At 49.8% G+C, this 57360-nt stretch overlaps 2 protein-coding genes and 1 long non-coding RNA gene across 6 annotated transcripts; all 3 read left to right on the top strand.

Annotated features, from left to right (window-relative positions):
• The first annotated feature begins 11156 nt into the window (after nt 1-11156).
• LOC310890886 (uncharacterized protein) lies at nt 11157-15504 on the top strand. Its single transcript, XM_083853202.1, has 7 exons — nt 11157-11314; nt 12203-12355; nt 12863-13035; nt 13237-13330; nt 13949-14026; nt 14279-14388; nt 14825-15504. The coding sequence occupies exons 2-7, from the start codon at nt 12341-12343 to the stop codon at nt 15078-15080; spliced, it is 726 nt and encodes a 241-aa protein (XP_083709328.1). The 5' UTR covers nt 11157-11314; nt 12203-12340; the 3' UTR covers nt 15081-15504.
• Nucleotides 15505-23097: 7593 nt separating this feature from the next.
• On the top strand, nt 23098-26150 carry LOC310890887. Its single transcript, XR_014577345.1, has 3 exons — nt 23098-24523; nt 24957-25027; nt 25703-26150. It is a non-coding gene; the product is annotated as an uncharacterized lncRNA (long non-coding RNA).
• Nucleotides 26151-29546: 3396 nt separating this feature from the next.
• Nucleotides 29547-46451, top strand: LOC310890882 (uncharacterized protein). Of its 4 annotated transcripts, none has more exons than XM_083853195.1 (18): nt 29547-29958; nt 32382-32620; nt 37157-37271; nt 37514-37687; nt 37776-37882; nt 38361-38483; nt 38968-39116; nt 39268-39329; nt 40218-40370; nt 40878-41050; nt 41252-41345; nt 41964-42041; nt 42294-42403; nt 42840-42981; nt 43904-44086; nt 44471-44709; nt 45442-45512; nt 46187-46451. In XM_083853195.1, the coding sequence occupies exons 2-17, from the start codon at nt 32403-32405 to the stop codon at nt 45494-45496; spliced, it is 2175 nt and encodes a 724-aa protein (XP_083709321.1). In that variant the 5' UTR covers nt 29547-29958; nt 32382-32402; the 3' UTR covers nt 45497-45512; nt 46187-46451. The 4 variants fall into 4 exon arrangements, with proteins under 4 accessions (XP_083709321.1, XP_083709320.1, XP_083709319.1 ...); XM_083853194.1 differs by having other exon boundaries at nt 29547-30846; XM_083853193.1 differs by having other exon boundaries at nt 29547-30846; nt 32360-32620.
• The last annotated feature ends 10909 nt before the right edge of the window (nt 46452-57360 follow it).

Genomic DNA, 57360 nt, shown 5'->3' with positions numbered 1-57360 from the left:
TTTTACTCAGGTGGGCAGCTGAGCTCCATCACAACCGCTCACTCACTCCCACTCCTCAAAGGGAAAAGGGGGAGAAAATACGATGAAAAGGGCTCAAGGGTTGAGACAAGAACAGGGAGTTCACTCAACAGCTATTGTGAAGGGCAAAACAAACTCAGAGTATGGAAATTAGTAAAATCTATTGGCTGTTACTTAGTAACAAGCCAGAGAAGTGAGAAACAAAGGAAAGAAACCAAAGCCAACTTCGTCCCACCCAACCTCTTCCACCTCCTCCCCCTGAGCGGCACAGGGGAATGGGGGCTGCGGTCAGTCTGAAGCCAGGGATAGAAGAATGGGGGCTTGCTTAATCATATTAATGATTAATGATTAAAGGATTTATCTGTGAAAGCAACACACTTGACGCTCAGGACGTATGTCTTGACACTGAGCAAGGTGTTTTCCACTTTGAAATTCATCCAAATACTAGTCAAAAGACTGTGCTTATATATTGGTCAAGGCTGTGTGTGTTTAAGAACTGCTTGTGCTTTTGCAGAAGTAGATAAGGAGAATATTACTCTCCCTAGCAAAAATCATTCTAACTTTTGTATTTGTAACTTTGTTAGAATTGTCGGGTGTGATTTTTATATTTGGCACCAGTGGTATCCCACCAGTTGATCAAGTCTAACAATACAATATAAACAAGGTGCTGGTCATCACTGGTGAGACACAATCTTCGGGTGGTCACCAACGGCAAATGGCATTCTCAATACATTGTGTCACCCGATCATAGTCATATTGACCTTAGTTGGTATGAGTCTTGTATTGTATGTAATTATACTACTCTGGAACTGGAGAATGTTATACCGCATAGCCATGCTGACTTCTTTGTTGCACGTCCATGGTATGGCATTAAGTGATCAGTACCAAGTTGGGAATCTTTGCTGCGAGTAAAAGAATTTACTAATCTTCTAGAAAGGGGGGACTGAAGCCAGGGATAGAAGAACGCGGGCTTGCTTGATCGTATTAATGATTTCTAAATAAAACAATTGTAATTATTAAAGCCAGGAATGAAAGAAAGGGGGCTTGCTTAATCGCTTTAAAATAGATATTGCTGCGTGTCTTTGCTTACTGCTGTGCAAATTAATCGAAACAAGGAGTCTTGGGGCCCCTCACAGAAGATGTTTCCTGACAAAAATGGGGAACCTGTCTCAAAAACCAGCTGAGACCGACCTTGTGGTTTGGACAAGAGCCAAGGGGCAGCTGAGTCTGTACAAAGGCACGGGGTCAACTAGTGGTGATGAAGAGGAGTTATCGGACTTCATTCCCACGACCCCCCGACGACCACCACCAGAAGGCACTGCGCAGGCGCAGATGGGAGGAGTTTATGGAAACGACTTCTTGGAGCTAATTTTAATACAAAGCGGGGATAAGTTAGGCATACGCATAAGCGTATTGGGAAACTTCATGCATATGTAACTTTTTACTGCATATAACCAAAGCAAGTTGCCGCGTTAAGGTGCGCGTGCCTTTGGGGGCTATCCCGCATGTGACCGGCGCCAAGATAAACCACATACCTACTTTATAACTTATTTGTGTTGAGTTATAGTCTTCTTCCATGAACCAAGTCCCTGATGCTTTGTCTCCACCGCTCCTTCACGGTCACTCTCTGCCCCAGCTCCACGTGGGGTCCCTCCCATGAGATGCCATCCTTCCAGAACTGAGCAGGACTGCTGCCCACAGGCAGCAACTCTTCAAGAACTGCTCCCACATGGCTCCGTACCATGGGGTCCGTCCGTCAGGAGCAAACTGCTCCAGCACGAGTCCCACACGGGCGGCAGCTCCCCCCAGAACCCCTGCTCCTGCGTGGGCTCCTCTCCACGGGCTGCAGCTCCGGCCCGGGGCCTGCTCCTGCGGGGGCTCTCCATGGGCCGCAGCCTCCTCCAGGCCACATCCACCTGCTCCACCGGGGGCTCCTCCACGGGCTGCAGCGTGGAGATCTGCTCCGTGTGGGACCCATGGGCTGCAGGGGAACAGCCTGCTCCATCGGGGGCCTCTCTCCACAGGCCGCAGGGGAACTTCAGCTCTGGCACCTGCAGCACCTCCTGCCCTCTTTCTGCACTGAGCTTGGTGTCTGCAGGGCTGGTTCTCACTCCTCCCTCTCCCAGCTGATGTTGTTCCACAGTTTTGTTTGTTTGTTTGTCTTCCCTTTCTTAAATATGCTTTCACAGATGCACAAACAGCAATTTTTGGCTCATCTCTGGCCAGCATCAGGTCCCTTTGGAGCCAGCGGAATCTGGCCCTTATCTAACATGGGCATCTTCTGGACTCTTCTCACAGAGGCTACCCCTGCAGCGCCCTGCAGATAAAACCTTGCTATGTAAACCCAATACTCCTATAGGAAGAGATCTTCTGCCATTCCTCTGGCAAATTCTGGGAGGGCCCTCTGCACCCAGACGGTCTGGAGCACGGGGACACCTTCAGCCGCTGTCACCAACCCAGCGACAGCACTGTGGCAGCACAAGTGAAGAATGGCCCCGCAGGAGCTGGACGTCAGGGGGGACCTGTCCCTGGATGTGGGTACGGTGCTGCCCTGTGCCCGGGAGAGTGTCGGGGTGAGCTAGGACAGCTGCCAGATCAACCACAGCCATGCGGAAGTAATGCTGTGCCCCTGCCAGCGGCGGGAATTAGAGGGAACGGTCAAATGAGTAGGGGAGGGGAGAAGCAAAGCCCCGAGGGGAGAAGCAAAGCCCGGAAGGGAGAAGAAGACAAAGACCTGCACTACATGACATGGTTTGTTAAATACCAAGGAGGGTGACAGAACTTGGAATTAAAGGCAGGCTGTTATCTGCACAGAACCGCCGCATTCATGCCAGCATGGCGGGGCCAATGACTGCTCTTGCTCACTGCCTGGAAACTGCCCGAATTACAGGGCAGAAGGCAAGTGCTCGCAGTCTACTGCCATCTTGGTAGAACTATGGCTTGTTTTCTGGACTGGGACTTCGTCTGCTCCACCTTCATCTGATCAGTAATAATGTTCAGCTGTGAAAATAGGGAAACGCACAATAAGAGGGGAATGCTTAAGGAAGGAACACGTTTTCACCTCCAACTACAAGCATTTCAGAAGTTAGTGAAGGAAATACCACAGGCTACACACAGAACATCTAAAGGGAACCTGCAAATGACTCTTGCTCATCAGTGACTCTTGCTACAAAAAGACTCTTGCTACAGGCTTGGGGGAGAGTGGCTCAAGAGCTGTGCAGAGGAAAAGGATCTGGGGGTGTTGGTCGATGCTCGCCTGAACGTGAGCCAGCAGTGTGCCCAGGTGTCCAAGAAGGCCAACGGCATCCTGGCTTGTATCAGGAAAAGTGTAGCCAGCAGCACCAGGGAGGTGATTTTTCCCCTGTACTCTGCTCTGGTGAGGCTGCACCTTGAGTACTGTGTTCAGCTTTGGGCTCCTCAGTGCAAGAAGGACATCAAGGCCCTGGAACGTGTCCAGAAAAGGGCTGTAAAGCTGGAGAGACCTCAGGGGAGACCTTATTGCTGTCTACAACTACCTGAAAGGAAGGTGTGGGGAGCTGGGGGTCCACCTCTTCTCTCAGGTAACTAGTGACAGGATTGGAGGGAATGGCCTCAAGTTGCACCAGGGGAGGATAAGGTTATAAATGAGGAGACATTTCTTCTCAGAAAGAGCAGTCAGACATTGGAGCTGGTTGCCCAGGGAGGTGGTGGCGTCACCGTCCCTGGAGGTGTTCAAGGAAAGGTTGGACCTGGCGCTTAGGGACGTGGGTTAGTGAGTGATATTGGTAGTAGTGTTAGTGTTGGGGAGAATCGAATGGATGTTTTATTAATGTCTCTTAGGTGATGGGTCATAAAGTATAATTAAGCATTGCCAAATGTACTTATATTATCAATTAATCTATGTATACTGGGAAACTTAGGGAGTATACTGAACAGTCAAATGAATCTTTGAAGGGGAACCCTGGGAGGGAACAGGTACAACCTGACCTTGGATAAGGGCCTGGAAATGCTGAAATGAGTTGAAGCAGAACCAAGGAGCGGAGGGAGCATGCGTCGAGTGAGAAAGGTGAAAAGTTTAGCAGAGAGGAAGACTCCTTACTTCGTCTGGACGACCACCCGGACGACCACCAGAGAGCACCACGCATGTGCAAATGGGAGGAGAGCTAATTAGAATGGAATGCGAGGCTGATGTTGCAACCTGTAATGAATATGTATACCTTACGTAATGTTGAATGTATAAATAACGGCTGGGATGTAACGGGACTTGAAGCCAGATTTGGGCACCTGCCCCGGCTTCCAGCGCTGAATAAAGCACCTTCATATAATCACTTGGTGGTTATGTGGTTGCTACGCTAACATTTTGGCGACCCAGGTGGGACGGCGTGGGCACTGCTGAGGCGGATCGTGTCTCGGTTTCGCTCCAGCCGGCACCGAGGGATTCTCGGGGAGCAGTCGACCGCGACCGACCTCCGCTGCTCACGACGTACCACTGGAACAGTAAGCAAAGGTGCTTTCGACTTTGGGTATTCGGTACCGATTTGGTTGGGAAAGCCTGCCGGTGAGACGCGGCGAAAGCCACGCTCGGTTGGGCAGGGAGCTCCCGGGGTAAGCCTAGGCGCCGTCCGTTAGACAGAGCAAAAGCTCTGCAGGTTCGGCATTGGTGGTTTGGTATTGGTAATTGTATTGGTTTGTGCTGAAGGGTCAGCACCTGGTATTATTGGTATGTGGTAAGCACGCTGCTGCTCCGGCAGCTTCTGGGAGAGCGTGCTGCTGCTCCGGCAGCTTCTGGGGGAGTGTGCTGCTGCTCCGGCAGCTTCTGGGTTTGTATCATAAGCTCAAAATGAAAAAGATTAAAGGAATTCTGGGAAAAGATGTACCTATCCCGCGAACATCCTCACTGGGGTGTTTGCTAGCACATTGGAAAGAGGGAGGTTTTGGTCAAGAAATGCGGAAAGGAAAGCTGATTGATTATTGTAATATTTGGTGGCCACAGTATAAACTAGAGGACCAAGAAACTTGGCCTGAGAATGGAACATTGCAATATAATACAATTTTACAATTAATGCTATTTTGCAAGCGGGAAGGAAAATATGATGAACTGCCGTATGTGGAATTATTCTTTTATTTGCGCCGAAAGCCTGAATGGCAGCATGCTTGTGGAATAATGGTGCTTGAAGTTTCAACTGAGGAACGTTGTTGTGCATGTACTAAGGAGGGACGCTGTATACAGCATCAGGCAATAGAGAATAATAAGTATTATGGGGAAATGAATAATGGAAATATTGATTTGGAAGTTGCGCCGTCGGCTCCGCCGGAAGAGCCAGGACAGGGAGGGAAAAGAGAAAAGGAAGATAGCAGTAGTGATGGAGAATCCCCGACTTTAGTCTCCCCTGTGTCACATAGGACCCGGCAACAGCGAAGGGCAGGAGAAACTATAAATGAACAGAGAGGGAAAATAATCGCTCCCCTCAGGCAAGGAGTGGGGACAGAAGGACCGGTATATGTTAAGGTGCCTTTTTCAGCTGGGGACTTAATGATATGGAAACAAGCAGCCGGCACCTACAGGGAAAACCCAGATAAAGTAGCCAGGGTAATGAAAATGATAATTAAAACCCAAAATCCCGATTGGGATGATCTCCAGGTGATCCTGGATACTTTGATGGACTCGACAGAAAAAGACATGGTATTGCGGGCAGCCAGAGAGAGAGCCCGAGAAGATATACGAAATGGATTAGTGCTTGGGAATCTAGATCAAAACTTCCCCACTGAGGATCCCCAATGGGATTATAACACAGGGGATGGAATAAGGAGGCTGAAGAGATATCAAGATTGGGTGCAAGTCGGGGTACAGAATGCCATGCCCCGGACCATAAATTGGTCAAAATTGTATAATGTCAGGCAAGAAAAAGCGGAATCACCTTCCGCCTTTTTAGAGAGATTGAAAGAAACTGCTAAGAAATATACAGATTTAGACGTAGAGACTGAGCAAGCTAAAGCTCAATTGGCACTCATTTTCCTGGGACAAGCCCAAGAGGATATTAGGAAGAAATTGCAAAAGTTGGAAGGTGCAGACTTGAGAAATTTGGATAGGCTGTTGGAAATAGCCTGGAAAGTGTATAATAACAGAGAAAAGGAAACGACAAAAAGGCAACAACAGAACTTATTAGCAGTAATTCAAGGGAGAAAACATGCAGGATTAAGGGGCAGGGGAAGAGGAAATATTAATGGTCGAGGTAGAGGAACAGGGAGAGGCTACCCAAGCTCAGGGGGAAACCGGCTGGGTCTTAACCAATGTGCCCATTGTAAGGGGGAGGGTCATTGGAAAAACGAGTGCCCTCTCCGTGGACAGATGATCGTTGGTGGGGGAAATTCGTTCCGAAACCAAGAAGCAGCCAAGGCGATGGTTCTAGGGGAATATAGTAGCTGACTAGGAGATCCGGTAGCAGAAACTAAAGAGCCCTTAGTAAAAATTCAAATAGGAAATAAGGAAATAAAATTTTTAATTGATACAGGGGCCACATATTCAGTACTCAATAGATTAAGTGGTAAGATAGGGGAAAGGAAAACTACTATTGTAGGTGCCACCGGGAAGGAGGAAATACGGCCGTTCTTACAACCCCTTGATTTACGGTTTGGAGGTAAAGAAATTACGCATGAATTTTTACATGTACCAGAATGCCCTATTCCTCTTTTGGGACGGGATTTGTTAACTAAACTAAACGCTACCATAACGTTTGAAGATGGAGAATTGATTATGAGAATCCCGGAATCAAAAGTGGGACAAATATTAATGATTAAAGAGAAGGCTGTTCCTCATATACCAAAAGAGGTAGAAAATGCAGTAATGCCTACGATTTGGGAAACGGACGTGCCTGGAAAATCAAAAGTAGCCCAGCCAGTAAAAATTGAACTTAAGGAAGGGGCCCGACCGGTACGGATTAAACAGTACCCATTGAAGCTAGAAGCTAGGCTAGGAATAGTAAAGATAGGTAGGGAACAGTAGGGTGATGGTTGGACCAGTGATCTTGAAGGTCTCTTCCAGCCTTAATGATTCTATGATTCTATGATTCTGTACCAGTGCAGAGAACAACACTATATGGGCTGCCGCAGGGAATGTTAACTCCATCCCAGACAGACCCAGTACAACTGGGGCAGGTGCCAGCTCAACCATGGCCACAGGGAAGTAATGCAGTGCCCCTGCCAGCCAGGCACGTTCTCGATGCCTCCTGAGGAGCCCTGCCCCATCGCATGGCCCGAGATCCCCATCCACGCTGCGGAAGAACGTCAACTGAGGCACAAAGAGCTCTTAAGGCAGGAGCCAGAAAGTGCCGCAGTCACTGCTGGACTGTGGGGGGGTGTGGCCCTCCAACTTAAGAGGACACTTGTGACGCCCCTGGTGATGCCCATTGTGACACAATGTGCCACCATCGCTGAGACGCAGTGTATGTGCACCCCTGCCAGCAGGAGTGCTCAGTGCTGTTGCCTCTGCTGTGGGAGCAACAGCGCTGCCCTGGCTGGGAGCCTCGGTGCGTCCCTGCCCTGCCTGGGAGCACCAGGCCACAGCCGCTGCTCGGGGCTCGGCTCCCCTGCCCCTGCGCCTGTCCGTGTCGGACCCAAGCAGGGCCCGCAGGGCTCTGGTGGCCCCAGGTGGGCTTGTGCCCACATCCTTGCTGCAGCTCCTGGGGCTCCTCCACCGGGGCCAGGAGCATCCGATGCCCAGCAGCACTTCCCTGTCCAGAGACAGCGATGCCCACCAGCTGCCAGAGGAGGGCCTGCACGGGCTGCACCGCGCGGCCGCCCGTGGCGACCTGGCCCGGCTGAGGCGGCACTGGTGGCTGAAGAAACGAGGCAAAAACCGTCGAGACCAGGCAAAGCGGTGAGGGGCTGGGGGGTGCGCTTAAAGGCTTGGGGTGGGATCGCTCTCCCGTGGCGTGCGAGCTTCAGCCTGGTGCCGCTGCGTACGCGGCTCTGGCACCAACCCTCCTTCTGCAGCAGGTGTCAGCAAGAGCTGAGGCGATGGAGGGCTGAGGCTGGGCGTTGTCCGGCCAGGCAGCCTCTCGCCCTGAAGTCAGTGGCACTGGACATAGTCGGGAGCACATGCTCCTACCAGCCCTTGGCAAAGCCTTCAGCCCCGTGCAGAGAGACGGCTGAAGCCCAGGGCAGAGTCAGGAGCACGGCAGCAAGGGCACCGCCTCCTCTGGAACCCTGGGTCAGAGCTTATGGGTGTGACCCGTTCAGTGACAAACTGGATCTGATTGATACAGCAGTGCGCGACGGGTTAAGAAGAAGGTTACTCAGAGGCATAGAGTGGTAACCAGGCTAGAGTAAGAGAAAGTGGGAACCACTAAGGAGGAGTTGTTAGGCTCGGACGGGCCTATAGAGGGCTACGCGTGATCAAAAGGAATGCACCAACCAGAAGTCTGTAACTATGTTTGCCAGCCACGTGCAGCGCGTGGAGGGGCTCAGAAAAACTATGTAAGATCTGGCATTGGGACAATAAAGGGTCTCCATTTCTCGACTATCTTGGAGCCCGTGTCGTCATTCCCTTCAAGAGCTGGTCACTGAGAGGGCTTTTCCCTCTCAGCTGGCAGAGGGGAACAATCCAGCTTTGCTTGGAATTGCTGGGGCGGCTCGAGCGCTGCTTGAAGGGTGTGCTGCCGACCGCCACTGCCCTGTCCTCTCCCTGTGGGGTTGTTTAGCAGCCGCTCGGGCATTAGCAGTTCTCTCCTGTCCTGTGGGTGATCAGCGTCAGGGCATTCACCGCCCTTCTGCCGCTCGAGTGATTGTGGAAAAACTTGGAGACTTACACTGACTTCGCACTCTTCATGGAGTTCCACAGCCTCCAAAGCTTACGTTCTGCTTGGCATTGGCAAGTGGAGACTTGTGGCCCTGCGCGTGTTCCACAGCCAGAAGTGATTTGGGGCATTGCCTGCCTGTGGAAAGCTAATTTATTTTGGTTTTAGGACACCGCTGCACCTTGCTTGTGCGAACGGCCATGCAGACGTTGTTCGATTCCTGGTGCAAGAGAAGTGCCTGCTGAACCTTTGTGACAACACTGGCAGATCGCCACTCATGATGGTATGTGGAACACGTTACTCTGCTCTAAGTGGGGCTTTATCAATTGTGCTTCCAATGACAAGTGTCTTGCCGCATTCTTCACACCGACCTGTAGAGAAACATGAAAGTTGTAATCGGCACGTAATAGGCGTACACTAGCTCATCTCGGAAGACGCTCTTATCTTCCAGCACTGGGAAGCTGCTGTAGCTGTGACAGAGTGAAACACGGCACAAGTCCTTCCTTTTCTTTGTGTTGTTTGCAGGCAGTGGAGAGCCAGCATGAAGAATGCGTGGCGATTCTGCTAGAGCCCCGTGCCGACCCAAACCTGGAAGGTTACAGAGGCAAGTCTGCCCTTCACCTGGCTGCCGCAGCTCCTAACACGTCTCTAGCAGAGATGTTAGTTGAGCATGGTGCACACCTTGAAGCAAAGGACTGTGTAAGTTTTGAATCTGGGCAGCACTGCTCTTTGGGAAAGGCACTTAATTCGTCTGGGTTGTTCTGACGGGCATTCTTTATCCTTTCAGGAGGGAAATACCCCGCTTCTTCTTGCCATCTCCAGCCATCATAAAGAGATGGTAAAGTTTCTTCTTCAAAAAGGAGCGAATGTGTGTGCTCAAAGTTTCTTTGGAAGGTGAGGCATGGCTCCAAAGTGCATGTGGCTCTCCTTAGCATTGTCACTGGAATGAACAGGAGAAGGAGAGTCAGTGTTGTCCAAGGGACAATGGGCACCAAGTGAAACAAGAGGCCTTCCCACAGCTGCTTAGGAGAAACCCTCTCAGCATGAGGAAGGTTAATCAGGGGAGCAGGTGGCACCAGGGGTTTGAGCAGCCTCCATCCTATGAGGCTTTGAAGAGCAGAGTGGAAGAAGCCTTGAGCAACGTGCTCTGGCCTCGTGGCTGAGTCTGCTCTGGGGAGGCGGCTGGCCAGGAGCTGTCTGGAGGTGCCTTCCAGCCTCAGTCCTCCAGCACTCCCCTGTGTGTGGCTTTGCTTTCCCTGTGCTTGTAGGAATCGGGGAGGGAATTGTTTGGGGAGGAAACAGGGATTAGAATAACAACAACACAGAGCCTGCAAATGCTGCTATGTTTCATACCATCTTTTGGATGCTTTAGGACTGCTCTTATGCTTGCCGCTTCTGCTGGGGAAACGGATGTAATAGAGCTACTTCTTTCCTACGGTGCCAACGTTACTTGCAAAGATATCGCTGGCTACACGGCTGTGGATTATGCTCTCCAGTCAGGACACGTTGGGTGAGTGTTTTGTATGTCGCTGTTAGAGCGGCTGAGTTGTCAGAGTGTCTGTGCTGATTTGTCACCCTCTGCGGTAGCTGCAGAAGTTTTAATGAAATGAAAATTAGAAATCCTGCTTGTGTTACTACACCCAGTTCCACACCACTGAAAAGGAAAGAGGCACTTTTTCTTTCAGTGTTACGTCACTGTTAGAGCGGCTGAGTTGTCAGAGTGTCCGTGCTGATTTGTCACCCTTTGTGATAGATGCACAAAGGCTTAACGATATCTTCAGACCTTTCTTGAAGCTGGGCTCGGTGATGTCTTCTCATAAATCACCTTCCCAAGTCAAGAGAGGATTTGGAAGTAGAGGAGAACTTCCACCCACAAGGCTTTCTTAGAAATCCCGCTTGTGTTGCTAAGCCCAGTTCCGCTCCACTGACCAGGAAAGAGGCACCTTTTCTTTCAGTGGGGATCTTACCAGTGTCCCTTTAGATAAACCCTCAAAGAGATCCCTGGTGGTGTAGCAGGTCCACCATCATGGGGAGACTGACACCGCACACAGACAGTTCTGAACTGGTTCCAAGTCAGTTGCTGTCCTAGGCAAGAGCAAGGATACTAGGCAAGGATGTTTTGGATCTGACTGCCTGTATGTTCTCTCTTTCTGCGTGTAGCCTTTGCAAGAAACTGGTAGAATGCGCAGGCAGTAAAAAGACGGGAGAAGCTTCTGCTGGCGCTGCACAAGACACAACAGTCCCCAGCAGATTCTGCTCTCCGAGGACTGAGCACTTTGCACTGGCCACACTTGCTTTGGATGGAGAAGGTAGGATCCTGAAGTGTGGAAGAGCTGATGAGGACAACTAATGTGGCCTGATGTCAGACCGCTTCCCGTATTTGGGGGCAGGGCTTGACTGGCAGGGAAAAGCAGAGTGCCAGGAATGCTCACACTGTCTCGCTTCGTCCATCCCTTGTAGGTGCCCTGCCAGCTGTAGGAGCAGAGCAGGAGGAAGAGGCTGAATTGCCCTGGGATCGCAAGGTACTTTCTGTGAAGGACCCACTGGGCTCCCATTTGGCTCGCTTACTTTGGGGCAAGTTTACCTCTGGGCTCGCTTACCTCTGTTGCTGCCTCTGCCACTTGTTTGTGACTGGGGCCCTTGAACTACTTGTGCTCCAGCCCAGCTGTTCAGTTTGCGCTGGGTTGGTGAAACTGCTGGGAGAACTGGGTCTCGCTGCAGCTGGCCTTTCAGTTAGAGTTCCAGTCTAGGGAAAGCATGTTCTACATAATGAAGCAGCAAAGATTATTCCTGCTGCTTAAAATCTTCTGAGCTTCTCAAAGGGGCTGGCCGGGAGTGGACTGTTGCTTTTCACCATACTTCACCAGTGCTCCGGTAACCTTTATGTGGCAATTCTTAACGCCAACAACGAAGAGATACCAGAGAATAGCATTGAGGGCTTGCAGCTCTGCTTTCAGTGTGCATTCCTTGGCCGCGAGCATGTTCTCAGAAGCAGCAGGGAGATTCCAGGCCATGCTTAAGCTCTGGCAGAACGAAGTCTGGCTTCTGCTTTACAACTGCTGAAATGCCATTGGAGGCAACAATAGTTCTGCAGATTCCATTCTCCACTGCCCGCCTTTTTGCGTAGGTAGAAAGCCCCTGCCCAGTCTCTCAGGCTATGTTCCAAGAAGAGAAAAAACGTTAAGCCTTCCCTCTGTTTTAAGAAACAGAAACCCTCACAAAGAGCTGCTGATAGTTGAGGCTAAGAAAGATGGAGAGAGGTCCCCAGCTGTGCCTGGTGGTGGTGCACTTCCAATCCTTTGTTTCAGTCAGAAGACTGACCTAGTTGTAGAACCTAATGAGTAAAAGCACAGCTCATATTCCCATGTTCTCACTGACTTTGTCATGCTCACGGAACACCATTTCTTTAGGATCAAGACAGACAGCTGCAGCTTGAGCTTCCTGGTGCTCCTGAAAGTCTGTCCGTGTCAGAAGCCCCACCTGAAGCTACTGAGAGCCAGCTCAGTGACACTGAGAAAGACGTAGAGCGCTTGCGAGAGGAATTGGAGATGGTTAAAGCTAAGGTATGGAAAGGCTGCACTATAGGGATAAATCCAAGGGTGGTTGTCCTTTCTCTTCCCTTCTTCCCCCTCTCTGCTGGTGACCAACACAACGGGCCCTTTGGGGAGCTTTTCACAAGCTGGAGGGACAAAGCAGTGCGTTAGGAGGCACCTTCCAGGGGGTAGGTTTGACCAGAGCAGTTTGCGCTTTCTCAAAACTTGGGTGTGCTCTGAGACACAGAGGGTGCGGCACCACTTGGGTGTGCTCTGACAACGGTTGTAAATTTTTTTTCATGTCTCTGTGTTGGGACCAGCATTGGCAGTGTCTGTGCCAGAGTCGCAGACAAAGCAGGCTGAGTTTTGTGCCAGCGTTCAGGAAATGCTGTAGAAAATCTACAGAGCTATAGGAGAGGGGTTAGTACAAAATGCAGTGAAGTAACATGCATGGGGGTTTGAGAGTGGAAGCAGTCAATTTCCCTCCCTAAAGACTAGGCTGACCACCATGGATTGATTCTTCCTTTGGTTTTGCAGGTGGAGGCATCGGAACAAGCGTGTATTGAGTCTGAGGTCTGGGTAAAATACCTGGAGACTGTACTGGAGGATAAGAAGAGAGAAGCAGCAGCTTCTTCCCAGAAAGTGCAAGGCTTTCTGGAGCCATCCTTTGGAACTGGAGCTCTCCAAAAGCTGGAAGAACGCATGCAAGGGTAGGCAGGGTAGTAAGACAGAGGGGCGAGACGCTGCTTTCTGGGACTGTGTGAACGCGAGGGAATTGCCTCGTCACATCACAGAAAGTTAATACAGGATTTGGAAAGAAGCCTTTGCTTTAGCTTATGTTCTTGCACACTGTTCTTTCCAACTGTGTGCTCTTGTGGAGTTCCCCAATAAGGCCTGTATTTCTCTTTCAGACTCAAAGCTGGAAGTGACAGATTGGAAGCCACAATCCAGCAACAAAGCAGACTGATTGAAGCCCTTCAGAGACACCAGCAAGCCTCTGCCTCAGTAAGTCAGTGATAAACTTCCCTCTTCCCTGTGAGCTCCTGCGCCTAGCTAAGTAGTTCTGTGGGGACAAAGTAAGATGAGATTTTTCTGCCAAGCTTAGGGGAGCCGAGTTCTTGACCAGCTGTGCTGACTGTAAGCTGCTCTGAAAATCCTGCCGGTCTGTTCCCCAGCTTTCTGGTTTTGAGAGTTTTCCCATGATACTACGGCAAGTCCTACAACACCAGGAAGTTCTTAGCACTAGAAAAAATAAGGGTTCACTGGAATGCACTGGTCTAGGTATTTTCTGCTTTAGACCAGTGGTGATATTGAAGATCGCAGGCTGCACTTGAGATATTCCTCCTGCGTGAGAGGTGGTAGTCAAGTTTGCACAATGCTGCACAGCCCCGACCTGACATGCCGCGCTGTCGCTAATAAAGCAGTTCCTCTTGGCGTAAAGGAGGGGCTTTCATCTGTGGCCTCTGTGAAGCAAATGATTCTTCTTGTCTGCCTGGGGAGGAGGGAGGTGAACATGAGCCCTGTACTCTACTGAGACTGGCAGGAGGGGAAGAGCGGCAGAGAGGTGTGAGGCAGGAAAGTTGCACGCAGCATGACTTTTCGCTTCTTTTTGTGCTTCTGTAGGCTCGTAATCACCCGGAGGACTTGGTAACTGCCTTTCAGTCAGCACAGACAACCGCAGACGGGCATCCACACCAGCAGGTATGGGAATGCTTTCTGTGAATGACTATTTTAGTCTTTGAATACCTGCTGGGCAGGTAGTGGGTGAAAAGACCAGGGGAGCCATGGGAAACCCTCCTGCTTTTATGGCAGGGCACATTCAAGGGAAGGGGAAGCCCTGCTACTCCTGCTTCCCCAGTACTGCTACCGAGTTCTGCCTAGGCTATCTGCACATACCACACGTAGATGCTGTCCCTGTGCTGGTTCTACCATGTATCGTTTCTGTTTTGAAAGCATCAGTGTCAGAGAACAGAAGAGAAGCTGGTCGAGTTGAAATGCCCAGTCGAAGCGCGCCTCGAGCAGGAAATGAAAAGCAACAGCGAACTGCGGAGAGAATGTCTCAGGTATGGCTTGTTAGCACTTTAAAGAGAGATCCCATAGAGTAGAAATCAAGCTTCATGGAGGCTGAATGTAAAAATAGGTGAGGGTAACTGTCTGTGAGCAAATTCAGGCCTCACGCTAGGTCTTACAAGGCTCTTCTGTACACGTGCCTATGGTTTTACAGAGCTGCCAAAAGAACTTCAAGTGCAGGTTGCCCTGCAATTCTCCTGGGAGGGCAGGAAGTCCCTTCTCCATTTATTCCTCCGTTCAGGTGCAAGGTGGACCCTCCAAGTGATCTGCGGCACTGGAATGCTGTTTTTTCTCAGTAACTCCTGGTCTGTCAAGCGTGTTAAAGAAGAAGCAAGGCTTCTCTATGCTGTTTATGTCTGAGAATGTGAAACAGGCTGGTAGTTCCTTCACCTCCTACCTCAAGGTTTTCTTGACTAATTTGCTGCACAGGTTAAGGAGGCTTCTGAACGGAGCTCTGCAGAAACTAAGAGAATCTGAGGCCAGAGAAAGAAAGTTCATGATTAATACTGCAAGAGACATGACGAGCAGCTGCTCTGAAGGGGCCAGTGAAGCTGATAAATTAACAGCAAAGGTGAGCTCCGGATTCTGCAGGATTTTGTGGTTTCTTTTTTTGTCTGTTAATGTCCATACCTCTGTTGTTCTTTTCTATGCTCCTTGTATTGTGAGATGTCTGTTCTCTACTTGATGCTCCTTCTGTTGTCATACATAGCAGGTATTGCAGAAGGAGTCAAGTGCCCTTGTGGTGGCTCATTCTTAGTCCAAAGGCTCGTAGCATTCTCGTGGCTTCACTGCCATTAGAAGAGTTCTCTTAAATGACAGGGAATGGCATTGTGTTTAGGCAGTGTAAAATGAAGATTAAGTTTCCGTGTTTTTGTTTGTTTTTATTTTTTGTTTGTGTTTGTTTTGAGGGATTTTTGTTTGTTCGTTTTCTATCTATTTATAAAAGGCAGGAACCTCCCGAGTGTATTTTTAGAAGGTATAGAAAAGGTGTATTTCTGGGGGAGAAGAGTAAGACAGCATCGCAGCTGGCCTTTGGGACTTAATGGGACATCTGCTATATCCTCCGTATCCTTGCAACCAAACATCAGCTTTGACCTAGGGAGAAAATGCGTTCCTCCAGCAGTTCTGTCAAAGTGGCCTCCTGAGGCACTGTTTCCAAAGCTTTCAGAGTAAGGGCAGGAAGAGTATTTGTTGCTCGTGCCTAGTCCGTTCTGCACTGCAGCGCTTCCCCCCACACACAATAGGCATTCTTTCTGGTGTCTGGGTAGAGGTGTGTTTGATGTCCCATGAGCAGAGGAGCATTTTGGGCAAGAGCGTCCCTAGCAAAAGAACCGAGGAAGGATGGAAACTTGGGGAATCCTGTCAGCAAAGATCTTAAAGCTGTTCTTCTCTTGAAAGACGAGCCTGCCTTTACTTTGCTTTTAATACCGAGTCAGAAGGTGACAAAGACCATCTTGACGCCCTACCCCTTTATGCATTGCTCTCCACAGCTCAATGAACTTTCGCAGCAGCTGGAGATGGAGTCTGGAAAACGCAGGCAGCTAGAAGCACAAAATTGCAACCTGCAAGAAGAGCTGTCTGCTCTGCGTGGGTCTCAGGAAAAACTGGAGAAGAGCAATGGCCAGCTGCAAGAAGAGGTGGCATGCATCAAAGCTCTTCTGAAGACTTACAAGGTGGGTCACAGGCAAAAGCAACAGCATGAGACAGAGATAAGAAAGAGCCTGACAAGGAACAAGTGCTCGGACCAGAAGTCGCAGGTGATGTTTGTATTTGGGGTCTTGCCCCTCATTCTTTCTGTGAGGCGTTGTTCTCCACAGGCACAGAAGTCCCTGTGAATTGTGTATGGAGCCTTTGGAAAAGGCTTACAAGCAGAGGACTGTCTTACAGAGACAGAAGTGTCTTAGCACTGACTCTGAAGTAAGAACAGAGTGCTGAGAACTGGTGTCCTCCAGACTAAAATGAATGGTTGACCTGTGGGAGTTTCCGGCTTCTGCCTTCACTGCTGGTGGTAGTGAGGAGGCAAGTGGCCTCCCCTGAGTGAGGCTGGGCCCTTGAAACTGGCTATGCGAAAGGTAAAGGTGAGCTCTGGATTCTGCACGCTTTTGTGATTTCTTTTTTTGTCTATTCATGTCCATACCTCTGTTGTTCTTTTCTATGGTCCTTCTTGTATTGTGAGTTGTCTGTTCTCTCCTTGATGCTCCTTCTGTTGTCATACATAGCAGGTGAACGCAGAGCAGTTGTCATTGTGGGTCAAAATGAACGTGCAGAGCAGTATCTGCAAGGGCACACTGAGGGCAGGCTGCTCTGTGGAGGAAGGACGAGCTGAGAGTCACAGCAAGGATGGCGGGCTCAGTGGCTTCACAGGCCATGGCATAGGTCCACAGCATTTTCCGGGTCTGGCAGGTGGAACTCCACCTGTCTGAAGTTGGCTTTGCCCAAGATCACTTCCAGAGCCCTGTCTTAGGAGTTGAGCCAGTGATGCTTTTGTAACTTACCGCTCACCAGCAGCTGTCTCAACCCGTCTTTCCCTAGCCATGGGCACCCTGAAGTAGAGGTCCAAGAAGTGCTTTTGAGCTGCCGTGGGTGTCTTGTTCAGGTGCATGGAACCCTTGATCTAGATTTCCCCTGGTTACTGAGAGGTGCTGCTAAGGCACACGTGTGCTTTAGAAGGTATTGTAGAAGGAGTCAAGTGCCCTTGTGGTGGCTCATTCTTAGTCCAAAGGCTCGTAGCATTCTCGTGGCTTCACTGCCATTAGAAGAGTTCTCTTAAATGACAGGGAATGGCATTGTGTTTAGGCAGTGTAAAATGAAGATTAAGTTTCCGGGTTTTTGTTTGTTTTTATTTTTTGTTTGTGTTTGTTTTGAGGGATTTTTGTTTGTTAGTTTTCTATCTATTTATAAAAGGCAGGAACCTCCCGAGTGTATTTTTAGAAGGTATAGAAAAGGTGTATTTCTGGGGGAGAAGACTAAGACAGCATCGCAGCTGGCCTTTGGGACTTAATGGGACATCTGCTATATCCTCCGTATCCTTGCAACCAAACATCAGCTTTGACCTAGAGAGAAAATGCGTTCCTCCAGCAGTTCTGTCAAAGTGGCCTCCTGAGGCACTGTTTCCAAAGCTTTCAGAGTAAGGGCAGGAAGAGTATTTGTTGCTCGTGCCTAGTCCGTTCTGCACTGCAGCGCTTCCCCCCACACACAATAGGCATTCTTTCTGGTGTCTGGGTAGAGGTGTGTTTGATGTCCCATGAGCAGAGGAGCATTTTGGGCAAGAGCGTCCCTAGCAAAAGAACCGAGGAAGGATGGAAACTTGGGGAATCCTGTCAGCAAAGATCTTAAAGCTGTTCTTCTCTTAAAAGACGAGCCTGCCTTTACTTTGCTTTTAATACCGAGTCAGAAGGTGACAAAGACCATCTTGACGCCCTACCCCTTTATGCATTGCTCTCCACAGCTCAATGAACTTTCGCAGCAGCTGGAGATGGAGTCTGGAAAACGCAGGCAGCTAGAAGCACAAGATTGCGACCTGCAAGAAGAGCTGTCTGCTCTGCGTGGGTCTCAGGAAAAAATGGAGAAGAGCAATGGCCAGCTGCAAGAAGAGGTGGCATGCATCAAAGCTCTTCTGAAGACTTACAAGGTGGGTCACAGGCAAAAGCAACAGCATGAGACAGAGATAAGAAAGAGCCTGACAAGGAACAAGTGCTCGGACCAGAAGTCGCAGGTGATGTTTGTATTTGGGGTCTTGCCCCTCATTCTTTCTGTGAGGCGTTGTTCTCCACAGGCACAGAAGTCCCTGTGAATTGTGTATGGAGCCTTTGGAAAAGGCTTACAAGCAGAGGACTGTCTTACAGAGACAGAAGTGTCTTAGCACTGACTCTGAAGTAAGAACAGAGTGCTGAGAACTGGTGTCCTCCAGACTAAAATGAATGGTTGACCTGTGGGAGTTTCCGGCTTCTGCCTTCACTGCTGGTGGTAGTGAGGAGGCAAGTGGCCTCCCCTGAGTGAGGCTGGGCCCTTGAAACTGGCTATGCGAAAGGTAAAGGTGAGCTCTGGATTCTGCACGCTTTTGTGATTTCTTTTTTTGTCTATTCATGTCCATACCTCTGTTGTTCTTTTCTATGGTCCTTCTTGTATTGTGAGTTGTCTGTTCTCTCCTTGATGCTCCTTCTGTTGTCATACATAGCAGGTGAACGCAGAGCAGTTGTCATTGTGGGTCAAAATGAACGTGCAGAGCAGTATCTGCAAGGGCACACTGAGGGCAGGCTGCTCTGTGGAGGAAGGACGAGCTGAGAGTCACAGCAAGGATGGCGGGCTCAGTGGCTTCACAGGCCATGGCATAGGTCCACAGCATTTTCCGGGTCTGGCAGGTGGAACTCCACCTGTCTGAAGTTGGCTTTGCCCAAGATCACTTCCAGAGCCCTGTCTTAGGAGTTGAGCCAGTGATGCTTTTGTAACTTACCGCTCACCAGCAGCTGTCTCAACCCGTCTTTCCCTAGCCATGGGCACCCTGAAGTAGAGGTCCAAGAAGTGCTTTTGAGCTGCCGTGGGTGTCTTGTTCAGGTGCATGGAACCCTTGATCTAGATTTCCCCTGGTTACTGAGAGGTGCTGCTAAGGCACACGTGTGCTTTAGAAGGTATTGTAGAAGGAGTCAAGTGCCCTTGTGGTGGCTCATTCTTAGTCCAAAGGCTCGTAGCATTCTCGTGGCTTCACTGCCATTAGAAGAGTTCTCTTAAATGACAGGGAATGGCATTGTGTTTAGGCAGTGTAAAATGAAGATTAAGTTTCCGGGTTTTTGTTTGTTTTTATTTTTTGTTTGTGTTTGTTTTGAGGGATTTTTGTTTGTTCGTTTTCTATCTATTTATAAAAGGCAGGAACCTCCCGAGTGTATTTTTAGAAGGTATAGAAAAGGTGTATTTCTGGGGGAGAAGACTAAGACAGCATCGCAGCTGGCCTTTGGGACTTAATGGGACATCTGCTATATCCTCCGTATCCTTGCAACCAAACATCAGCTTTGACCTAGGGAGAAAATGCGTTCCTCCAGCAGTTCTGTCAAAGTGGCCTCCTGAGGCACTGTTTCCAAAGCTTTCAGAGTAAGGGCAGGAAGAGTATTTGCTGCTCGTGCCTAGTCCGTTCTGCACTGCAGCGCTTCCCCCCACACACAATAGGCATTCTTTCTGGTGTCTGGGTAGAGGTGTGTTTGATGTCCCATGAGCAGAGGAGCAGTTTGGGGAAGAGCGTCCCTAGCAAAAGAACCGAGGAAGGATGGAAACTTGGGGAATCCTGTCAGCAAAGATCTTAAAGCTGTTCTTCTCTTAAAAGACGAGCCTGCCTTTACTTTGCTTTTAATACCGAGTCAGAAGGTGACAAAGACCATCTTGACGCCCTACCCCTTTATGCATTGCTCTCCACAGCTCAATGAACTTTCGCAGCAGCTGGAGATGGAGTCTGGAAAATGCAGGCAGCTAGAAGCACAAAATTGCGACCTGCAAGAAGAGCTGTCTGCTCTGCGTGGGTCTCAGGAAAAAATGGAGAAGAGCAATGGCCAGCTGCAAGAAGAGGTGGCATGCATCAAAGCTCTTCTGAAGACTTACAAGGTGGGTCACAGGCAAAAGCAACAGCATGAGACAGAGATAAGAAAGAGCCTGACAAGGAACAAGTGCTCGGACCAGAAGTCGCAGGTGATGTTTGTATTTGGGGTCTTGCCCCTCATTCTTTCTGTGAGGCGTTGTTCTCCACAGGCACAGAAGTCCCTGTGAATTGTGTATGGAGCCTTTGGAAAAGGCTTACAAGCAGAGGACTGTCTTACAGAGACAGAAGTGTCTTAGCACTGACTCTGAAGTAAGAACAGAGTGCTGAGAACTGGTGTCCTCCAGACTAAAATGAATGGTTGACCTGTGGGAGTTTCCGGCTTCTGCCTTCACTGCTGGTGGTAGTGAGGAGGCAAGTGGCCTCCCCTGAGTGAGGCTGGGCCCTTGAAACTGGCTATGCGAAAGGTAAAGGTGAGCTCTGGATTCTGCACGCTTTTGTGATTTCTTTTTTTGTCTATTCATGTCCATACCTCTGTTGTTCTTTTCTATGGTCCTTCTTGTATTGTGAGTTGTCTGTTCTCTCCTTGATGCTCCTTCTGTTGTCATACATAGCAGGTGAACGCAGAGCAGTTGTCATTGTGGGTCAAAATGAACGTGCAGAGCAGTATCTGCAAGGGCACACTGAGGGCAGGCTGCTCTGTGGAGGAAGGACGAGCTGAGAGTCACAGCAAGGATGGCGGGCTCAGTGGCTTCACAGGCCATGGCATAGGTCCACAGCATTTTCCGGGTCTGGCAGGTGGAACTCCACCTGTCTGAAGTTGGCTTTGCCCAAGATCACTTCCAGAGCCCTGTCTTAGGAGTTGAGCCAGTGATGCTTTTGTAACTTACCGCTCACCAGCAGCTGTCTCAACCCGTCTTTCCCTAGCCATGGGCACCCTGAAGTAGAGGTCCAAGAAGTGCTTTTGAGCTGCCGTGGGTGTCTTGTTCAGGTGCATGGAACCCTTGATCTAGATTTCCCCTGGTTACTGAGAGGTGCTGCTAAGGCACACGTGTGCTTTAGAAGGTATTGTAGAAGGAGTCAAGTGCCCTTGTGGTGGCTCATTCTTAGTCCAAAGGCTCGTAGCATTCTCGTGGCTTCACTGCCATTAGAAGAGTTCTCTTAAATGACAGGGAATGGCATTGTGTTTAGGCAGTGTAAAATGAAGATTAAGTTTCCGGGTTTTTGTTTGTTTTTATTTTTTGTTTGTGTTTGTTTTGAGGGATTTTTGTTTGTTCGTTTTCTATCTATTTATAAAAGGCAGGAACCTCCCGAGTGTATTTTTAGAAGGTATAGAAAAGGTGTATTTCTGGGGGAGAAGAGTAAGACAGCATCGCAGCTGGCCTTTGGGACTTAATGGGACATCTGCTATATCCTCCGTATCCTTGCAACCAAACATCAGCTTTGACCTAGAGAGAAAATGCGTTCCTCCAGCAGTTCTGTCAAAGTGGCCTCCTGAGGCACTGTTTCCAAAGCTTTCAGAGTAAGGGCAGGAAGAGTATTTGTTGCTCGTGCCTAGTCCGTTCTGCACTGCAGCGCTTCCCCCCACACACAATAGGCATTCTTTCTGGTGTCTGGGTAGAGGTGTGTTTGATGTCCCATGAGCAGAGGAGCATTTTGGGCAAGAGCGTCCCTAGCAAAAGAACCGAGGAAGGATGGAAACTTGGGGAATCCTGTCAGCAAAGATCTTAAAGCTGTTCTTCCCTTAAAAGACGAGCCTGCCTTTACTTTGCTTTTAATACCGAGTCAGAAGGTGACAAAGACCATCTTGACGCCCTACCCCTTTATGCATTGCTCTCCACAGCTCAATGAACTTTCGCAGCAGCTGGAGATGGAGTCTGGAAAATGCAGGCAGCTAGAAGCACAAAATTGCGACCTGCAAGAAGAGCTGTCTGCTCTGCGTGGGTCTCAGGAAAAAATGGAGAAGAGCAATGGCCAGCTGCAAGAAGAGGTGGCATGCATCAAAGCTCTTCTGAAGACTTACAAGGTGGGTCACAGGCAAAAGCAACAGCATGAGACAGAGATAAGAAAGAGCCTGACAAGGAACAAGTGCTCGGACCAGAAGTCGCAGGTGATGTTTGTATTTGGGGTCTTGCCCCTCATTCTTTCTGTGAGGCGTTGTTCTCCACAGGCACAGAAGTCCCTGTGAATTGTGTATGGAGCCTTTGGAAAAGGCTTACAAGCAGAGGACTGTCTTACAGAGACAGAAGTGTCTTAGCACTGACTCTGAAGTAAGAACAGAGTGCTGAGAACTGGTGTCCTCCAGACTAAAATGAATGGTTGACCTGTGGGAGTTTCCGGCTTCTGCCTTCACTGCTGGTGGTAGTGAGGAGGCAAGTGGCCTCCCCTGAGTGAGGCTGGGCCCTTGAAACTGGCTATGCGAAAGGTAAAGGTGAGCTCTGGATTCTGCACGCTTTTGTGATTTCTTTTTTTGTCTATTCATGTCCATACCTCTGTTGTTCTTTTCTATGGTCCTTCTTGTATTGTGAGTTGTCTGTTCTCTCCTTGATGCTCCTTCTGTTGTCATACATAGCAGGTGAACGCAGAGCAGTTGTCATTGTGGGTCAAAATGAACGTGCAGAGCAGTATCTGCAAGGGCACACTGAGGGCAGGCTGCTCTGTGGAGGAAGGACGAGCTGAGAGTCACAGCAAGGATGGCGGGCTCAGTGGCTTCACAGGCCATGGCATAGGTCCACAGCATTTTCCGGGTCTGGCAGGTGGAACTCCACCTGTCTGAAGTTGGCTTTGCCCAAGATCACTTCCAGAGCCCTGTCTTAGGAGTTGAGCCAGTGATGCTTTTGTAACTTACCGCTCACCAGCAGCTGTCTCAACCCGTCTTTCCCTAGCCATGGGCACCCTGAAGTAGAGGTCCAAGAAGTGCTTTTGAGCTGCCGTGGGTGTCTTGTTCAGGTGCATGGAACCCTTGATCTAGATTTCCCCTGGTTACTGAGAGGTGCTGCTAAGGCACACGTGTGCTTTAGAAGGTATTGTAGAAGGAGTCAAGTGCCCTTGTGGTGGCTCATTCTTAGTCCAAAGGCTCGTAGCATTCTCGTGGCTTCACTGCCATTAGAAGAGTTCTCTTAAATGACAGGGAATGGCATTGTGTTTAGGCAGTGTAAAACGAAGATTAAGTTTCCGGGTTTTTGTTTGTTTTTATTTTTTGTTTGTGTTTGTTTTGAGGGATTTTTGTTTGTTCGTTTTCTATCTATTTATAAAAGGCAGGAACCTCCCGAGTGTATTTTTAGAAGGTATAGAAAAGGTGTATTTCTGGGGGAGAAGAGTAAGACAGCATCGCAGCTGGCCTTTGGGACTTAATGGGACATCTGCTATATCCTCCGTATCCTTGCAACCAAACATCAGCTTTGACCTAGAGAGAAAATGCGTTCCTCCAGCAGTTCTGTCAAAGTGGCCTCCTGAGGCACTGTTTCCAAAGCTTTCAGAGTAAGGGCAGGAAGAGTATTTGTTGCTCGTGCCTAGTCCGTTCTGCACTGCAGCGCTTCCCCCCACACACAATAGGCATTCTTTCTGGTGTCTGGGTAGAGGTGTGTTTGATGTCCCATGAGCAGAGGAGCATTTTGGGCAAGAGCGTCCCTAGCAAAAGAACCGAGGAAGGATGGAAACTTGGGGAATCCTGTCAGCAAAGATCTTAAAGCTGTTCTTCCCTTAAAAGACGAGCCTGCCTTTACTTTGCTTTTAATACCGAGTCAGAAGGTGACAAAGACCATCTTGACGCCCTACCCCTTTATGCATTGCTCTCCACAGCTCAATGAACTTTCGCAGCAGCTGGAGATGGAGTCTGGAAAATGCAGGCAGCTAGAAGCACAAAATTGCGACCTGCAAGAAGAGCTGTCTGCTCTGCGTGGGTCTCAGGAAAAAATGGAGAAGAGCAATGGCCAGCTGCAAGAAGAGGTGGCATGCATCAAAGCTCTTCTGAAGACTTACAAGGTGGGTCACAGGCAAAAGCAACAGCATGAGACAGAGATAAGAAAGAGCCTGACAAGGAACAAGTGCTCGGACCAGAAGTCGCAGGTGATGTTTGTATTTGGGGTCTTGCCCCTCATTCTTTCTGTGAGGCGTTGTTCTCCACAGGCACAGAAGTCCCTGTGAATTGTGTATGGAGCCTTTGGAAAAGGCTTACTTTCTCCTCCAGACTAAAATGAATGGTTGACCTGTGGGAGTTTCCGGCTTCTGCCTTCACTGCTGGTGGTAGTGAGGAGGCAAGTGGCCTCCCCTTAGTGAGGCTGGGCCCTTGAAACTGGGTATGTGTGACTGATGGGGGGATGGTTCTCTTCTTCTTTGTGGTGATGGAAATTTCATTATCTGCTTCAGACACAGGCAGCCTCTCCAGACGTGCAAGAACTGACAAGATCCCCTCCTTGCACTTCGCTGGGAAAGAGCCCAAAGCACAGAAGCAGAGATGCTGACTCTGAAGAGGAGGATGTTAGGGAAAAGACACCACAAGATCATACTTTTCCATATGAGTCCATGCAGGAAAGACTGGAAAATTACAGGTACTACTATCTGGAGGAAGTAAACCTCAGAAGATGCCTACAAAAGGACCTCAAAAGGTATGTCTGGACGTTTTTTGGAGTGAGAGTAAGATGCTGCTTTTTCCCTGTACATTTTCTTCCCAACATCCCTTTTTTTTGTCTGGTCAGCATTATGTCAGTAAATATGCCTAAAAAGGCATATTGATAAAAGACTCCTCTGCAAACCTTCCTCTTTTTTAGAACTGCCTTCATAATGCTTCAGTGTTCCCGCAGTGCCATCACTGGTCGTGGCATTACAAAAGCATTTTTGAAGTTGGCATCGTCTTAACATGTGGTCTTCTGGCCACTCTGATAATGTGTTCCTCATTGTAACGTTCTCTGCGATATAAGGCAGAGAAGCGAAATTGCCTGTCCTATTGTCCTGTCTGCAAACATGAATGCTTGAATAATATGGGCCTTCTAGAGAGCAGAATCTCTGAATCTGCTGATTCAATCTCTCTGAATTTTTCAGAACTCGTCAGAAACTAGCTGAAGTCAAAGCTCAGCTCCACCAGAAGCACCACTGAAGCCTGCGTGGCTAAGGTCAGCATTCATACATGTTATTCTCAACCCCTCTTAAAGCATATCTGTGAGCAAGCTTACGCTTCTGAGCCTCAAGTTAGAATCCCTTTGTGGTTCCAAAACACACCTTCTTTATGCTAAAACAACTGCTAAGCATCAGAAGAGTACACAACTGTATGGGGGCGGGCTGAAGACCTCTGGTCATTGCGGGGTGTGCAAAATACAGAGTGCCCTTCTTCTTCTGCAAAGCCGTAAGGGAAAGAGTGAAGGGAAAGAAAGGGAGAATAGACAAAATAACCGTACAAATGGTAATAGGAGAACAGGCACCAGACAAAGACATGCCGCACTGAAGGCTGCGTTAGGGCCTGGTTGCAGCAAGAAGATGTTTGCCTTTTCAAAGGCAGATCCTTTTCAACGTTTTCAAGGTGAATGCGGAAGCTGTATTTTAGGAGTAGTGTTCCAAAGAATGCCCAGTTTGAATGCTTAGAGAGTAGGGACACTTGAGGATGAAGAGGGCTGCAGAGGACTAGAGTCTAACACTGATGAGCAAGAGTCATTTGCAGGTTCCCTCACAACGTTCTGTGTGTAGCCTGTGGTATTTCCTTCACTAACTTCTGGAATACTGGTAATTGGAGGTGAAAAGGTGTTCCTGCCTTGTGCATTTTCTTCTTATTGTGTGTTTCCCTGTTTTCACAGTTGGATATCATTACTGATCAGATGAAGGCGGAGCAGACAAAGTCCCAGTCCAGAAAACAAGCCATAGTTCTACCAAGATGGAAGATGACTGCCAACACTTGCCTTCTGCCCCGTAATTCGGGCAGTTTCCAGGCCGTGAGCAAAAGCAGCCATTGCCCCCACCACGCTGGCAAGAACGCAGCGGTTCTGTGCAGATAACAGCCTGCCTTTAATTCCAAGTTCTGTCGCCCGCCTTGGCATTTAATAAACCATGTCACGTAGTGTGGGTCTTTGTCTGTTCCCTTCTCCCTTACGGACTTTGCTTCTCCTCTCCCATGCCCATGTGACTGTTCCCTCTGATTCCTTCTGCTCGTCTCTCTTACTGACCAGGAGCATCCTGTGAACATCAAATGTATTATTTCCGTTGTGGGAAGCAGACCAACCCTCTTGCAGATGTGTCCTGTGAGTTACACAGTACCAAGGAAAACTCCTGGGTGAACTAGGGACAAGGGCTTGGGATGGAAAAAGGGAGAATACACAAAGACAGAGGTGCCATTTGCCTCTTGTGGCTGGAAATGGTTCCCTTGCAAAAGGGATAGCCCACGACAAGCGGGGGACCTCAACCACACTGTCCATGAGGCTGGCAGAGAGCTTTAATGCTGCGGCCAGATTTCTGAATGCAGGGGAAATGATTTGTAGGCTTCAAACCAGCATCCTCTGAGCAAGATGTTCTCCTGGGAAGAAGACCCGGGCTCCCCCGTATAAAGAGATCTTCTGCCACTCATCTGGCAAATTCAGGGAGGGCTGAAGGCAGAGGAAAACACCACCTGCGCACCCACTCCATCCAGCAATTGCCCCAATCCCCTGAAGTCCCTTTTGATAGTCTCCAGGCTTCTCTCAGCAATTTCATCACTGCCACCCTGAATTCCCACTAATGGGTAATAATCGGAGGGGGGCTAACGAGGTCAGGAAGTTTCCTGGTAATGTCCTTGACCCGAGCCCCAGGTAGGCTGCAGACTTCCCTACGGGTAGGGTCGAGCTGACATATGGGGCCCTCTGTTCCCTTCAGAAGGGAGTCGCCTACAACCATTACCCTTCTTTCCTTCTTGTTGGAGGAAGTCTTGAGGCGTGGAGTCAACTTGCTGGGTCCTTGCGGCTCCCTTGACTGCCTCCAGCGGCCTCGATGCGGAAAATCGCCTGCCCGCCGCGATCCACTCTCCGCAACAGCACGCGACTGCCTTGGACTGCAAACCTCTACGGAGGGAGCAAAAGAAGGGGGCAGGGGGAAGTTCTCATTCCCTGTGAAGGAGTTACTTTGCAAGACCCCTTGTTTGCCTATGGAGTGACTGTGGGACACACCTCTGTGGTGGTTTTACTCAGGTGGGCAGCTGAGCTCCATCACAACCGCTCACTCACTCCCACTCCTCAAAGGGAAAAGGGGGAGAAAATACGATGAAAAGGGCTCAAGGGTTGAGACAAGAACAGGGAGTTCACTCAACAGTTATTGTGAAGGGCAAAACAAACTCAGAGTATGGAAATTAGTAAAATCTATTGGCTATTACTTACTAACAAGCCAGAGAAGTGAGAAACAAAGGAAAGAAACCAAAGCCAACTTCGTCCCACCCAACCTCTTCCACCTCCTCCCCCTGAGCGGCACGGGGGAATGGGGGCTGCGGTCAGTCTGAAGCCAGGGATAGAAGAATGGGGGCTTGCTTAATCATGTTAATGATTAATGATTAAAGGATTTATCTGTGAAAGCAACACACTTGACGCTCAGGACGTATGTCTTGACACTGAGCAAGGTGTTTTCCACTTTGAAATTCATCCAAATACTAGTCAAAAGACTGTGCTTATTTATTGGTCAAGGCTGTGTGTGTTTAAGAACTGCTTGTGCTTTTGCAGAAGTAGATAAGGAGAATATTACTCTCCCTAGCAAAAATCATTCTAACTTTTGTATCTGTAACTTTGTTAGAATTGTCGGGTGTGATTTTTATATTTGGCACCAGTGGTATCCCACCAGTTGATCAAGTCTAACAATACAATATAAACAAGGTGCTGGTCATCACTGGTGGGACACAATCTTCGGGTGGTCACCAACGGCAAATGGCATTCTCAATACATTGTGTCACCCGATCATAGTCATATTGACCTTAGTTGGTATGAGTCTTGTATTGTATGTAATTATACTACTCTGGAACTGGAGAATGTTATACCGCATAGCCATGCTGACTTCTTTGTTGCACGTCCATGGTATGGCATTAAGTGATCAGTACCAAGTTGGGAATCTTTGCTGCGAGTAAAAGAATTTACTAATCTTCTAGAAAGGGGGGACTGAAGCCAGGGATAGAAGATCGGGGGCTTGCTTGATCGTATTAATGATTTCTAAATAAAACAATTGTAATTATTAAAGCCAGGAATGAAAGAAAGGGGGCTTGCTTAATCGCTTTAAAATAGATATTGCTGCGTGTCTTTGCTTACTGCTGTGCAAATTAATCGAAACAAGGAGTCTTGGGGCCCCTCACAGAAGATGTTTCCTGACAAAAATGGGGAACCTGTCTCAAAAACCAGCTGAGACCGACCTTGTGGTTTGGACAAGAGCCAAGGGGCAGCTGAGTCTGTACAAAGGCACGGGGTCAACTAGTGGTGATGAAGAGGAGTTATCGGACTTCATTCCCACGACCCCCCGACGACCACCACCAGAAGGCACTGCGCAGGCGCAGATGGGAGGAGTTTATGGAAATGACTTCTTGGAGCTAATTTTAATACAAAGCGGGGATAGGTTAGGCATACGCATAAGCGTATTGGGAAACTTCATGCATATGTAACTTTTTACTGCATATAACCAAAGCAAGTTGCCGCGTTAAGGTGCGCGTGCCTTTGGGGGCTATCCCGCATGTGACCGGCGCCAAGATAAACCACATACCTACTTTATAACTTATTTGTGTTGAGTTATAGTCTTCTTCCATGAACCAAGTCCCTGATGCTTTGTCTCCACCGCTCCTTCACGGTCACTCTCTGCCCCAGCTCCACGTGGGGTCCCTCCCATGAGATGCCATCCTTCCAGAACTGAGCAGGACTGCTGCCCACAGGCAGCAACTCTTCAAGAACTGCTCCCACATGGCTCCGTACCATGGGGTCCGTCCGTCAGGAGCAAACTTCTCCAGCACGAGTCCCACACGGGCGGCAGCTCCCCCCAGAACCCCTGCTCCTGCGTGGGCTCCTCTCCACGGGCTGCAGCTCCGGCCCGGGGCCTGCTCCTGCGGGGGCTCTCCATGGGCCGCAGCCTCCTCCAGGCCACATCCACCTGCTCCACCGGGGGCTCCTCCACGGGCTGCAGCGTGGAGATCTGCTCCGTGTGGGACCCATGGGCTGCAGGGGAACAGCCTGCTCCATCGGGGGCCTCTCTCCACAGGCCGCAGGGGAACTTCAGCTCTGGCACCTGCAGCACCTCCTGCCCTCTTTCTGCACTGAGCTTGGTGTCTGCAGGGCTGGTTCTCACTCCTCCCTCTCCCAGCTGATGTTGTTCCACAGTTTTGTTTGTTTGTTTGTCTTCCCTTTCTTAAATATGCTTTCACAGATGCACAAACAGCAATTTTTGGCTCATCTCTGGCCAGCATCAGGTCCCTTTGGAGCCAGCGGAATCTGGCCCTTATCTAACATGGGCATCTTCTGGACTCTTCTCACAGAGGCTACCCCTGCAGCGCCCTGCAGATAAAACCTTGCTATGTAAACCCAATACTCCTATAGGAAGAGATCTTCTGCCATTCCTCTGGCAAATTCTGGGAGGGCCCTCTGCACCCAGACGGTCTGGAGCACGGGGACACCTTCAGCCGCTGTCACCAACCCAGCGACAGCACTGTGGCAGCACAAGTGAAGAATGGCCCCGCAGGAGCTGGATGTCAGGGGGGACCTGTCCGCCCCCGGGAGGCGGCGTCTGCCCCTTCCTCTTCCTCCCGAAGCCGAAAATCTTCTTCATGCCGAGGTGGGGGGGCGGCATTTAGGGACAGGCAACCGGCGGCGCTTCCCCCGGCTCCGCGCCCTGCCCGCCCGCCGCGGGGCGGCTCTCCGCATGCGCAGCCCGGCCGCGGCCGCCTCCATTTTGTGATAGCGCCGCGGGGGCTCCGCTCAACGGCTGCTGCGGCAGCGGCGTGCGGAGGGGGTTAATTGTGGGGCCGCTGATGAGCTTAATGAGCATGTCACAGTGTAAGGAGAGGGGGTTGGGGGATCTTCTTCAGTAATAGGTAGGGAAGAGTGGCGAAACCTTGCAGTAAGAAAGTGTAAGTTGTGAGTAGTGCCGTGGTACGGTTGGTGCGACGTCATCTGTCTCGGGGGACGTTACCCAAGGTGGCCAAGCCTGGCAGCACTCCTCCCTGTGCTTACGAGCTGCTTCGTGCGTCTGAGTGTGTGAAAAGTGAAGAGATGGCAATCAAAACCTAATTATAGCGTGCATATTTTCTTATCGTTAGCAGTGAAAATATTTAGTATAGTACCACTTCCAGGGGAGGAGATACAGCCCTCTGAAATACTTTCTTCTCTTTCATCACTAATAACAGTATAGCTATTAAAGCCTTAATTTTCCTTTCTAGGATGAGTCTTCACGGTTTTATCAAGCGTATTTGCTTCTGGCAGTATTGCTCTCTTTGACCAAACTGGTTGATGTACCAGCCACTTCTATCAGTTGCTTATTAGCAGTGCTCTGTTGTTTCAGACCTGATCTGTAGAAGGAAGAGCTAAAATAATAATAATTAAAAAAAAAAAAACTTTTGTTGAAACTTCAGCCAAGTAAATCCAGCTTGTAAAACATAATTCTATGAGCAGCTATTTTGAGAGCATCTCCTTAATTAGCACAACCATTTAATGGAGAAATGGAGAACAAAATGCATTTTTAGCTAGGTGTATCTGTTTTCTTCCAGATACCTTAGAAGAATTGGTAGAATTTTATTTATGAGATGGTAATATAGAGTAAACACAATCCATCCCAGTGCTCTTCCCTGGAGGAAGTGTTTTTTCTCAAGTTCTTTTTCAAGTGGCAGCATGCTCAGCCATAAAAGCATCTGGTTTGCAGCATAGTCCCCAGCAGAGACAGAGGCACTATGCTCCCTGCCAAATATCGCGTGTTTCAGAATGGGATCAATAAAAACTGATTGCAGAGGCAGCTCTAATGGGTAAGGACCGTGGTAGGTAGTTGGGCTGAAATTTACAGTTTTATGCTTTGAAGTTAGGGTCTTCTGATGGGGCCTGTGAATACAGATAGCCATTTAGGCACAACAGGAACAGTTCATTATTAGCTGAAAAGGTTGCAAAATGAATTACTAGAAGCTGTTACTAAACCAACTATCAGGTTTCTGTATTTGTGTTTTTTTCCCCTTTTTGTTAATATTATGTCTTTAGTCTCTTTGTATGGATGATGCTGAAGATACTAAATTTAAAATTAGTTTCAATCCATTTCTGTTTTTAATTTCTTTTAGATAATTATATTTATTTATTTATTAGATACTGGTATTTCATGATGTATTTCTTCATCCTCTCAATGCGTTCTACTTAGCTAATCTGTAGCTTTCTCTGAGCACCATCTAGTAAATGCTGTTTCTATTCGTGGCTGCATGAGGCGATTCATTCCTGTTCTGATACCCAGTACAAGATGCATGTACCACAGGAAGATTTCCAAATAGGGCTTAAGTGTTGTGTAAGCTTTGGCGCTTGAGTTAGTCCATTGAATGACTAACTTTCCTTTGACGTGATTCGCTACAGCTAGCTAATTTAGCTCACAGTCTTGCGTAGATCTGAGGTACATAATGGCAGTCAAATTCTCTGTTTCCAGTCTTTATCCTCCCCCAGTACACAATGACAGCGTGTATTTTGTTTACCAACAAGTAAAAACTGCAGTAAAGACTTGCTGGGCTGATAACTATGTGCTGCTCATCATCTGGTGATTTGCTACACCTGCTTTGCAACTCCTGCGTTTATGGGGGGGGGGTACAACTCAGAAAAGCTATCTGGGCAGTTTGTGTTTTTCTGCATTGCATGCCCTGGGTCTTTGAAGAGAATGAGGTAGTTACATGCATGCTGCAGGTAGAGACTGTAACAGCTTCAGCTCTGTCTAGGTGGAGAGCTGGAGCTGTGGTGGTGCTCCTGGTGTGCCACTCATAGAGAGAACCCTGTGTAGCCCGTGGATATGCTGAGTGCAGCAGCGGTTTTGCTTGTTCCCAGTCCACTCTAACACCATGGCACTGTATCCCATGCACACAGTCTGTTAATCCTCAGCAAGATTAACAGCTACCTTTCTGTTGACAAAGCAGAATGGATGTCTTTAAGCTTCCTCTAAGTGAGGAACAAGAAATGTTTCTTTGCTTTCAATACAGTAAGAGATTTTTGTGTAAGAGAAGACCCTAGCATATTCAGAACCACATAGATTCATTGTATTAACGACAGTTTAGAAAAAACTCAGGTAGGCCTGTGCATATTACATCTATATACAATTATCAAAAAGGACTCTTAAGTGTGTTATTGTGGATCCAAGTACATCATAATTGGATTTGTTAAGTTTAGCTACATTTTTAGCTTATAAAAAAAAAAAAAAAACTTCAACTGTTCACAAATTATAAACCATAAGAAAGTGAAAAATGTTTGCTAAAAGTGGGATTGTAATGTGTTGAGAACTGATTTCAATTCCCAAAGGAAATTCCATTATTTGCTTCAGACACGGGCAGCCTCCCCAGACATGCAAGAACTGACGAGATCCACTCCTTGTGCTTTGCTAAGAAGGAAGCTAAAGCACAGAAGCAGAGATGCTGACTCTGAAGAGGAGGATGGAGGGAAAAAGACACCACAAGAGCATACTTTTCCAAATGAGTCCATTCAGGCAAAACTGGAAAGGTACAAGCGCTACTATCTGGAGGAACAAAAGCTTAGAATAGCTCTAGAAAATGACCTGCAAAGGTATGTCCAGACTGGGTTTTGGAGTGAGAGCAAGGTGCTGCTTTTTCCTTGTACGTTCTCCTCCTAAAATCCCTCTTGTATACCTGGTCAACATTACGTCAGTAAATATGCCTATAATTGCATAGTCACTCTCTGCCTCTGCTCCACGTGGGGTTCCTCCCACAGGATGCCGTCCTTCCCAAAATGAGCCTGCGGGGGCTGCCCACAGGCAGCAGCTCTTCAAGAACTGCTCCAACGTGGGTCCGTACCATGGGGTCCATCCCCCAGGAGCAAACTGCTCCAGCACAAGTCCCCCACGGGCAGCAGCTCCCCCCAGACCCCCTGCTCCTGCATGGGCTCCTCTCCACGGGCTGCAGCTCTGGCCCGGGGCCTGCTCCTGCGGGGGCTCTCCATGGGCCGCAGCCTCCTCCAGGCCACATCCACCTGCTCCACCGGGGGCTCCTCCACGGGCTGCAGCGTGGAGATCTGCTCCGTGTGGGACCCATGGGCTGCAGGGGGACAGCCTGCTCCACCAGGGGCCTCTCCATAGGCCACAGGGGAACTTCAGCTCTGGCACCTGCAGCACCTCCTGCCCTCCTTCTGCACTGAGCTTGGTGTCTGTACGTTAGCTTTCATAAAGACACATAATCCACAAAGTGATTATGTGAAGGTGCTTTTATTAGCCGCCGGAAGTTAAGGGCATGCCTGCCCAAATCTAACTTCGTCCGATTTGTTCACTCAGTTCTTTTTTATCTCCTAAAATATTACATATGCATTAAGTGTCACAACAGATCTATGCATATTCATTTCCTAGCTCCACCTAGACCCGCTTTGTATGCTAATTATCTTATCACTCCTTCTGCGCTTGCGTATTACTCTCTGGTGGTCGTCCGGGTGGCCGTCGGGATGAAGTAAGTTGTATTCATCAGAGTAGAACTTTTTAACCTTTTCTTCTTACTCTCCCAGCTGCTGTTGTTCCACAGTTTTGTTTGTTTGTCTTCCCTTTCTTAAATATGCTTTCACAGATGCACAAACAGCAATTTTTGGCTCATCTCTGGCCAGCATCAGGTCCCTTTGGAGCCAACGGAATCTGGCCCTTATCTAACATGGGCATCTTCTGGACTCTTCTCACAGAGGCTACCCCTGCAGCACCCTGCAAATAAAACCTTGCTATGTAAACCCAATACTCCTATAGGAAGAGATCTTCTGCCATTCCTCTGGCAAATTCGGGGAGGGCCCTCTGCACCCAGACGGTCTGGAGCACGGGGACACCTTCAGCCGCTGTCACCAACCCAGCGACAGCACTGTGGCAGCACAAGTGAAGAATGGCCCCGCAGGAGCTGGACGTCAGGGGGGACCTGTCCCTGGATGTGGGTACGGTGCTGCCCTGTGCCCGGGAGAGTGTCGGGGTGAGCTAGGACAGCTGCCAGATCAACCACAGCCATGCGGAAGTAATGCTGTGCCCCTGCCAGCGGCGGGAATTAGAGGGAACGGTCAAATGAGTAGGGGAGGGGAGAAGCAAAGCCCCGAAGGGAGAAGAAGACAAAGACCTGCACTACATGACATGGTTTGTTAAATACCAAGGAGGGTGACAGAACTTGGAATTAAAGGCAGGCTGTTATCTGCACAGAACCGCCGCATTCATGCCAGCATGGCGGGGCCAATGACTGCTCTTGCTCACTGCCTGGAAACTGCCCGAATTACAGGGCAGAAGGCAAGTGCTCGCAGTCTACTGCCATCTTGGTAGAACTATGGCTTGTTTTCTGGACTGGGACTTCGTCTGCTCCACCTTCATCTGATCAGTAATAATGTTCAGCTGTGAAAATAGGGAAACGCACAATAAGAGGGGAATGCTTAAGGAAGGAACACGTTTTCACCTCCAACTACAAGCATTTCAGAAGTTAGTGAAGGAAATACCACAGGCTACACACAGAACATCTAAAGGGAACCTGCAAATGACTCTTGCTCATCAGTGACTCTTGCTACAAAAAGACTCTTGCTACAGGCTTGGGGGAGAGTGGCTCAAGAGCTGTGCAGAGGAAAAGGATCTGGGGGTGTTGGTCGATGCTCGCCTGAACGTGAGCCAGCAGTGTGCCCAGGTGTCCAAGAAGGCCAACGGCATCCTGGCTTGTATCAGGAAAAGTGTAGCCAGCAGCACCAGGGAGGTGATTTTTCCCCTGTACTCTGCTCTGGTGAGGCTGCACCTTGAGTACTGTGTTCAGCTTTGGGCTCCTCAGTGCAAGAAGGACATCAAGGCCCTGGAACGTGTCCAGAAAAGGGCTATAAAGCTGGAGAGACCTCAGGGGAGACCTTATTGCTGTCTACAACTACCTGAAAGGAAGGTGTGGGGAGCTGGGGGTCCACCTCTTCTCTCAGGTAACTAGTGACAGGATTGGAGGGAATGGCCTCAAGTTGCACCAGGGGAGGATAAGGTTATAAATGAGGAGACATTTCTTCTCAGAAAGAGCAGTCAGACATTGGAGCTGGTTGCCCAGGGAGGTGGTGGCGTCACCGTCCCTGGAGGTGTTCAAGGAAAGGTTGGACCTGGCGCTTAGGGACGTGGGTTAGTGAGTGACATTGGTAGTAGGGTGATGGTTGGACCAGTGATCTTGAAGGTCTCTTCCAGCCTTAATGATTCTATGATTCTATGATTCTGTACCAGTGCAGAGAACAACAGTATATGGGCTGCCGCAGGGAATGTTAACTCCATCCCAGACAGACCCAGTACAACTGGGGCAGGTGCCAGCTCAACCATGGCCACAGGGAAGTAATGCAGTGCCCCTGCCAGCCAGGCACGTTCTCGATGCCTCCTGAGGAGCCCTGCCCCATCGCATGGCCCGAGATCCCCATCCACGCTGCGGAAGAACGTCAACTGAGGCACAAAGAGCTCTTAAGGCAGGAGCCAGAAAGTGCCGCAGTCACTGCTGGACTGTGGGGGGGTGTGGCCCTCCAACTTAAGAGGACACTTGTGACGCCCCTGGTGATGCCCATTGTGACACAATGTGCCACCATCGCTGAGACGCAGTGTATGTGCACCCCTGCCAGCAGGAGTGCTCAGTGCTGTTGCCTCTGCTGTGGGAGCAACAGCGCTGCCCTGGCTGGGAGCCTCGGTGCGTCCCTGCCCTGCCTGGGAGCACCAGGCCACAGCCGCTGCTCGGGGCTCGGCTCCCCTGCCCCTGCGCCTGTCCGTGTCGGACCCAAGCAGGGCCCGCAGGGCTCTGGTGGCCCCAGGTGGGCTTGTGCCCACATCCTTGCTGCAGCATGCAGAGGCTCCTGGGGCTCCTCCACCGGGGCCAGGAGCATCCGATGCCCAGCAGCACTTCCCTGTCCAGAGACAGCGATGCCCACCAGCTGCCAGAGGAGGGCCTGCACGGGCTGCACCGCGCGGCCGCCCGTGGCGACCTGGCCCGGCTGAGGCGGCACTGGTGGCTGAAGAAACGAGGCAAAAACCGTCGAGACCAGGCAAAGCGGTGAGGGGCTGGGGGGTGCGCTTAAAGGCTTGGGGTGGGATCGCTCTCCCGTGGCGTGCGAGCTTCAGCCTGGTGCCGCTGCGTACGCGGCTCTGGCACCAACCCTCCTTCTGCAGCAGGTGTCAGCAAGAGCTGAGGCGATGGAGGGCTGAGGCTGGGCGTTGTCCGGCCAGGCAGCCTCTCGCCCTGAAGTCAGTGGCACTGGACATAGTCGGGAGCACATGCTCCTACCAGCCCTTGGCAAAGCCTTCAGCCCCGTGCAGAGAGACGGCTGAAGCCCAGGGCAGAGTCAGGAGCACGGCAGCAAGGGCACCGCCTCCTCTGGAACCCTGGGTCAGAGCTTATGGGTGTGACCCGTTCAGTGACAAACTGGATCTGATTGATACAGCAGTGCGCGACGGGTTAAGAAGAAGGTTACTCAGAGGCATAGAGTGGTAACCAGGCTAGAGTAAGAGAAAGTGGGAACCACTAAGGAGGAGTTGTTAGGCTCGGACGGGCCTATAGAGGGCTACGCGTGATCAAAAGGAATGCACCAACCAGAAGTCTGTAACTATGTTTGCCAGCCACGTGCAGCGCGTGGAGGGGCTCAGAAAAACTATGTAAGATCTGGCATTGGGACAATAAAGGGTCTCCATTTCTCGACTATCTTGGAGCCCGTGTCGTCATTCCCTTCAAGAGCTGGTCACTGAGAGGGCTTTTCCCTCTCAGCTGGCAGAGGGGAACAATCCAGCTTTGCTTGGAATTGCTGGGGCGGCTCGAGCGCTGCTTGAAGGGTGTGCTGCCGACCGCCACTGCCCTGTCCTCTCCCTGTGGGGTTGTTTAGCAGCCGCTCGGGCATTAGCAGTTCTCTCCTGTCCTGTGGGTGATCAGCGTCAGGGCATTCAGCGCCCTTCTGCCGCTCGAGTGATTGTGGAAAAACTTGGAGACTTACACTGACTTCGCACTCTTCATGGAGTTCCACAGCCTCCAAAGCTTACGTTCTGCTTGGCATTGGCAAGTGGAGACTTGTGGCCCTGCGCGTGTTCCACAGCCAGAAGTGATTTGGGGCATTGCCTGCCTGTGGAAAGCTAATTTATTTTGGTTTTAGGACACCGCTGCACCTTGCTTGTGCGAACGGCCATGCAGACGTTGTTCGATTCCTGGTGCAAGAGAAGTGCCTGCTGAACCTTTTTGACAACACTGGCAGATCGCCACTCATGATGGTATGTGGAACACGTTACTCTGCTCTAAGTGGGGCTTTATCAATTGTGCTTCCAATGACAAGTGTCTTGCCGCATTCTTCACACCGACCTGTAGAGAAACATGAAAGTTGTAATCGGCACGTAATAGGCGTACACTAGCTCATCTCGGAAGACGCTCTTATCTTCCAGCACTGGGAAGCTGCTGTAGCTGTGACAGAGTGAAACACGGCACAAGTCCTTCCTTTTCTTTGTGTTGTTTGCAGGCAGTGGAGAGCCAGCATGAAGAATGCGTGGCGATTCTGCTAGAGCACCGTGCCGACCCAAACCTGGAAGGTTACAGAGGCAAGTCTGCCCTTCACCTGGCTGCCGCAGCTCCTAACACGTCTGTAGCAGAGATGTTAGTTGAGCATGGTGCACACCTTGAAGCAAAGGACTGTGTAAGTTTTGAATCTGGGCAGCACTGCTCTTTGGGAAAGGCACTTAATTCGTCTGGGTTGTTCTGACGGGGATTCTTTATCCTTTCAGGAGAGAAATACCCCGCTTCTTCTTGCCATCTCCAGCCATCATAAAGAGATGGTAAAGTTTCTTCTTCAAAAAGGAGCGAATGTGTGTGCTCGAAATTTCTTTGGAAGGTGAGGCATTGCTCCAAAGTGCATGTGGCTCTCCTTAGCATTGTCACTGGAATGAACAGGAGAAGGAGAGTCAGTGTTGTCCAAGGGACAATGGGCACCAAGTGAAACAAGAGGCCTTCCCACAGCTGCTTAGGAGAAACCCTCTCAGCATGAGGAAGGTTAATCAGGGGAGCAGGTGGCACCAGGGGTTTGAGCAGCCTCCATCCTATGAGGCTTTGAAGAGCAGAGTGGAAGAAGCCTTGAGCAACGTGCTCTGGCCTCGTGGCTGAGTCTGCTCTGGGGAGGCGGCTGGCCAGGAGCTGTCTGGAGGTGCCTTCCAGCCTCAGTCCTCCAGCACTCCCCTGTGTGTGGCTTTGCTTTCCCTGTGCTTGTAGGAATCGGGGAGGGAATTGTTTGGGGAGGAAACAGGGATTAGAATAACAACAACACAGAGCCTGCAAATGCTGCTATGTTTCATACCATCTTTTGGATGCTTTAGGACTGCTCTTATGCTTGCCGCTTCTGCTGGGGAAACGGATGTAATAGAGCTACTTCTTTCCTACGGTGCCAACATTGCTTGCGATACGGCTGTGGATTATGCTCTCCGGTCGGGACATTCTGAGTGAGTGTTTTGTACGTCACTGTTAGAGCGGCTGAGTTGTCAGAGTGTCCGTGCTGATTTGTCACCCTTTGTGATAGATGCACAAAGGCTTAACGATATCTTCAGACCTTTCTTGAAGCTGGGCTCGGTGATGTCTTCTCATAAATCACCTTCCCAAGTCAAGAGAGGATTTGGAAGTAGAGGAGAACTTCCACCCACAAGGCTTTCTTAGAAATCCCGCTTGTGTTGCTAAGCCCAGTTCCGCTCCACTGACCAGGAAAGAGGCACCTTTTCTTTCAGTGGGGATCTTACCAGTGTCCCTTTAGATAAACCCTCAAAGAGATCCCTGGTGGTGTAGCAGGTCCACCATCATGGGGAGACTGACACCGCACACAGACAGTTCTGAACTGGTTCCAAGTCAGTTGCTGTCCTAGGCAAGAGCAAGGATACTAGGCAAGGATGTTTTGGATCTGACTGCCTGTATGTTCTCTCTATCTGCGTGTAGCCTTTGCAAGAAACTGGTAGAACATGCACGCTGTGAAAAGACGGGAGAAGCTTCTGCTGGCGCTGCACAAGACACAGCAGTCCCCAGCAGATTCTGCTCTCCGAGGACTGAGCGCTTTGCACTGGCCACACTTGCTTTGGATGGAGAAGGTAGGATCCTGAAGTGTGGAAGAGCTGATGAGGACAACTAATGTGGCCTGATGTCAGACCGCTTCCCGTATTTGGGGGCAGGGCTTGACTGGCAGGGAAAAGCAGAGTGCCAGGAATGCTCACACTGTCTCGCTTCGTCCATCCCTTGTAGGTGCCCTGCCAGCTGTAGGAGCAGAGCAGGAGGAAGAGGCTGAATTGCCCTGGGATCGCAAGGTACTTTCTGTGAAGGACCCACTGGGCTCCCATTTGGCTCGCTTACTTTGGGGCAAGTTTACCTCTGGGCTCGCTTACCTCTGTTGCTGCCTCTGCCACTTGTTTGTGACTGGGGCCCTTGAACTACTTGTGCTCCAGCCCAGCTGTTCAGTTTGCGCTGGGTTGGTGAAACTGCTGGGAGAACTGGGTCTCGCTGCAGCTGGCCTTTCAGTTAGAGTTCCAGTCTAGGGAAAGCATGTTCTACATAATGAAGCAGCAAAGATTATTCCTGCTGCTTAAAATCTTCTGAGCTTCTCAAAGGGGCTGGCCGGGAGTGGACTGTTGCTTTTCACCATACTTCACCAGTGCTCCGGTAACCTTTATGTGGCAATTCTTAACGCCAACAACGAAGAGATACCAGAGAATAGCATTGAGGGCTTGCAGCTCTGCTTTCAGCGTGCATTCCTTGGCCGCGAGCATGTTCTCAGAAGCAGCAGGGAGATTCCAGGCCATGCTTAAGCTCTGGCAGAACGAAGTCTGGCTTCTGCTTTACAACTGCTGAAATGCCATTGGAGGCAACAATAGTTCTGCAGATTCCATTCTCCACTGCCCGCCTTTTTGCGTAGGTAGAAAGCCCCTGCCCAGTCTCTCAGGCTATGTTCCAAGAAGAGAAAAAACGTTAAGCCTTCCCTCTGTTTTAAGAAACAGAAACCCTCACAAAGAGCTGCTGATAGTTGAGGCTAAGAAAGATGGAGAGAGGTCCCCAGCTGTGCCTGGTGGTGGTGCACTTCCAATCCTTTGTTTCAGTCAGAAGACTGACCTAGTTGTAGAACCTAATGAGTAAAAGCACAGCTCATATTCCCATGTTCTCACTGACTTTGTCATGCTCACGGAACACCATTTCTTTAGGATCAAGACAGACAGCTGCAGCTTGAGCTTCCTGGTGCTCCTGAAAGTCTGTCCGTGTCAGAAGCCCCACCTGAAGCTACTGAGAGCCAGCTCAGTGACACTGAGAAAGACGCAGAGTGCTTGCAAGAGGAATTGGAGATGGTTAAAGCTAAGGTATGGAAAGGCTGCACTATAGGGATAAATCCAAGGGTGGTTGTCCTTTCTCTTCCCTTCTTCCCCCTCTCTGCTGGTGACCAACACAACGGGCCCTTTGGGGAGCTTTTCACAAGCTGGAGGGACAAAGCAGTGCGTTAGGAGGCACCTTCCAGGGGGTAGGTTTGACCAGAGCAGTTTGCGCTTTCTCAAAACTTGGGTGTGCTCTGAGACACAGAGGGTGCGGCACCACTTGGGTGTGCTCTGACAACGGTTGTAAATTTTTTTTCATGTCTCTGTGTTGGGACCAGCATTGGCAGTGTCTGTGCCAGAGTCGCAGACAAAGCAGGCTGAGTTTTGTGCCAGCGTTCAGGAAATTCTGTAGAAAATCTACAGAGCTATAGGAGAGGGGTTAGTACAAAATGCAGTGAAGTAACATGCATGGGGGTTTGAGAGTGGAAGCAGTCAATTTCCCTCCCTAAAGACTAGGCTGACCACCATGGATTGATTCTTCCTTTGGTTTTGCAGGTGGAGGCATCGGAACAAGCGTGTATTGAGTCTGAGGTCTGGGTAAAATACCTGGAGACTGTACTGGAGGATAAGAAGAGAGAAGCAGCAGCTTCTTCCCAGAAAGTGCAAGGCTTTCTGGAGCCATCCTTTGGAACTGGAGCTCTCCAAAAGCTGGAAGAATGCATGCAAGGGTAGGCAGGGTAGTAAGACAGAGGGGCGAGACGCTGCTTTCTGGGACTGTGTGAACGCGAGGGAATTGCCTCGTCACATCACAGAAAGTTAATACAGGATTTGGAAAGAAGCCTTTGCTTTAGCTTATGTTCTTGCACACTGTTCTTTCCAACTGTGTGCTCTTGTGGAGTTCCCCAATAAGGCCTGTATTTCTCTTTCAGACTCAAAGCTGGAAGTGACAGATTGGAAGCCACAATCCAGCAACAAAGCAGACTGATTGAAGCCCTTCAGAGACACCAGCAAGCCTCTGCCTCAGTAAGTCAGTGATAAACTTCCCTCTTCCCTGTGAGCTCCTGCGCCTAGCTAAGTAGTTCTGTGGGGACAAAGTAAGATGAGATTTTTCTGCCAAGCTTAGGGGAGCCGAGTTCTTGACCAGCTGTGCTGACTGTAAGCTGCTCTGAAAATCCTGCCGGTCTGTTCCCCAGCTTTCTGGTTTTGAGAGTTTTCCCATGATACTACGGCAAGTCCTACAACACCAGGAAGTTCTTAGCACTAGAAAAAATAAGGGTTCACTGGAATGCACTGGTCTAGGTATTTTCTGCTTTAGACCAGTGGTGATATTGAAGATCTCAGGCTGCACTTGAGATATTCCTCCTGCGTGAGAGGTGGTAGTCAAGTTTGCACAATGCTGCACAGCCCCGACCTGACATGCCGCGCTGTGGCTAATAAAGCAGTTCCTCTTGGCGTAAAGGAGGGGCTTTCATCTGTGGCCTCTGTGAAGCAAATGATTCTTCTTGTCTGCCTGGGGAGGAGGGAGGTGAACATGAGCCCTGTACTCTACTGAGACTGGCAGGAGGGGAAGAGCGGCAGAGAGGTGTGAGGCAGGAAAGTTGCACGCAGCATGACTTTTCGCTTCTTTTTGTGCTTCTGTAGGCTCGTAATCACCCGGAGGACTTGGTAACTGCCTTTCAGTCAGCACAGACAACCGCAGACGGGCATCCACACCAGCAGGTATGGGAACGCTTTCTGTGAATGACTATTTTAGTCTTTGAATACCTGCTGGGCAGGTAGTGGGTGAAAAGACCAGGGGAGCCCTGGGAAACCCTCCTGCTTTTATGGCAGGGCACGTTCAAGGGAAGGGGAAGCCCTGCTACTCCTGCTTCCCCAGTACTGCTACCGAGTTCTGCCTAGGCTATCTGCACATACCACATGTAGATGCTGTCCCTGTGCTGGTTCTACCATGTATCGTTTCTGTTTTGAAAGCATCAGTGTCAGAGAACAGAAGAGAAGCTGGTCGAGTTGAAATGCCCAGTCGAAGTGCGCCTCGAGCAGGAAATGAAAAGCAACAGCGAACTGCGGAGAGAATGTCGCAGGTATGGCTTGTTAGCACTTTAAAGAGAGATCCCATAGAGTAGAAATCAAGCTTCATGGAGGCTGAATGTAAAAATAGGTGAGGGTAACTGTCTGTGAGCAAATTCAAGCCTCACGCTAGGTCTTACAAGGCTCTTCTGTACACGTGCCTATGGTTTTACAGAGCTGCCAAAAGAACTTCAAGTGCAGGTTGCCCTGCAATTCTCCTGGGAGGGCAGGAAGTCCCTTCTCCATTTATTCCTCCGTTCAGGTGCAAGGTGGACCCTCCAAGTGATCTGTGGCACTGGAATGCTGTTTTTTCTCAGTAACTCCTGGTCTGTCAAGCGTGTTAAAGAAGAAGCAAGGCTTCTCTATGCTGTTTATGTCTGAGAATGTGAAACAGGCTGGTAGTTCCTTCACCTCCTACCTCAATGTTTTCTTGACTAATTTGCTGCACAGGTTAAGGAGGCTTCTGAACGGAGCTCTGCAGAAACTAAGAGAATATGAGGCCAGAGAAAGAGAGCCCCAGTTCACTACTGCAAGAGACATGATGAGCAGCTGCTCTGAAGGGGCCAGTGAAGCTGATAAATTAACAGCAAAGGTGAGCTCTGGATTCTGCAGGATTTTGTGGTTTCTTTTTTTGTCTGTTAATGTCCATACCTCTGTTGTTCTTTTCTATGCTCCTTCTTGTATTGTGAGATGTCTGTTCTCTACTTGATGCTCCTTCTGTTGTCATACATAGCAGGTATTGCAGAAGGAGTCAAGTGCCCTTGTGGTGGCTCATTCTTAGTCCAAAGGCTCGTAGCGTTCTCGTGGCTTCACTGCCATTAGAAGAGTTCTCTTAAATGACAGGGAATGGCATTGTGTTTAGGCAGTGTAAAATGAAGATTAAGTTTCCGGGTTTTTGTTTGTTTTTATTTTTTGTTTGTGTTTGTTTTGAGGGATTTTTGTTTGTTCATTTTCTATCTATTTATAAAAGGCAGGAACGTCCCGAGTGTATTTTTAGAAGGTGTAGAAAAGGTGTATTTCTGGGGGAGAAGACTAAGACAGCATCGCAGCTGGCCTTTGGGACTTAATGGGACATCTGCTATATCCTCCGTATCCTTGCAACCAAACATCAGCTTTGACCTAGAGAGAAAATGCGTTCCTCCAGCAGTTCTGTCAAAGTGGCCTCCTGAGGCACTGTTTCCAAAGCTTTCAGAGTAAGGGCAGGAAGAGTATTTGTTGCTCGTGCCTAGTCCGTTCTGCACTGCAGCGCTTCCCCCCACACACAATAGGCATTCTTTCTGGTGTCTGGGTAGAGGTGTGTTTGATGTCCCATGAGCAGAGGAGCATTTTGGGCAAGAGCGTCCCTAGCAAAAGAACCGAGGAAGGATGGAAACTTGGGGAATCCTGTCAGCAAAGATCTTAAAGCTGTTCTTCTCTTAAAAGACGAGCCTGCCTTTACTTTGCTTTTAATACCGAGTCAGAAGGTGACAAAGACCATCTTGACGCCCTACCCCTTTATGCATTGCTCTCCACAGCTCAATGAACTTTCGCAGCAGCTGGAGATGGAGTCTGGAAAATGCAGGCAGCTAGAAGCACAAAATTGCGACCTGCAAGAAGAGCTGTCTGCTCTGCGTGGGTCTCAGGAAAAAATGGAGAAGAGCAATGGCCAGCTGCAAGAAGAGGTGGCATGCATCAAAGCTCTTCTGAAGACTTACAAGGTGGGTCACAGGCAAAAGCAACAGCATGAGACAGAGATAAGAAAGAGCCTGACAAGGAACAAGTGCTCGGACCAGAAGTCGCAGGTGATGTTTGTATTTGGGGTCTTGCCCCTCATTCTTTCTGTGAGGCGCTGTTCTCCACAGGCACAGAAGTCCCTGTGAAATGTGTATGGAGCCTTTGGAAAAGGCTTACTTTCTCCTTCAGACTAAAATGAATGGTTGACCTGTGGGAGTTTCCGGCTTCTGCCTTCACTGCTGGTGGTAGTGAGGAGGCAAGTGGCCTCCCCTGAGTGAGGCTGGGCCCTTGAAACTGGGTATGTGTGACTGATGGGGGGATGGTTCTCTTCTTCTTTGTGGTGATGGAAATTTCATTATCTGCTTCAGACACGGGCAGCCTCTCCAGACATGCAAGAGCTGACAAGATCCCCTCCTTGTGCTTCTCTGAGAAAGAACCTAAAGCACAGAAGCAGAGGTGCTGACTCTGAAGAGGAGGATGGAGGGAGAAAGACACCACAAGAGCATACTTTTCCAGATGAGTCCATTCAGGCAAAACTGGAAAGGTACAAGAGCTACTATCTGGAGGAACAAAAGCTCAGAGAAGGTCTAGAAAATGACTTGCAAAGGTATGTCCAGACTGGGTTTTGGAGTGAAAGCAAGATGCTGCTTTTTCCTTGTACGTTCTCCTCCTAAAATCCCTCTTGTATACCTGACCAACATTACGTCAGTAAATATGCCTATAGTCACTCTCATAGTCACTCTCTGCCTGGGGCCTGCTCCTGCGGGGGCTCTCCATGGGCCGCAGCCTCCTCCAGGCCACATCCACCTGCTCCACCGGGGGCTCCTCCACAGGCTGCAGCATGGAGATCCTGGACTCTTCTCACAGAGGCCAACCCTGCAGCCCGTTACAGCCAAAACCTTGCCACGTACACCCAGTACAGCGATGTAAGGCAGAAAAGAGGAACTGCATGTCCTATTGTCATGACAACAAACTAAGAATGCTTAAAGAAGTAGGAGCCTTCTAGATAGTAGAATCTGATTCTGTGAAGTCTACGGCTTTGGCTGCCATTTCAGCAGCATGTCTGAGATTTGAGATTTCCTTAGGCAGGGGAGGATATCCCTGACTCTTTATGCAGGTGATGCATCTTCCAGAAGAAGCCACATAAATACACAGCATTGGCGGTACTTTTCCACAATGGATGCAAGCTCTCCAAAAACCTCAAATCAAATGATGTTTTTGTGTTTAGATGCCATTAATCCCTTCCACTCTCAGAAGTCGAATGTTGGTCAAAGACCTGGAGAGTAGCTTTGCCAAACTGTAACCAAATATAATTCTTGCATGCATCTGACTTTTTCAGAGCTCGTCAGCGTCTAGACGAAAACAACGCTAAGCTCCACCGGAAGCACCACTGAAGCCTGCGTGGCTCAGGTCAGCATTCATAAATGTTATTCTCAACCCCTCTTAAAGCATATCTGTGAGCAAGCTTACGCTTCTGAGCCTCAAGTTAGAATCCCTTTGTGGTTCCAAAACACACCTTCTTTATGCTAAAACAACTGCTAAGCATCAGAAGAGTACACAACTGTATGGGGGCGGGCTGAAGACCTCTGGTCATTGGGGGGTGTGCAAAATACAGAGTGCCCTTCTTCTTCTGCAAAGCCGTAAGGGAAAGAGTGAAGGGAAAGAAAGGGAGAATAGACAAAATAACCGTACAAATGGTAATAGGAGAACAGGCACCAGACAAAGACATGCCGCACTGAAGGCTGCGTTAGGGCCTGGTTGCAGCAGGAAGATGTTTGCCTTTTCAAAGGCAGATCCTTTTCAACGTTTTCAAGGTGAATGCGGAAGCTGTATTTTAGGAGTAGTGTTCCAAAGAATGCCCAGTTTGAATGCTTAGAGAGTAGGGACACTTGAGGATGAAGAGGGCTGCAGAGGACTAAGTCTAACACTGATGAGCAAGAGTCATTTGCAGGTTCCCTCACAACGTTCTGTGTGTAGCCTGTGGTATTTCCTTCACTAACTTCTGGAATACTGGTAATTGGAGGTGAAAAGGTGTTCCTGCCTTGTGCATTTTCTTCTTATTGTGTGTTTCCCTGTTTTCACAGCTGGATATCATTACTGATCAGATGAAGGTGGAGCAGACAAAGTCCCAGTCCAGAAAACAAGCCATAGTTCTACCTAGATGGAAGATGACTGCCAACACTTGCCTTCTGCCCCCTAATTTGGGCAGTTTCCAGGCCGTGAGCAAAAGCAGCCATTGCCCCCACCACGCTGGTAAGAACGCAGCGGTTCTGTGCAGATAACAGCCTGCCTTTAATTCCAAGTTCTGTCGCCCGCCTTGGCATTTAATAAACCATGTCATGTAGTGTGGGTCTTTGTCTGTTCCCTTCTCCCTTACGGACTTTGCTTCTCCTCTCCCATGCCCATGTGACTGTTCCCTCTGATTCCTTCTGCTCGTCTCTCTTACTGACCAGGAGCATCCTGTGAACATCAAATGTATTTTTTCCGTTGTGGGAAGCAGACCAACCCTCTTGCAGATGTGTCCTGTGAGTTACACAGTACCAAGGGAAACTCCTGGGTGAACTAGGGACAAGGGCTTGGGATGGAAAAAGGGAGAATACACAAAGACAGAGGTGTCATTTGCCTCTTGTGGCTGGAAATGGTTCCCTTGCAAAAGGGATAGCCCACGACAAGCGGGGGACCTCAACCACACTGTCCATGAGGCTGGCAGAGAGCTTTAATGCTGCGGCCAGATTTCTGAATGCAGGGGAAATGATTTGTAGGCTTCAAACCAGCATCCTCTGAGACCCGGGCTCTCCCATATAAAGAGATCTTCTGCCACTCATCTGGCAAATTCAGGGAGGGCTGAAGGCAGAGGAAAACACCACCTGCGCACCCACTCCATCCAGCAATTGCCCCAATCCCCTGAAGTCCCTTTTGATAGTCTCCAGGCTTCTCTCAGCAGTTTCATCACTGCCACCCTGAATTCTCACTAATGGGTAATAATCGGAGGGGGGCTAACGAGGTCAGGAAGTTTCCTGGTAATGTCCTTGACCCGAGCCCCAGGTAGGCTGCAGACTTCCCTACGGGTAGGGTCGAGCTGACATATGGGGCCCTCTGTTCCCTTCAGAAGGGAGTCGCCTACAACCATTACCCTTCTTTCCTTCTTGTTGGAGGAAGTCTTGAGGCGTGGAGTCAACTTGCTGGGTCCTTGCGGCTCCCTTGACTGCCTCCAGCGGCCTCGATGCGGAAAATCGCCTGCCCGCCGCGATCCACTCTCCGCAACAGCACGCGACTGCCTTGGACTGCAAACCTCTACGGAGGGAGCAAAAGAAGGGGGCAGGGGGAAGTTCTCATTCCCTGTGAAGGAGTTACTTTGCAAGACCCCTTGTTTGCCTATGGAGTGACTGTGGGACACACCTCTGTGGTGGTTTTACTCAGGTGGGCAGCTGAGCTCCATCACAACCGCTCACTCACTCCCACTCCTCAAAGGGAAAAGGGGGAGAAAATACGATGAAAAGGGCTCAAGGGTTGAGACAAGAACAGGGAGTTCACTCAACAGCTATTGTGAAGGGCAAAACAAACTCAGAGTATGGAAATTAGTAAAATCTATTGGCTGTTACTTAGTAACAAGCCAGAGAAGTGAGAAACAAAGGAAAGAAACCAAAGCCAACTTCGTCCCACCCAACCTCTTCCACCTCCTCCCCCTGAGCGGCACGGGGGAATGGGGGCTGCGGTCAGTCTGAAGCCAGGGATAGAAGAATGGGGGCTTGCTTAATCATATTAATGATTAATGATTAAAGGATTTATCTGTGAAAGCAACACACTTGACGCTCAGGACGTATGTCTTGACACTGAGCAAGGTGTTTTCCACTTTGAAATTCATCCAAATACTAGTCAAAAGACTGTGCTTATATATTGGTCAAGGCTGTGTGTGTTTAAGAACTGCTTGTGCTTTTGCAGAAGTAGATAAGGAGAATATTACTCTCCCTAGCAAAAATCATTCTAACTTTTGTATTTGTAACTTTGTTAGAATTGTCGGGTGTGATTTTTATATTTGGCACCAGTGGTATCCCACCAGTTGATCAAGTCTAACAATACAATATAAACAAGGTGCTGGTCATCACTGGTGAGACACAATCTTCGGGTGGTCACCAACGGCAAATGGCATTCTCAATACATTGTGTCACCCGATCATAGTCATATTGACCTTAGTTGGTATGAGTCTTGTATTGTATGTAATTATACTACTCTGGAACTGGAGAATGTTATACCGCATAGCCATGCTGACTTCTTTGTTGCACGTCCATGGTATGGCATTAAGTGATCAGTACCAAGTTGGGAATCTTTGCTGCGAGTAAAAGAATTTACTAATCTTCTAGAAAGGGGGGACTGAAGCCAGGGATAGAAGAACGCGGGCTTGCTTGATCGTATTAATGATTTCTAAATAAAACAATTGTAATTATTAAAGCCAGGAATGAAAGAAAGGGGGCTTGCTTAATCGCTTTAAAATAGATATTGCTGCGTGTCTTTGCTTACTGCTGTGCAAATTAATCGAAACAAGGAGTCTTGGGGCCCCTCACAGAAGATGTTTCCTGACAAAAATGGGGAACCTGTCTCAAAAACCAGCTGAGACCGACCTTGTGGTTTGGACAAGAGCCAAGGGGCAGCTGAGTCTGTACAAAGGCACGGGGTCAACTAGTGGTGATGAAGAGGAGTTATCGGACTTCATTCCCACGACCCCCCGACGACCACCACCAGAAGGCACTGCGCAGGCGCAGATGGGAGGAGTTTATGGAAACGACTTCTTGGAGCTAATTTTAATACAAAGCGGGGATAAGTTAGGCATACGCATAAGCGTATTGGGAAACTTCATGCATATGTAACTTTTTACTGCATATAACCAAAGCAAGTTGCCGCGTTAAGGTGCGCGTGCCTTTGGGGGCTATCCCGCATGTGACCGGCGCCAAGATAAACCACATACCTACTTTATAACTTATTTGTGTTGAGTTATAGTCTTCTTCCATGAACCAAGTCCCTGATGCTTTGTCTCCACCGCTCCTTCACGGTCACTCTCTGCCCCAGCTCCACGTGGGGTCCCTCCCATGAGATGCCATCCTTCCAGAACTGAGCAGGACTGCTGCCCACAGGCAGCAACTCTTCAAGAACTGCTCCCACATGGCTCCGTACCATGGGGTCCGTCCGTCAGGAGCAAACTGCTCCAGCATGAGTCCCACACGGGCGGCAGCTCCCCCCAGAACCCCTGCTCCTGCGTGGGCTCCTCTCCACGGGCTGCAGCTCCGGCCCGGGGCCTGCTCCTGCGGGGGCTCTCCATGGGCCGCAGCCTCCTCCAGGCCACATCCACCTGCTCCACCGGGGGCTCCTCCACGGGCTGCAGCGTGGAGATCTGCTCCGTGTGGGACCCATGGGCTGCAGGGGAACAGCCTGCTCCATCGGGGGCCTCTCTCCACAGGCCGCAGGGGAACTTCAGCTCTGGCACCTGCAGCACCTCCTGCCCTCTTTCTGCACTGAGCTTGGTGTCTGCAGGGCTGGTTCTCACTCCTCCCTCTCCCAGCTGATGTTGTTCCACAGTTTTGTTTGTTTGTTTGTCTTCCCTTTCTTAAATATGCTTTCACAGATGCACAAACAGCAATTTTTGGCTCATCTCTGGCCAGCATCAGGTCCCTTTGGAGCCAGCGGAATCTGGCCCTTATCTAACATGGGCATCTTCTGGACTCTTCTCACAGAGGCTACCCCTGCAGCGCCCTGCAGATAAAACCTTGCTATGTAAACCCAATACTCCTATAGGAAGAGATCTTCTGCCATTCCTCTGGCAAATTCGGGGAGGGACCTCTGCACCCAGACGGTCTGGAGCACGGGGACACCTTCAGCCGCTGTCACCAACCCAGCGACAGCACTGTGGCAGCACAAGTGAAGAATGGCCCCGCAGGAGCTGGACGTCAGGGGGGACCTGTCCCTGGATGTGGGTACGGTGCTGCCCTGTGCCCGGGAGAGTGTCGGGGTGAGCTAGGACAGCTGCCAGATCAACCACAGCCATGCGGAAGTAATGCTGTGCCCCTGCCAGCGGCGGGAATTAGAGGGAACGGTCAAATGAGTAGGGGAGGGGAGAAGCAAAGCCCCGAGGGGAGAAGCAAAGCCCGGAAGGGAGAAGAAGACAAAGACCTGCACTACATGACATGGTTTGTTAAATACCAAGGAGGGTGACAGAACTTGGAATTAAAGGCAGGCTGTTATCTGCACAGAACCGCCGCATTCATGCCAGCATGGCGGGGCCAATGACTGCTCTTGCTCACTGCCTGGAAACTGCCCGAATTACAGGGCAGAAGGCAAGTGCTCGCAGTCTACTGCCATCTTGGTAGAACTATGGCTTGTTTTCTGGACTGGGACTTCGTCTGCTCCACCTTCATCTGATCAGTAATAATGTTCAGCTGTGAAAATAGGGAAACGCACAATAAGAGGGGAATGCTTAAGGAAGGAACACGTTTTCACCTCCAACTACAAGCATTTCAGAAGTTAGTGAAGGAAATACCACAGGCTACACACAGAACATCTAAAGGGAACCTGCAAATGACTCTTGCTCATCAGTGACTCTTGCTACAAAAAGACTCTTGCTACAGGCTTGGGGGAGAGTGGCTCAAGAGCTGTGCAGAGGAAAAGGATCTGGGGGTGTTGGTCGATGCTCGCCTGAACGTGAGCCAGCAGTGTGCCCAGGTGTCCAAGAAGGCCAACGGCATCCTGGCTTGTATCAGGAAAAGTGTAGCCAGCAGCACCAGGGAGGTGATTTTTCCCCTGTACTCTGCTCTGGTGAGGCTGCACCTTGAGTACTGTGTTCAGCTTTGGGCTCCTCAGTGCAAGAAGGACATCAAGGCCCTGGAACGTGTCCAGAAAAGGGCTGTAAAGCTGGAGAGACCTCAGGGGAGACCTTATTGCTGTCTACAACTACCTGAAAGGAAGGTGTGGGGAGCTGGGGGTCCACCTCTTCTCTCAGGTAACTAGTGACAGGATTGGAGGGAATGGCCTCAAGTTGCACCAGGGGAGGATAAGGTTATAAATGAGGAGACATTTCTTCTCAGAAAGAGCAGTCAGACATTGGAGCTGGTTGCCCAGGGAGGTGGTGGCGTCACCGTCCCTGGAGGTGTTCAAGGAAAGGTTGGACCTGGCGCTTAGGGACGTGGGTTAGTGAGTGATATTGGTAGTAGTGTTAGTGTTGGGGAGAATCGAATGGATGTTTTATTAATGTCTCTTAGGTGATGGGTCATAAAGTATAATTAAGCATTGCCAAATGTACTTATATTATCAATTAATCTATGTATACTGGGAAACTTAGGGAGTATACTGAACAGTCAAATGAATCTTTGAAGGGGAACCCTGGGAGGGAACAGGTACAACCTGACCTTGGATAAGGGCCTGGAAATGCTGAAATGAGTTGAAGCAGAACCAAGGAGCGGAGGGAGCATGCGTCGAGTGAGAAAGGTGAAAAGTTTAGCAGAGAGGAAGACTCCTTACTTCGTCTGGACGACCACCCGGACGACCACCAGAGAGCACCACGCATGTGCAAATGGGAGGAGAGCTAATTAGAATGGAATGCGAGGCTGATGTTGCAACCTGTAATGAATATGTATACCTTACGTAATGTTGAATGTATAAATAACGGCTGGGATGTAACGGGACTTGAAGCCAGATTTGGGCACCTGCCCCGGCTTCCAGCGCTGAATAAAGCACCTTCATATAATCACTTGGTGGTTATGTGGTTGCTACGCTAACATTTTGGCGACCCAGGTGGGACGGCGTGGGCACTGCTGAGGCGGATCGTGTCTCGGTTTCGCTCCAGCCGGCACCGAGGGATTCTCGGGGAGCAGTCGACCGCGACCGACCTCCGCTGCTCACGACGTACCACTGGAACAGTAAGCAAAGGTGCTTTCGACTTTGGGTATTCGGTACCGATTTGGTTGGGAAAGCCTGCCGGTGAGACGCGGCGAAAGCCACGCTCGGTTGGGCAGGGAGCTCCCGGGGTAAGCCTAGGCGCCGTCCGTTAGACAGAGCAAAAGCTCTGCAGGTTCGGCATTGGTGGTTTGGTATTGGTAATTGTATTGGTTTGTGCTGAAGGGTCAGCACCTGGTATTATTGGTATGTGGTAAGCACGCTGCTGCTCCGGCAGCTTCTGGGAGAGCGTGCTGCTGCTCCGGCAGCTTCTGGGGGAGTGTGCTGCTGCTCCGGCAGCTTCTGGGTTTGTATCATAAGCTCAAAATGAAAAAGATTAAAGGAATTCTGGGAAAAGATGTACCTATCCCGCGAACATCCTCACTGGGGTGTTTGCTAGCACATTGGAAAGAGGGAGGTTTTGGTCAAGAAATGCGGAAAGGAAAGCTGATTGATTATTGTAATATTTGGTGGCCACAGTATAAACTAGAGGACCAAGAAACTTGGCCTGAGAATGGAACATTGCAATATAATACAATTTTACAATTAATGCTATTTTGCAAGCGGGAAGGAAAATATGATGAACTGCCGTATGTGGAATTATTCTTTTATTTGCGCCGAAAGCCTGAATGGCAGCATGCTTGTGGAATAATGGTGCTTGAAGTTTCAACTGAGGAACGTTGTTGTGCATGTACTAAGGAGGGACGCTGTATACAGCATCAGGCAATAGAGAATAATAAGTATTATGGGGAAATGAATAATGGAAATATTGATTTGGAAGTTGCGCCGTCGGCTCCGCCGGAAGAGCCAGGACAGGGAGGGAAAAGAGAAAAGGAAGATAGCAGTAGTGATGGAGAATCCCCGACTTTAGTCTCCCCTGTGTCACATAGGACCCGGCAACAGCGAAGGGCAGGAGAAACTATAAATGAACAGAGAGGGAAAATAATCGCTCCCCTCAGGCAAGGAGTGGGGACAGAAGGACCGGTATATGTTAAGGTGCCTTTTTCAGCTGGGGACTTAATGATATGGAAACAAGCAGCCGGCACCTACAGGGAAAACCCAGATAAAGTAGCCAGGGTAATGAAAATGATAATTAAAACCCAAAATCCCGATTGGGATGATCTCCAGGTGATCCTGGATACTTTGATGGACTCGACAGAAAAAGACATGGTATTGCGGGCAGCCAGAGAGAGAGCCCGAGAAGATATACGAAATGGATTAGTGCTTGGGAATCTAGATCAAAACTTCCCCACTGAGGATCCCCAATGGGATTATAACACAGGGGATGGAATAAGGAGGCTGAAGAGATATCAAGATTGGGTGCAAGTCGGGGTACAGAATGCCATGCCCCGGACCATAAATTGGTCAAAATTGTATAATGTCAGGCAAGAAAAAGCGGAATCACCTTCCGCCTTTTTAGAGAGATTGAAAGAAACTGCTAAGAAATATACAGATTTAGACGTAGAGACTGAGCAAGCTAAAGCTCAATTGGCACTCATTTTCCTGGGACAAGCCCAAGAGGATATTAGGAAGAAATTGCAAAAGTTGGAAGGTGCAGACTTGAGAAATTTGGATAGGCTGTTGGAAATAGCCTGGAAAGTGTATAATAACAGAGAAAAGGAAACGACAAAAAGGCAACAACAGAACTTATTAGCAGTAATTCAAGGGAGAAAACATGCAGGATTAAGGGGCAGGGGAAGAGGAAATATTAATGGTCGAGGTAGAGGAACAGGGAGAGGCTACCCAAGCTCAGGGGGAAACCGGCTGGGTCTTAACCAATGTGCCCATTGTAAGGGGGAGGGTCATTGGAAAAACGAGTGCCCTCTCCGTGGACAGATGATCGTTGGTGGGGGAAATTCGTTCCGAAACCAAGAAGCAGCCAAGGCGATGGTTCTAGGGGAATATAGTAGCTGACTAGGAGATCCGGTAGCAGAAACTAAAGAGCCCTTAGTAAAAATTCAAATAGGAAATAAGGAAATAAAATTTTTAATTGATACAGGGGCCACATATTCAGTACTCAATAGATTAAGTGGTAAGATAGGGGAAAGGAAAACTACTATTGTAGGTGCCACCGGGAAGGAGGAAATACGGCCGTTCTTACAACCCCTTGATTTACGGTTTGGAGGTAAAGAAATTACGCATGAATTTTTACATGTACCAGAATGCCCTATTCCTCTTTTGGGACGGGATTTGTTAACTAAACTAAACGCTACCATAACGTTTGAAGATGGAGAATTGATTATGAGAATCCCGGAATCAAAAGTGGGACAAATATTAATGATTAAAGAGAAGGCTGTTCCTCATATACCAAAAGAGGTAGAAAATGCAGTAATGCCTACGATTTGGGAAACGGACGTGCCTGGAAAATCAAAAGTAGCCCAGCCAGTAAAAATTGAACTTAAGGAAGGGGCCCGACCGGTACGGATTAAACAGTACCCATTGAAGCTAGAAGCTAGGCTAGGAATAGTAAAGATAGGTAGGGAACAGTAGGGTGATGGTTGGACCAGTGATCTTGAAGGTCTCTTCCAGCCTTAATGATTCTATGATTCTATGATTCTGTACCAGTGCAGAGAACAACACTATATGGGCTGCCGCAGGGAATGTTAACTCCATCCCAGACAGACCCAGTACAACTGGGGCAGGTGCCAGCTCAACCATGGCCACAGGGAAGTAATGCAGTGCCCCTGCCAGCCAGGCACGTTCTCGATGCCTCCTGAGGAGCCCTGCCCCATCGCATGGCCCGAGATCCCCATCCACGCTGCGGAAGAACGTCAACTGAGGCACAAAGAGCTCTTAAGGCAGGAGCCAGAAAGTGCCGCAGTCACTGCTGGACTGTGGGGGGGTGTGGCCCTCCAACTTAAGAGGACACTTGTGACGCCCCTGGTGATGCCCATTGTGACACAATGTGCCACCATCGCTGAGACGCAGTGTATGTGCACCCCTGCCAGCAGGAGTGCTCAGTGCTGTTGCCTCTGCTGTGGGAGCAACAGCGCTGCCCTGGCTGGGAGCCTCGGTGCGTCCCTGCCCTGCCTGGGAGCACCAGGCCACAGCCGCTGCTCGGGGCTCGGCTCCCCTGCCCCTGCGCCTGTCCGTGTCGGACCCAAGCAGGGCCCGCAGGGCTCTGGTGGCCCCAGGTGGGCTTGTGCCCACATCCTTGCTGCAGCTCCTGGGGCTCCTCCACCGGGGCCAGGAGCATCCGATGCCCAGCAGCACTTCCCTGTCCAGAGACAGCGATGCCCACCAGCTGCCAGAGGAGGGCCTGCACGGGCTGCACCGCGCGGCCGCCCGTGGCGACCTGGCCCGGCTGAGGCGGCACTGGTGGCTGAAGAAACGAGGCAAAAACCGTCGAGACCAGGCAAAGCGGTGAGGGGCTGGGGGGTGCGCTTAAAGGCTTGGGGTGGGATCGCTCTCCCGTGGCGTGCGAGCTTCAGCCTGGTGCCGCTGCGTACGCGGCTCTGGCACCAACCCTCCTTCTGCAGCAGGTGTCAGCAAGAGCTGAGGCGATGGAGGGCTGAGGCTGGGCGTTGTCCGGCCAGGCAGCCTCTCGCCCTGAAGTCAGTGGCACTGGACATAGTCGGGAGCACATGCTCCTACCAGCCCTTGGCAAAGCCTTCAGCCCCGTGCAGAGAGACGGCTGAAGCCCAGGGCAGAGTCAGGAGCACGGCAGCAAGGGCACCGCCTCCTCTGGAACCCTGGGTCAGAGCTTATGGGTGTGACCCGTTCAGTGACAAACTGGATCTGATTGATACAGCAGTGCGCGACGGGTTAAGAAGAAGGTTACTCAGAGGCATAGAGTGGTAACCAGGCTAGAGTAAGAGAAAGTGGGAACCACTAAGGAGGAGTTGTTAGGCTCGGACGGGCCTATAGAGGGCTACGCGTGATCAAAAGGAATGCACCAACCAGAAGTCTGTAACTATGTTTGCCAGCCACGTGCAGCGCGTGGAGGGGCTCAGAAAAACTATGTAAGATCTGGCATTGGGACAATAAAGGGTCTCCATTTCTCGACTATCTTGGAGCCCGTGTCGTCATTCCCTTCAAGAGCTGATCACTGAGAGGGCTTTTCCCTCTCAGCTGGCAGAGGGGAACAATCCAGCTTTGCTTGGAATTGCTGGGGCGGCTCGAGCGCTGCTTGAAGGGTGTGCTGCCGACCGCCACTGCCCTGTCCTCTCCCTGTGGGGTTGTTTAGCAGCCGCTCGGGCATTAGCAGTTCTCTCCTGTCCTGTGGGTGATTAGCGTCAGGGCATTCACCGCCCTTCTGCCGCTCGAGTGATTGTGGAAAAACTTGGAGACTTACACTGACTTCGCACTCTTCATGGAGTTCCACAGCCTCCAAAGCTTACGTTCTGCTTGGCATTGGCAAGTGGAGACTTGTGGCCCTGCGCGTGTTCCACAGCCAGAAGTGATTTGGGGCATTGCCTGCCTGTGGAAAGCTAATTTATTTTGGTTTTAGGACACCGCTGCACCTTGCTTGTGCGAACGGCCATGCAGACGTTGTTCGATTCCTGGTGCAAGAGAAGTGCCTGCTGAACCTTTGTGACAACACTGGCAGATCGCCACTCATGATGGTATGTGGAACACGTTACTCTGCTCTAAGTGGGGCTTTATCAATTGTGCTTCCAATGACAAGTGTCTTGCCGCATTCTTCACACCGACCTGTAGAGAAACATGAAAGTTGTAATCGGCACGTAATAGGCGTACACTAGCTCATCTCGGAAGACGCTCTTATCTTCCAGCACTGGGAAGCTGCTGTAGCTGTGACAGAGTGAAACACGGCACAAGTCCTTCCTTTTCTTTGTGTTGTTTGCAGGCAGTGGAGAGCCAGCATGAAGAATGCGTGGCGATTCTGCTAGAGCCCCGTGCCGACCCAAACCTGGAAGGTTACAGAGGCAAGTCTGCCCTTCACCTGGCTGCCGCAGCTCCTAACACGTCTCTAGCAGAGATGTTAGTTGAGCATGGTGCACACCTTGAAGCAAAGGACTGTGTAAGTTTTGAATCTGGGCAGCACTGCTCTTTGGGAAAGGCACTTAATTCGTCTGGGTTGTTCTGACGGGCATTCTTTATCCTTTCAGGAGGGAAATACCCCGCTTCTTCTTGCCATCTCCAGCCATCATAAAGAGATGGTAAAGTTTCTTCTTCAAAAAGGAGCGAATGTGTGTGCTCAAAGTTTCTTTGGAAGGTGAGGCATGGCTCCAAAGTGCATGTGGCTCTCCTTAGCATTGTCACTGGAATGAACAGGAGAAGGAGAGTCAGTGTTGTCCAAGGGACAATGGGCACCAAGTGAAACAAGAGGCCTTCCCACAGCTGCTTAGGAGAAACCCTCTCAGCATGAGGAAGGTTA

Source organism: Anser anser, assembly GCF_964211835.1.
Source record: "Anser anser genome assembly, contig: HAP1_SCAFFOLD_232, whole genome shotgun sequence".
NCBI lineage: Eukaryota > Metazoa > Chordata > Aves > Anseriformes > Anatidae > Anser > Anser anser.
Note: the sequence above shows the minus strand (reverse complement) of the source record. Positions and strands in the feature narration are given on the sequence as shown.

What these genes read in the sequence shown, in the direction of transcription:
- LOC310890882 (XM_083853193.1), top strand. Translation starts at nt 30,806, where the DNA reads ATGGGATCAATAAAAACTGATTGCAGAGGCAGCTCTAATGG. An exon ending in TGCAGAGGCAGCTCTAATGG is followed by an intron (nt 30,847 to 32,359) that starts GTAAGGACCGTG and finishes CAATTCCCAAAG; the next exon opens with GAAATTCCATTATTTGCTTC. An exon ending in CTAGAAAATGACTTGCAAAG is followed by an intron (nt 44,710 to 45,441) that starts GTATGTCCAGAC and finishes TGACTTTTTCAG; the next exon opens with AGCTCGTCAGCGTCTAGACG.
- LOC310890886 (XM_083853202.1), top strand. An exon ending in ACGGGCATCCACACCAGCAG is followed by an intron (nt 14,027 to 14,278) that starts GTATGGGAATGC and finishes CTGTTTTGAAAG; the next exon opens with CATCAGTGTCAGAGAACAGA. An exon ending in CTGCGGAGAGAATGTCTCAG is followed by an intron (nt 14,389 to 14,824) that starts GTATGGCTTGTT and finishes TTTGCTGCACAG; the next exon opens with GTTAAGGAGGCTTCTGAACG.